This window comes from Zeus faber (assembly GCF_960531495.2).
Source record: "Zeus faber genome assembly, chromosome: 18".
NCBI classification, from domain to species: domain Eukaryota; kingdom Metazoa; phylum Chordata; class Actinopteri; order Zeiformes; family Zeidae; genus Zeus; species Zeus faber.
The window spans coordinates 28683139-28755227 of record NC_137210.1 but is presented as its reverse complement, the minus strand read 5'-3'; the positions used below and the strand labels follow the sequence as shown (position 1 = coordinate 28755227).

At 44.0% G+C, this 72089-nt stretch overlaps 3 protein-coding genes across 5 annotated transcripts; all 3 read left to right on the top strand.

The window, feature by feature from the left end:
- Positions 1–22940: 22940 nt before the first annotated feature.
- On the top strand, positions 22941–38485 carry LOC307243986 (uncharacterized protein; the record flags this gene model as incomplete). Its single annotated transcript, XM_080018957.1, has 5 exons — positions 22941–22949; positions 22991–23066; positions 28477–29115; positions 38061–38233; positions 38348–38485. 5 exons carry the CDS (start codon positions 22941–22943, stop codon positions 38483–38485), a joined length of 1035 nt encoding a protein of 344 aa, XP_079875083.1.
- A 997-nt stretch (positions 38486–39482) lies between these two features.
- On the top strand, positions 39483–64401 carry parp4 (poly (ADP-ribose) polymerase family, member 4). Of its 3 annotated transcripts, none has more exons than XM_080019643.1 (35): positions 39483–39623; positions 40815–40941; positions 41217–41445; positions 42064–42190; positions 42953–43031; positions 43265–43354; positions 43997–44155; positions 45280–45417; positions 45763–45936; positions 46353–46504; positions 47107–47238; positions 47687–47785; positions 48269–48452; positions 49050–49200; positions 50177–50319; positions 50935–51066; positions 51551–51637; positions 51855–52019; positions 52395–52441; positions 52902–52983; positions 53726–53863; positions 53955–54150; positions 54298–54368; positions 55630–55817; positions 56430–56529; positions 57125–57295; positions 58271–58351; positions 58835–58915; positions 59081–59176; positions 59450–59587; positions 60296–61290; positions 61829–62180; positions 62297–62399; positions 62875–63007; positions 63875–64401. In XM_080019643.1, the coding sequence occupies exons 2-35, from the start codon at positions 40816–40818 to the stop codon at positions 64122–64124; spliced, it is 5589 nt and encodes a 1862-aa protein (XP_079875769.1). In that variant the 5' UTR covers positions 39483–39623; position 40815; the 3' UTR covers positions 64125–64401. The 3 variants fall into 3 exon arrangements, with proteins under 3 accessions (XP_079875769.1, XP_079875768.1, XP_079875767.1); XM_080019642.1 differs by having other exon boundaries at positions 61826–62180; XM_080019641.1 differs by having other exon boundaries at positions 60296–61320; positions 61826–62180.
- A 3001-nt stretch (positions 64402–67402) lies between these two features.
- vtcn1 (V-set domain containing T cell activation inhibitor 1) lies at positions 67403–69359 on the top strand (the record flags this gene model as incomplete). Its single annotated transcript, XM_080018956.1, has 3 exons — positions 67403–67409; positions 67762–68124; positions 69091–69359. 3 exons carry the CDS (start codon positions 67403–67405, stop codon positions 69357–69359), a joined length of 639 nt encoding a protein of 212 aa, XP_079875082.1.
- Between the last annotated feature and the right edge of the window lie 2730 nt (positions 69360–72089).

Here is a 72089-nt window from a genome sequence, read left to right as displayed (position 1 = left end):
AATAAGTGGGATAGTGGCATCATGCAGCCAGCTGATCATTATTGCAAATGAATCCTCTTTTTCAGTGATCACTCTTTACTAAAAATACTAAAATATGAGTGCCTTCTCTGCCTTGTTTTGTAATCCACTTTTGTCTTTCTTTCCCACTCCTTTCTTAGGTTATCACAGAAAATGTCATCCTACACACAGAAGAAAGAAACTTTACGACTGTGAACAGTGTGGGAAGATCTTCACAACAAGGGCTGAAATAAAAGTACATCAGCGTACGCACACAGGAGTGAAACTTTACCCCTGTGAACAATGTCCGAAGACCTTTACGAAAATGGGTAATTTAAAAGTTCACCAGTGTATGCACACAGGAGATAAACCCCATCCTTGTGAACAGTGTGGGAGGAGCTTTATGACCAATCGTGATCTAATAGTACATCAGCGTACACACACTGGGGAGAAACCGTACCCATGTGAGCAGTGTGGTAAGAAATTCAGCCAATTAGGACATCTCAATCTTCATCAACGGACACACACAGGAGAGAAACCGTACCCATGTGAACAGTGCGGGAAGAGCTTCAAGACAAGGGTGGAAATAAAAGTACATCAGCGTGTTCACACAGGAGAGAAACCATATCCTTGTGAAGAGTGTGGGAAAAGATTCAGTCAATTGGGCAATCTCAAGATTCATCAGCGTACACATACGGGAGAGAAGCCTTACCCCTGTGAACACTGTGAGAAAAGATTTAGCGAGTCAACCAGTCTCAAGATTCATCAGCGTACGCATACAGGAGAGAAGCCTTACCCCTGTGAAGACTGTGGGAAAAGATTTAGCGAGTCAACCAGTCTCAAGATTCATCAGCGTACACATACAGGAGAGAAGCCTTACCCCTGTGACCAGTGTGGGAAATGCTTTACAACCAGGGCGGAAGTAAAAGTACATCAGCGTACACACACAGGACAGAAACCTTACCAATGTGAACACTGTGGGAAAAGATTCAGTCATTCAACCAATCTCAAGAGTCATCAGCGTGTTCACACAGGAGATGAACCATATCACTGTGATCAGTGTGGGAAAAGATTTAAACAGTCGTCCAATCTCACCATGCATCAGCGGACGCACACGGGAGAGAAACTTTACCCGTGTGAACAGTGTGGGAAGAGCTTTACAACAAGGGCCGAAGTAAAAGTACACCAGCGTACACACACAGGAGAGAAACCTTATCCCTGTGAACTGTGTGGGAAGAGATTTAGTCGCCTCTCTAATCTCAAAACGCATCAGCGATTTCATACTGGAATGAGACCATATGCCTGTGAACAGTGTGGGAAGACCTTTTGTACTAAAAGTCATCTGAACAGACATCATCTGAGTCACAAATGAGAGAGACTGCACCACGATGCAGAATGTTGGCACCGGGACTACTGGTAACCAGGTGAGAGCGGCCAAGTCTCTCCCCGGGCGCTGCACTGAGCGCCTTTTCACATAATGATCCCAACAGAGAAACTTTCCAAACAGTATGTTGAATTTTAAAATTGTATTACAGCCATCCTGTTATACAATTTTAGTATTCCACATACTGTTTGGAAAGTTTCTGACATCAATACTGTGACATCAATTCCTAATTTTTCTAAATGGAATTGCATGTTTTTCAGCACTCCAACCACCTCGCTTCAAAAAGGCTGAAGAGACCAAGGCAATGATAGTTTTATTTTTCTATTTTTTCCCCCCACACACTTCAGAGAGCGCCGTCTCTCAGTTCTCTCCGTGTGAAGTGCAAAGTGTCAACTCAAAGTACATCAGCGTAGTAACACAGAAGACAGACGGTGCCACTGTCCAAGAGTTTCACCAGGTCATCGCAGCTGAAAAAACATCATTTCATCCAAACTACGTAGTAAAGCCTGTATAGCTGGCCCCTGAAAGTTGATGAGTGGAATCATCAGTCCGAACCCGTCAACAAAATCGAGCGGACATCTTTTTTTGTTTTGTCAGTCAGCGTGCATTACAATAACAGGACGAAACCGATAGAAGCTTACAAATTGCAGAGGCATAACATTTCAATGAGGAATTAAATTAGGGAAACAATAAATATAGTTTTATGTGTGAATCGTCACGGGAATCGACACGGGCGTGAACATGGCTCGCTGTGCACCGCTTGAGAGCCGTGTGTTTTATATCTTATATATTTTATATCTCCATATCTATGAGAGAGAGAGAGAGAGAGAGAGAGAGGTCCTTACTTCAAATAGCGAAAATTCTTCTTAGATGAATATCTTAATCTTATTGCAAGTTAGAAACAGGTTATATAACCTAAATAAATAGAAAATCAATTTTCTTAATTTCTCCAATACTGTTAACAGTACTGGTAATGTCAGAGCTTATCAATACTACAGTCTTTAATATTTTAACCCCTGGAGGCTGTTAAATACCTGTTAAATACCCAACCCTCAACTCGAGGGATCACTCGTGCCCCGTTCCTCCATGTTAGTGCAGAATGTCTAATAACAACTTAACAGCTTGTCACCATCAACAACTCATGTGTTGTTAGTGCGTTGCCAGTACAACAAGTTAGGCTAGTCAACCTCGACAGAAATAACAATAGTTTGTCTAAGATAAGATCAGGTTTTCCTGAAAGAGCAGGGTCTTCAGGTGTTTCTTGAAGGTTGTGAGCGCCTCTGCACAGCGTAACGAGCTGGGTAGCTTGTTCCACCACATGGGCACCACGCATGAGAAGAGTGGATTGAGAACCCATTCCACACAGTGGAAGCAGCACCAGCTGCCGTTAATTTTCAGATGCAATGTATGTGGTGTTGAAATGATGGACTTGCACCACCTTGGCATGCCATTCATCCCCACCCTAACCCTAACCCTAACCCCACGTGATAAGCTTCCATTTAGAGTAGAAGAAATGACGCTGCCAAACGGGCTCGAGGTAATGAAAGAAAAGAAAGAAGGAGAGTCGAGAGAACGCAACCTGGAACCACCAAACGGAGGTCATAGCGCGGGGAAGATTATCAACTAAGCCTCTTGGACTGGGAGTTACAGTTGCCAGTGCTTGATGATTAAACGTGTTAACGCATGATGTATTTCAGTAGCCATGTTCTATCTAATAGTCTTTCTATAACTTTTCATGATTTAAAATGCAATGATTAAATAATGAATAATTCATGGTTAGGATAATGATTATAATCTACGTGTGTAACCATCTCATGGCTAGAATAGTGATTTCATGATTTAAAAATGACAGATAAACTGATTTAATGAAATGTATAAATCGGAACAGCCATGAGAAGTCTGGAGAAGAGAAGTGAAGGCTGAAGGAAAGAGAAACAAGTCAAGGACACTGCGGCAGCGGCAGATAACGCCACGGACAACGCCTTCCAGGGTGAAAATAAAACAATGGAGGACTAGTTAAAAGATAAGCATTTAATGGCTATAATCTACATATATAATAGATGGTTAGAAATTGATTTCATGATTGAAATGATAGAAATGATCAATTGTATTGTGTTAACTGATTTGGGGGGGAAAGAGTGAACAAAGTAATATTGGATGTAATGTAATTACAAGGAATCAAAGTTCTAATGTCTGTAACATGGTCGGCCATTTTAGATGGGAATTTTCTGAGGCATATCCTATGCCCATAAATAAATGGGCAAAGTGGAGAGGTATGAGTCACTAAGGTGTGGTCCAGGAGGAGGAGATATGAAGGAGCTGCATAAACGCAGCAGCTCGACTGCACTCGTTTGGCATTCTGCTCTAAAGATGGAGGCGAGTACATCCAGGAAGGGATTGTGTCAAATCAAAGTTGTTTTGGAGAATTGCATCCAATCTCCCAGCCTGAAGGCCGTTAGCTTCCAGAGTGAATTTGGTGATATCAACGGTACATCTGCTGTAAGGCAGTGCCGCGTAGTCGAAACCTGGGTTCCTTCCTGTACGGTACTGATTGAATGCCCCTCTGTAATGCTTATACTAAATAAATATTTTTCCTGCATTTAAAGTTAAAGTTTGATGGTACTCTATTATGGAAAGAAGGCTTTTCTTTTCCTTCCTGCTGTCTACACCAGCACAACAGCGCTTGATGTAGCAGCTACAGGACGGCAGTGGAGAGGGATGAAGAGAGGCGTGACCTGTGCACGCTTTGGCTGCCTCAAAACCAGGCGCGCTGCTGCATTCTGAATCATCTGCAGTTGTTTAACAGAGCGCTGGTAGAGCGTTGCAGTCATGAGATGACCAGCGCCTGGACAAGGAGCTGTGCCCAGTGCTCCGACAGACACCGTCTGATCCTCCTCATGTTGTCCAGAGTCAATCTGTAGGATCGGGAGACGGGGAATTTGATCAGAGGTTAGCTGGTCGTTAATCACTACCCCAATACATTTGGTCTCATTTATAAAGTAATTAACATGTCTGTTTAGCCCCTTTCCCTGGGCCCTAGGTCAGGCAGTGTGGCGCGTGTGATGAAATGATGTACAAGCCCTATTCATAATACTGAAAATCTTATTACGATTAAAGATAATTTGTCTCTAATGTAATCCATTACAGACATTAATTGTCTGTAATGGATTACACCCTTATGTTATAATGGCAACAAATCTGGCCTTGACTATGAAATATAATGTTTATTGTAGACTACGATTAATTTGGAATTTGGTTTAATTTCTAAGGACTAATAGAATTTATGTAATCGCCTTGTCAAACGTGTATTTTCAACTTTAAATCCTTCCTTGTCGCCACCCTTAAATGCCTCCTTTTCCAAACGAAGCCGTCTGAGTTGGGCCGTGAACCAAGTCTTGTCATTGTTATAACTCACCCTGGTGCGTGTCGGTATACAGCTGTCCTCTCAGAACCTGATACATGACCTCCCAGTGTATTCATCCAGACTGTGATTACGTCTTGGGCGGTGGTGGAGCATTATCCAGCGCCTTCTCCTCTCTGCTCGGACAGTCAATAAACTGCTTGTATTTCGGGAGTTTGTGTCTTAAATACCCTTAAAGACCCAGAGGACGATAACTAGATAGTCCCTGTGCTTTCTTTCCGCATCCAGTAGCTGATCGGCACACAGCCGCTGCACATGATGCGAGTTGGCTCCGGATGTGCCGTGTCACGCAATGATGACGCAGTGACTAATCTCTGCGACCAATCAGTAGTCTGCAGTGTTTTTGGTACCTTGACGGCGGTGACAGTAACACCGTTTTTTGATAACTACTACGACAGATAAAGTCCGATGTGGATCAGACTTGGACCAGGAAGCATGTGAACTGCCCCATATACAAATCTCATTCATTCCTGTGCGTGGGTTTGAAGGTTCCTGAGCACCAGACACTTTGACCGGGGATAATTGCTTGGAGAATAATAATACAAATCCGAACAAAAACAGTAGGGTTTCCACCCTTCAGACTGGACCCCCTAAATATCTGCAACCTCAGACACATCTCCCTTCCCACCCCTAACCCTCCCTGCGAGCGCTGCCAAGTTGCAGACGGGGAATTGATTGTTGGTGCCAATCTCTCTGAAGATAGGAAATAAAGGGGTGGCAAATCTTTTCAAATTCCCCAATCCCCATGTTGTCTCCCTGTTTTCTTCCTGTTGTTTCCATGTTGTCTTCCTGCAGTCTTCCTGTTTTCTACTTGTCTTCTTGTTTTCTTCCTGTTGTTTCCATGTTGTCTTCCTGCAGTCTTCCTGTTTTCTTCTTGTTGTCTTCCTGTTTTCTTCTTGTTGTCTTCCTGTTTTCTACTTGTCTTCTTGTTTTCTTCCTGTTGTTTCCATGTTGTCTTCCTGCAGTCTTCCTGTTTTCTTCTTGTTGTCTTCCTGTTTTCTTCTTGTTGTCTTCCTGTTTTCTTCTTGTTGTCTTCCTGTTTTCTTCTTGTTTTCTTCCTGTTGTCTTCTTGTTGTCTTCCTGTTTTCTTCTTGTTGTCTTCCTGTTTTCTTCTTGTTGTCTTCCTGTTTTCTTCTTGTTTTCTTCCTGTTGTCTTCGGCTCAGATGGACGGCACTCATTTGCTGCTGTCCATGGACGACCTGTTCCCCCTCTTCTTGTACCCAGTGCTTATATTTGTTTTACGTGAAGTCCTTGAAGATGAAAAATAGTGCTTGAAAGTCCTTGAATTTCATTTTTATAATGCCCCCTCTCCCTCCCCCATCTCTCCTATAGGCCTGCTACTTCATCATCCAGCTGTCTCAATCCCACGAGGGATATTAAATATGTTATTTACTATAATCAAATTTTTTCATATAATAACATTGTGATGTGGGGGTGGTGTGATTTAAGCAGTCACACCTGTCTTGGGTCTAGTTAATTGGGCCCAGGGTCAGGGGTGGCTGTACGCTTGTTGCTCATCAGAGCAATCGATGAGCACTGGTTAAATCGCCCATCCCCACACACACTTGGGAGGGGAGCGTTTGTCATGACATCATTACATCTGCTCATGTTGTCATGTTACAGCTGTCTCATGTTGTTCACATCCTTACCTGTGTCTCTGTGTCGGGGAGTCCAGGAAAAGCCAGTTAGGTGGCGTGGCACGAGAATTGCTTCAAACCTATACAATGCAGTCCTGTGCTAATGTATTCCAGATTCAAAATCACAGTCTTGACAGAATGACATCCTTTCCTAATCCATACTGTTTTCAAATATATTTTTTACAAACTTATTGTAAGTATTCCATCACAAACATCCGTCCTTCAGCTCCTCTCAGAGCGTCACCTGGTCAAATTGAAGAGATATCATTTAAAGTATTGTAAGGTAAATAAAGCTTACAGAGTAGGTGCGTTAAAACACTGTATTCATTGCACGTATTTTTATATAATCAAGGCGATTCTGATGGATTTATTATGAATACTCATTATTCTGAATACTTTTGCTTTTCTATTTTTGTAGATGTTTATGAGGCAAGATGTAGTTTCTAGCACTTCCTGTAGGGGGTGCTGTTTGTCACTAATTGGCCATGTTACTGATTGCGCCTTGTAATGCATAATAACTCACCAAAATGTAAAGGAAATAACCTTTGTCATGTAATCACACCCACATTTTGTAATAAACATGTTGAAATGCTAAATATAACATATTCCATGTGTTGTTAGTGTAGCCCCTTTTTACCATATGTTATAAAATGTAATAACAGTTGTAGAGAAGCCTGGATGGACCAAACAATACCCCAGGATCAACACTGACACACTATCTCCTTTTGGAAGAACAACTGCTTTTAATGAAAAGTTGTGAGGAGGAGTAGAAAAGTAAAAGCTTCATATAAAACACGATTACCCGGGTAATTAAAAAAATCTAATACAATTCAAACTGACCAATAAGTCTCTAGATTCAATTAGGTCCCAATGTACTTTCAGCCACTTTAGTCACTGATATGAACTCAGTCTTTGTGTCCAACACATATCATCCAAAACTTACTGATAGTTCTGCTCGTACCACTGTGGAAATGGCAATTGTTTGTCCTACTGCACAATAGAATGTGTTGGTTGTGTGTGTGTAGAGACAAAGTCCTTGAAGTCAGTTTCCGTCTTCTGCGTGCAACTAGGTTTCTAGTTCCGCTCCGTTGGGCCGTAGCTCGCCATCAAACATCCAATGGTATCCAGGCTCAAACTCCAGATAGGTCCAAAAAATCTGACCAATGCGGGTATTTCTCTGCAACCAGCGTCGACGGGATCCTCCCGTCGTAGGGTCGTTCATTCACTTCTATCGCTTTTTATCCAAGGTTAATGGTTACCGCTCGTCACAGTGGCTACTGTCTTCCCTGCTGTGGCTCAAAAGGAAGTGAAACTCCTTGTACATCGGCTTTGTCAGGTCACATGGTGGAAATTGATACTTGAATGGCCGGCTGAGCGAGCCTCTTAGAATGTTTGAAACCACCCCGAAGTGAACACAAATAAAGGAAAACAATCGTTTATCTTTTCAGAATCAGTTGTCTGTTTATTTTTCCTCAAACTGCATCTATCACATATCTGCATCTCTTATTTTTTATACTGACAGGTTATTTTCAGTACATTTTTTAAAAATGATTTAACAGACAGATTTTGATGTAACACCTTTTCATATTCAGGTTACATTTTACGTTCATTGATTAATTAACCTGGGTGACATTAGACATTTGATAAGTTATCATATGTTGTGGTTATTCCGTGTTGGTTGGTTGGTCTCTCCTGTGTGTGTATGCTGGTGTTTTTGAGATGGGTTGATTAACTGAATCTCTTCCCACACTGTTCACAGGTGTAAGGTTTCTCTCCTGTGTGTGTACACTGATGAATCTTGAGATTGTTTGCGTGACTGAATCTCTTCCCACACTGTTCACAGTTGAACAGTTTCTCTCCTGTGTGCATACACTGATGTCTTTGTACTTCACCCTTTCTGTCAAAGCTCTTGGCACACTGTTCACACTGGTAAGGTTTCTCTCTCGTGTGTGTACAGTTATGTTTGAAATGCCCCAAGTAGTGGAAACTCTTCCTACACTGTTCACAGCGGTAAGGTTTCTCTCGTGTGTGTGTGTGTGTGCACTGATGAATTTTGAGCTTGTTTGATGGACTGAATCGCTTCCCACACTCCTCGCAGTTGTAAGGTTTCTCCCTTGTGTGCATAAGCCAGTGTTCTTTGCGATGTCCTCCCCGACTGAACCTCTTCCCACACTGTTCACATGGGTAAGGTTTCACTTCTGTGTGAATACACTGATGTACTTTCACTTCAGCCCCTGTTGTAAAACTCTTCCCACACTGTTCATAGTATATCAGATGGAAAGACAAGAGTAGATTATAAAACAAGTCAGAGAGGGCACTAAGAATTGGCTTTTAGCTGAAATTTCAGCTGATCACTGAAAAAGAGGGTTAATTTGCAATAATGACCGACTGGCTGCATTATGCCACTATCCCACTTACTGATATGAAATTATTTCATAACTAGTATGCCTACTTTCATAGCTAGTATACCTAGCACAGCGATGCACTCGACAACTGCAGAGCTTCCGCTGTTTAGCTTCCACTAAGAAAAAAGTCCACAACAATGTAGTTAACACTGCAACTACATAACAAACTCTTTGACCAACAAAGAATATAACCCAACCCGTTGACAGTTAATGTGAAATTAGATGATATCTAACATTAACTTGAAGAGATATACAATATTGCCGCCGGGGAAGACCACCCTGACAGGGGTAAACTGAGGTAAACCACCCAAAGCTGTGACACAAATTCTCAATCCTTGAATCTATTCAATATCATTGTGAGTCGGCCAAATAGACTGTGTACTAAAATCAGCATAGAAAATAATGTTTTGGAGCACAGAGGTTTCTGGGCTGCTTTAAAAAACCTGTCTGAAACGTATCAAAGATATTGTTAAATAGATTCCAGACGACAACTTGGCTGCAAAGCGTAGATGGGTCTTTAAAGTGTATTATAGCTGTCGGACGGTGCATTGCACGTCAACACAATAAATATTAGAGGAGATAACGGTTTACAGGTGAAGGGATGTAGAGAATAAGGGCCCAATCAGTCCTGACCAGCGAATTCAATTGCTGATACCTTTCCTAGTCGTGGTTCTATCCGCTAAATTTTATTTTCATTTCCAACCCGCCTCCCGACAGAGTGACAAAGGAGTGCTTATAGCGCTGGAGCCTACAGTGGGGGACCCTGAAACGTCTGCCTGACGGTAGCAGCTGGGACTCAAAGTGGAGGACACGTGTAGGGTCTGAATTTAGGCTCTGTGCCTGTCTGACAAAAAAAGATCCGTATGAACCCAGATACCTCAAGAATTTCTTTATGGTAGAAAGCGGAGGTAAACTCATGTCAATAAAGTTGAACTAGTATTATGAATATCTGTCGTGCTTATATCTTTTTGCTTATTTATATTAAATGGGGAATCAACAGTTCATGAAGTTATTACCTGCTGACATCCATCACTCGTCACTTCTATATCGTCACTTTACGCGGATTAGTTTGGGGTGGAAGGAAGCTCGGAGCCCCGCAGCAACACTCTGGATAGAAAAGAGGAGACATTAAAAATGACTAACGATGTTTAATTTCATACGTGTTGGTGAAGGAGAGGTGAACAAAATGGCGGCGGACATTGAGGGGGAATGTGTTTCTGTTATCTCACTTCTTCGCCCACTTCCATCTTGGCGTGGACAAATAAAACCTCTTCGACCGCAGCGACCATTCGCTCTTGTACCCAAACAGCGAGACGTCGGAGCAGCTCCGCTGCGGACTCCATGTTGCCAGAGACAAGGGGTTGCCAGGTATGTGTGACAAAAGCGGGAAATCCGCAGACCTGGCAACACCGGCGAAAGCTCTTCTTCCTTGTCGCCGTTTGTCGTTTAATGACGGGTGGCACCAGCATTATGGTGCATTACCGCCACCCAGTGTGTTGGAGTTGGTACCAACGTTACCCTGCTTGAAAAAAAGTAAAACAAATAATAATAATAATAATAATAATAATAATAATAATAATAATAATAACAATAATGATAAGATGAAGAAAAAAAATACAAACCATTTTTTCACTGAACACTAAATTATTTTGATCAGCTCAGTTTCTTTTCAATAACAGCACAGAACAGACTCCCTAACCTGATGGCGGATACTTTTTTCGGCTCATCTCTTCCACTTCAGTCCCCCTGCCTCCCCCAAGTAAACATCAGTAAAAGTTAGGTCAAAGGCATATTTAAAAAAAAAAAAAAACATGAAGAAATGGCAGTATATATGGAGTGCAGAGTGTAAGGGCTGACGTTTGTTTCAAATGAATCCAATAGTTGGGACAAGACTGTGGGAGGTGGGAACCAAAATGAAGTGTAAAGTGTGATCTGTCCATGATGAACAAACGCTGATGGAGGCTGTGTTTTGTCTGAACTGGGAATTCAGCATAATATATTTTTCATTAACAAACCAGAACAAATTGTGGGAATCTGTTTCCAACCCGACTGGCCAGTTGTGCCGGAATTCTCTGAGGTCTGAGGCTGGTGGAGTCATGGAATGCTCAGCGATTACCAGGTGAAAGAAATCAGTGTTGCAGAGATGAAAATATTAACAACAGGCGTTCATCTGTTTTAAGACCAACAGCACCGTTAATTATTTCACAGGTAAAGGTATACCGAGAGAGCGGGTGTCCCAAAAATTCCCACGGGAGCTGTTGCCTCATTCACTTGAAGCAGACAACGTTTACAATTCCCAGGGAAATATTCTGACGTTTCAGACTTGTTCTCCAGAGCAACGGACAATGACTTTGCGCCATACAAACAGGCGTCGCTCTATCTCATAACCACAACTCAATGCAATGTGTGATTTGAACTTGCAGAATGTAAATCAGCAACAAGAAAGATTCATTGGTGGCGGCGGGTGTTTGGAAAAGACAAATGTTATTATCAATAAAACTGATGTCAAGGTCGTACAAGAAATCTGAGCCAAATATTTGAATCGATGAAACAAACTCAAACACAACATGCCTTGAGTGTAAAAGTGCAAAATGTTGCTCCCCTTCAAAGAGGGAGCCCAGGAACCGAAAACGCCTCTGACTCATTGTGATTCACATCAGATATGCTGTTGCTCGTGGTGTTCCCTCTACGTTTGGGCGCAGTGCACAGAGGTCTCCTGCCGCTGCTCCGCACGTGTTTTGCAGCCAATAATGTTCCTGCAGCACCATGTGGAGACTGGCTCCTCAGTGAACTCAAAAAAAAAGAGAAAAACAAGTCATTCTCTGTGTGCGTGTCCCCGTCTGTCCTCAAAGAGCTCTTGGTTTACTGGGGGACAGTGTTTTCTTTGTACTCAGCTTCACTGCTTTTAAAAATGTCCTTGTTATTGTGTCACGACACCATGGGCTGTTAGTCGAAGGTTTGCATGAGTATGATGCATGACCTTGGTTAGATTTGGTAGAAAATGTATGTGTTAATAATTATTAATAATAATAATTATTATTATAACGATTATAATTAATACTTTTCGTATTAGTATTATAATTATATAATAATAATAGTTACAATTATAATAATTATTATTATAATTTATTATTATAATAATGTTAATAAAAATAATTATTATTAATTATATTATTATCATTATTATTATTATTAGTAGTAGTAGTAGTAGTAGTAGTAGTAGTAGTAGTAGTAGTAGTTAAGTGTAATGCGATGAGTCATAGTCGAGGTGTCGGCATGAAACAAGGTCAAACAACAAACTAGGTCCACGTTACCTTGTGATATTTGGCGCTGAGGAGGCGTGGTCGTCCTCACCGGGAGTCTGGCAGTGACCTCTGGGACCCAGACGGAGCTGGGAGCAGCAGAGGCTCCAGGGTGTCAGGGCCACGTTCGCGTTGTCCCGTCACGAAATTCAAACGTCAGATAACCGCTCGTTCCATTGACAAACCTTCCACCATGAATATTCTTGGGAGACGACTGAGAGGGAAGCTGCTGCTGAATCTCTCATTGATGCTACATAGATACAGTATTTGAGGAATAATCCACGAGATACATAATCCAGCTATAGCTCGATGTTTGTCTGTTTTTTGAGTTTTTCTGCGCTCATGTCTTCCTCCCAGAAACACTCTACTCTATTATTGTTTTTGAAAAACCACGTCCCGCTCAATGTCCATGTGTCACGGTCGATCACACCTGCCTTTATTTGTTTCTGTTTTCTAGCCATTTTATTTTTTTGTCCACTCGTACTACAGCTTGCGGAGTACAGGTCTGGAAGGTCTTTTGCCTTTATTTACTGTGCGGAGTCGACGGCCACACGCGTCGGCCTACACTGCAAATACAATTGGTTGTGACTCCGACTTGATTCCAAATTCGCAGGCAGAATGTTGTGTAAAATAACTACTGTGACCCAAACCAGCCATAGGTCCTCAGCTCCAACCTGCTTCAGGCCGAGCAGCTTCATTCAAGCTGCACAAGGTCAGAGGTCAGACTGACTGATAGTCCAGATACAAAGTGAATAGCAGGCGCCCCACGTTTAAGGACAAACTAGATCTTAAAAAAAACATCAATCTGCTCTTCAAATAATTATGAAATGATGAATAAAGAGATTCTCAGTACAAGTCCATACTGAAGTACAGGACACAGCGGCGCATGCGCAGCCGGACGCTCCGTGATGGAAGCTTCGATCATTTGTAAAGATTTGGTTCCTGACGAGTGACTCAGTAAAACGAGTCGGTCGGGATTCTCATGTCAACAGCTAACCAGAGTCATAAGAGTCGGTTCGACTCCATTGGACACGGAATTCTCACCAAAACACATTTTGATTCTGTCCAAATGATCGATACGAGCGGAAGAAGAATGCAACGAACGAACAAACGACTCCTTTGCCGGAGGGACTCCCGACTCGTTTAAAATAATCGTTCGCTACGCCCGAGTCGTTCACGAGTCGTGCACCGGCGGGGCCTGTGAGGATCCAACATGGCGGACTTTGAGCTGGAAGACGAGGTGGAAGAGCACGTAGTGAGTGAGGAGCTCTTATCCAGATACTGTCCACAGCCCGTGGTTATGAGAGGAGCTGGGCACATCGCTGTACAGTAAGCGACAACACATTATTAGCTCGTATTTATCGGCTTCGCTCGTTCCCACTCGGACCGCCTAGCCTCATGCTAGCTTGGCGGCTAACGTCATCACACCGACTCGCCATTTTGTTTTGAAACGTGCTTTTTCACTTTGCTGTCACTTTCACTCTGTAAACGCACGTCCACCTGACAGCGATGAGCCACGTTGACTGCTAGGGCTGGGTGTTTACGATACCAGCACCAACATCAGTACCATTAAAGTGATTCCTGTGCCATCGCTTTATTCGATACCCATCATGTGAATGGAAGCGTTGAGTTTCTTAAAATGCCACCACTCCAACCCAACCAAATGACTTTACTCCACTACATCTTGAAAGTGTTCAAACCATTGAAATATTTATTAAATAACTTTACTGAACGGTACAATGAAGTATTTGGGCAGTGTCATTTTAAACAGATAGCCAATACAGGAGAAATGATGACAGCGAGGAAAACCTCCTTTTCTGTTGATATGGACACCCGACTGTCGTTATAAGATGAATCTATATACTGTTGTTGTAGGATGAATCTGTCCTTTAACAGACTGTTGTTGTAGGATGATTCTGTCCTTTAACAGACTTGTTTTAAGATGAATCTGGCCTTTAACAGACTTGTTTTAAGATGAATCTGGCCTTTAACAGACTGTTGTTTTAAGATGAATCTGGCCTTTAACAGACTGTTGTTTTAAGATGAATCTGTCATTTAACAGACTGTTGTTTTAAGATGAATCTGGCCTTTAACAGACTGTTGTTTTAGGATGAATCTGTCATTTAACAGACTGTTGTTTTAAGATGAATCTGGCCTTTAACAGACTTTTGTAGCTGCTGCTACGGCCGCGAGCCAATCACACATCACATTAAATTGAACAACGCTTGCGATGATAAAACCTAAACCACACAAATAGTCTTTATTTTTTTTTTTCTAGATCTGGGTACAAAACAGTTGAACGTTACGCTGACGGTGTTGCTCCCGGTGTGACCTAGGGGGTCAGTGTGATGGAGCGCTGCAGTGTTTCACGCTGGCCACACGCAAGGCTTCTTCATATGATTTATGGTGGTTTGCAAGTGACCGTCGGCCATGAAGCTCCTGCCACAGGATGCAACAGTAAACCCATGTTTTACATCTAAAACACGTCATCCCAAAAACACACTGAACATCCCACTGATATTTTGCTATTTTCTGGACGGATTGCAAAACAATCTTTTATTTTTCAATACATTATTTGGCATCTCTCACGGTAGCATTCACGTTAGCATTTGCCTTACAAAAGGCCTAGCTTTCACCTTTTTTCTGTCACAAAAAGTTTTTTCTATTTTTCACTTTTACCTTTGAATAACACAACACACAGAACTACCCCATAGACACATTCTGGAACTGATCCTGAGTTTTGTTGATTGAGATGTGAACACTTTCTGTTTTAGAATCAGAATCTGTTTATTTGGTAGAGTACATTTTCATTTACAAGGAATTTGTCTTGGTATGGGTTTGTGCATTGTATTCCAGACAGACAAAGTAAAAAGTTTCAGTCTAAAAGTTTTAACAGAAAGCAAAATACACATACAATACACTTATAATAAACAAGATGTGCTCTTTACAGAGAAAGAGAACATAAAAAAGGTTATGGCAGGGCACAAGTGCCCGTAAGGATGCAAGTATTGCCTGGATATAAATACAAATATGGTATATTATTATTTTATATATTATATATTTATATATTATTTTTACCATTTCAAAATCAAGTACATTTCAAATAAACGTCCTGTACAAGGTCAGTCTCAATATAATCACTCATGTGATTGTCTCAGAACTTTATTTCAAGGTAGGGCCAGATGATATAGAAAATTGTTTAAGTAATTTAGACATTTCTTGTTCCACATCCCTTGTTAAATTACAACGAAATACATGGTTATGCAAGCGTGATACCCAACTAAAACCTTTGTTTTCAAATGAAAACACCTAAAATACGTGAGGCTTTTAGCTTGTATCTTCTCATCATGGCTAATTTACAATGTCAAATATATCACAAAAGGAGGATGTATAATTATATGACGATATTATTACTTCTATTATTGTTCATCGTCTTTCAGTGGTGTCATCATTTAAAGATTTGGATACTGGAATACACTATTTTGTAGCATAAATGAAAGATAATGACACTGATACGCATGTGAGATGTAAAATATCTTATTTTTACTTGAAAACTGTAGTTTTAGTCTGATATCGTCTGTTTTGATTTGGATTATTTCATATCGGATTTTAAATTCATGTAGAGATGTGTGATATACAATATCTTGTAGAATTGTGTATGAGGTGATCCAGAATTCACTATTAATCAATAAAAAATGTTTTTTTACAGGTTTGGATTACGCAACAAATTTGATACAGAGTTCCCCACTGTTCTAACAGGAAAGGTACAGTTGAATTTTATATTTTGTTTGTTCACTTTTTAATTCAAGTAAGTAAAATAAGGCATTTAAATCCCTGTGACAATATTGTACATCATGAAATTTAATTGTCATATAAATAATTGCAATTAACAATTGAATTGTCTTTTTTGTTCATATTATTCCACTACAATAGCGGCATAAAATAATATGCCACTATTATGACATATAATAATAATAATAATCATAATAGTAATAACAATAAATAAGCTGCACGCAGCAATTCACAGGGTCCAGTTTAGTCATGTTGGGTGTGCGTTTTACAGTTTCCCGGGTTCTCTGAAACGCAGCACGATTTTTAGAGTTTACTTGAACGCAGCATGTGCTCCCGCGGTCTGTCGTCTCCTGGTTGCCCGTCTCGCGGATCAACCACTATGTGGTCTACACAGCGAAACCCTCCTGTCTTCAGAATCAGAATCAGAATAGTCTTTATTGCCAAATAAGTTTACACAAACCAGGAATTTATCTTGGTGTTCAGTGCGTACATGAAACATAAATGTAAAACAAAATATTGTAAAATATTGGTGAAATATATAAGCTGTTTTTTTTTAACAAAGCTGTCCAGTTTGTGCAGGAATGTGCAAATGTTCAGTATAAAGGGTTGTAAGTGCACTATGTGCGGTGTTCACGGATAAAGTCCAGAGAAGGAGGAATGTGCGTTGATGTAACTCATTGACGTACAGTACTTATTCAGTACTTATTCAGTACTCATTTCGTTGAAGGCGTAGTGGGGGTGGGGGCCTTGCTGATGAGGCCAGTTGCAGACGGGAAGAAACTTTTGTTGTGGCGAGAGGTTTTGGCCTCGTTGGAGCAGCCTCCTGCCAGAGGAAGTGCTTCAAAGAGTTTGTGTCCTGGGTGGGAGGGGTACGCCACCATCTTACCTGCCCGCCTCGGGGTCCTTGAAGCTGCACTCTTGGTGACCATATGGTGCCGTGAGTTTTTTTTCCTTGGATTACATTTTCAGTAAGTTACATTTCCATGAAATATGAAAAATTTTGTGATATTTCTGTGACTAATTTAACATTGCACGGCTTCTATTTTTCCGACACGTCTCGTTGGATTTTGAACGCACGACTCAGTCGCACATTTCAGTGATGTCGAGTGGACGCACTTACAAATTTTTAAGGACTACTTTTTATTCTATATTTCATTAATCCGGCGAAGTCATGTGGACCACGGATTTAAAATATCAATCTAACAGATTTACTGACATCTACCAGGTAAGAAGTTATATCAATTATATGTATGAGCGTATGTATATGTATGTATTTGATTATATCAAAAATGTATTTATGTTAATTAAAGCAGCTGCACTTGTTACTTATTGTTCACAAATAGAAATGATTTGTTTCAAGTCGTAATCTTGATAATATTTATTTTTAAAATAGCTTAACTGACGGGACTTTATTTTATGTACAGGTACTTTTCACTTAATAACTGAGCTCCTTTCCTAGGACCAGGTCGTTAAGCGAATTGGTCGATAAGCGAGGACCCGTGTTATTTGACAGTAAGGGGGCGTGGTGTTTGCAAACGCTAGTTTAGTGAATACTGAGAGACTGCGGGAACGAGACTGAGAACGTTGATGAGATGATATGTATACAGTGTATATAGTGTTTATATAGTACATATTGTGTGTATATAGTATATATAGTCTGTATATAGTATATAAAGGGTGATGCACGATGAGATGCTTGACGCTGAGACGCCGTGGTATTGTATGCAGCGTACGATACAGACTCGTCCGAGAGCTGGTCGTAAGTTCAAACGGTCGTTAAACATGTAGGCTGTTAAGTGAGGGGTACCTGTATTCAATAAAATATATCATAAATCGACATGCCTTCATGCTGTCATTCTTTATATAGGCTACCTTTCAATTGTTTTTCAGCTCAAGAAACTGATAATATTTGACCAGTATCTCAGGCACATTGAAATGTTCCAGGACGTTTGGACCGGCACCAATTTTTCTCTCACGGACACTCTGGTTCCTATGGAACGTAGTTTGTGCTGTCGCTCCTCTTTATATCAGCATTATATCGAAAGGGAGTTAAATTTTCCTAATTTCGAATGAACGTAGCATGGACTCATGTAATGACGCAAGTTTTCAGAGTTCTGGTGACACGCAGAATACAAGTCAAACACTTGTTGCGTGTAATGGCTTTATCCTAAAAATTAGAAGGTGGCTGTCTACTGCCTGTAGTCCACAGAGACCTGCCTCACAGTGTCTCTGGTAGGAAATCACTCCATGTGGAAGTTTCCAAAAACAATGTTCCATTCAAACGGACGTAACATACCATGCATGCAGTTTGCAGTTTGCGTGTGAATGCTGCAGGAGGTACACTGCACCGGGTTAGATCTGAACAGAACTAAACAAAAATGCGAAGCAATAATAATATAATATGACAAATTATAGGATATTGTACTTCTATACAATGCAATGTCAACGCTAGACAGTATGAGTGCTGCAGGTAGAGGGTCTAATGATGGCTGTCTTAAAAGCCAAAGGTATAGTGCCAGAGGAGAAGGCTTGATTAATAATGTTAAGAGTAGAGGGCCCTAGAATTGAAAACAGCTCTTTGACGAGTTTTCCAGGGAGTGGGTCTAGTATGCATGTTGTCTGTTTTGCTGCATATATTAACTGTGTGCATCACAGATAATATATCAATGGTCAATGTTGGTATTTTGATGAAAGAAACAACAACCTTAAAAAATACATACATAACATATATAACACAATACATAAAAAAATAAATACATGCTGATGCTTACACCCAGCAGGGGGTCAACTTAAGCCCGGCGGGCCGCCAGACTTGCAATACGCTGCGGGAGACACCTCCTAAATCTCAAACAAGCTGACTAATTGCATTGTCCAACTTCCTGTCAGGAGGTGGGTTTGAAACAAAAATAACATTTAGCAGAATCCAAAGAAAGAATAATTGCTTTAGGGCTGCCCCCGGAAAGTCACCGATTAGAATCGACAAATAAACCTCTTGAATCTTGAATCAGTCGGAAACCAGTCAGTCGACTGAGATTCTTAAAGTCAGGCAGCGCTTTATTTTTTTTTTTAGTGTGCATTAAAATAACAGGATAAAATAAATCATACAGCAGAACCGTACAAAATGCAGAGGGATAACATTTCAATTGGGAATTATAAATAAGTGGAATTATAAATATATTTTTATATGTGTGAATCAAACATTGGTCTCCGTGCGCCATTATCAACGTGCCGCGTTCTACCAAATAAAATGACTAAAAACACCGTGGGGGCGGGGCACAGAGGAACGGGTAACTCGCAGATTCTTAACGATTATTTTTCTGCACATTACACATGGAGAGGGGTGATTGGTGAGAAAGTCACAAAGAAAGTGTCCCCATTATGCACATGTTCCGTTCCATAAACAGACGTAAAATATATATTAAAATATTAATTTATTAAAATGAATAATCTAGGGGGGTTGCGGAGAGTTAAGAAAAACCTGAAAAGAAAAACCTTTAATCAGAGAGTATTGATGACTGTTTTAACTTCAAGCCTTGTAATTGTTCATATCTGAAAATGAACATTCCAAAAATATGCAGTGTTTCAGCCGAAATATATTAAGATATTTATTAAAATGTTGAGCACAAACACAGAGGGCAGCTCTGTGTATGCTCCGTGTATGATTATCTCGACAACCGTTCATGATATCTACTTCACACTTGGCAGGCGTATAGCTGGGGACCCAAGGACTTGCAGTGTCAAATTGGTGTGATTTGGACATGCAACAAAATTGCACCAAATTTGACATGTGTATTCTATTAATAATGACACGTGTATTATATGATTAAACAGCGGGCCAATGGGGGCAGGGCCTCAGGGCTCTGCGACTGAGTCACAAAGAGTCTTTTCCCAGTGTTTGACTTAGCAGTTTCATCTTCCATTGTAGAACACAGGACCGAATCATTGACATTTTGTTAAACTGATATCAAAATGTCTTAGAAAGGCTTACATTTTGAAAGGACAGGTTACTAGTAAAGTAGAATGCACCAATCTTGAGGTTTGACACAACTTTCTATCTGTCTGTATTTCAGTGTTGCCGCCAAAGCTCTTTCTGTAAAGAAGAGCTTCCCCCTGAGCAGCAGGAGTGGAGCCCCAGTCTGGGCCAGGAGGAGCCAGGGCCCCGACACATTAAAGAGGAAGAGGAGGAACTCTGTGTCAGTCAGGAGGCTGGTATCATCCAGTTCCCCTTCTCTCCTGTCCCTGTAAAGACTGAACATGATGAAGAGTACGCTCAGTGGTCCCAACTTCATCAAAGCCAAACTGAGGAGAAGAGAGAGGCAGAACCTGTAGCCAGCACCTCAACTGATCAGATGGAAACAGAAGCTGATGGAGAGGACTGGGGAGTGTCAGAAGCAGCCAGTAGCTCAGATCCAGCTGCTGGTGCTGAGCAGCTCTTCTCTTCACACTCTTCTGAAACTGAGACTGAAGACAGTGATGAAGATTGGAAGGCGACCAGACAACCTCCGTCAGGTAAGTTTTTATTATTTCTCCTCCCAAGCTGTTGACCAGATGAATGTCAGCAGGCGACAACACTATATACACCGATCAGCCACAACATTAAAAACACATGCCTAATATTATGTAGGTCCCAATTGTGTCGCCAAAACAGCTGTGACGTAGAGGCATGGACACCACCAGACTCTGAAGGTGTCCTGTGTGTATCTGGCACCAAGACGTTAGCAGCAGATCCTTTAAGTCCTGGAAGTTGTGAGGTGGGGCCTCCATGGATTTGGCTTGTTGTTCCAGCACATCCCACAGATACTGCATCGGATTGAGATCTGGGGAATTTGGAGGCCAAGTCAAACCTTGAACTCTTTATCATGTTCCTCAAACCTTTCCTGAATAAATTTTGCAATGTGGCGGGGCACATTATCTTGCTGAAAGAGGTCACTGCCATCAGGGAATACCATTGCCATGAAGATGTATACTTTGACTGCCACAATGTTTAGATAGGTACGAGTCAAAGTAACATCCACATGAATGCCAGGACCCAAGGTTTCACAGCAGAACATTGCCCATAGCATCACACTGCCGCTTATCTTCTTCCCATGGTGCATCCTGGTGGCATCTCTTCCCCAGGTAAACAACGCATACACACACCTGGCCATACACATGATGTAGAAGAAAAGGTGATTCCTCAGACCTCCACCTTCTTCCATTGCTCCAGGGTCCAGTTGTGACGCTCACTCATCCATTGTAGGTGCTTTCAGGGGTGGACAGGGGTCAGCATGGACACTGTGAGTGCTCCCATACGCAGCAAGCTGCCATGCACTGTGTGTTCTACACCTTTCTATCATAGCAACATTCACTGTTTCTCCACTTTGTGCTACAGTAGTTCTTCTGTGGCATCAAACCAGACGGGCTAGACTTCACTCCCCACACGGTCAATGAGCCTTGGGCCCCATGACCCTGTCCCTGGTTCACCGGTTGTCCTTCCTTGGAGCACTTTTCCTAGGTAGATACCACTACATAGCGGTAGCGATAGCATAGACCTGTGGTTTTGGAGATGCTCTGACCCCCAGTCATCCAGCATCACAATGTGCTCCTTGTCAAAGTGGCTCAGATCCTTACGCTGCTTCAACACATCAACTTCAACTCCTGACTCTTCACTTGATGCCTCATATAATAATATCCAATAATATCCAACCCCTTGACAGGTGCTATTGGAAAGAGATGAGCAACGTTATTTTGTGTGTGTGTGTGTGTGTGTGTGCGTCTGTGTGTGTGTGACCCAAGAATTTTGACAATTGGATTCGGCTGTTCAATGCGAATATTTGGCGAGCCGCCGGGGAAGGGGCAGCAGCTCGGCTCTTCCTATAGCCAAGCTAGGCGGGCGCCATCATGAGGCGGTGCAGAGAGGGAGCAATCAGGGCACATTTTGCGCACCTGGCTCCCTCCCCGACGGTACAGATGATTAGCATGCTCATGATGTGCGCCTCCGCGATGCAGTGCCTGCAATCGGCACGCCAAAACAGCGTATTTTTATTCTTTATCTCCATACGAAACAAAACCGTACATAATGGTAGTATACGAGTCGGGCCCTGCTCCTCCGTGCCCCGCCCCACACTGTTTTTAGTTGTTTTATTTGGAGGAATGGGGCACGGCTCCTGTGTCGCCCTCGACCATCAGGGTACACAGAGAGCCGTTTCAGGGTTCGGGTGCGAACAATTCACCAATAAAAAAATATATATATATATAATTCCTCATTTAAATGTTATCCCTGTGCATTTTATAGGCTTCTATCTGTTTTATCCTGTAATCGGTAATGCATACTGACTTGAAAAACAAAAAACAAAAAAAAGTACCGTTCGACTTGAAGAATCTCCAGTTGACTGATGGGTTTCCGACTGACAGGAATTAACTGAATGATGCAAAGTGCACACAATAACTTGGTGAATTTCTCAGATGATAAAGCCACCCTAGGTCTCGAGTTGAACTACTCTGGTAGTCAACCCCATAAGTCTATGATCCAGAGCTTTGTTCACTGGTGTGGTGAACACTTTCTCACCCAAAACATTAATAAAACAGGGGATAGTGTTTGACCCCAAAGCCATTGGTGACCACTAGCCAGTGATAATCCGTGACCAGACGATAGGACAGGTGAGCTCTTACAGATACATGGCCGTTCACTGATATTAAAATCGCATATTTCATATTATTGTAAACTTTGATTAGATCCGAGGACTAGAAAACTCAATGCAAAGTGTATCTAGTAGAATGCGCCACTCGTGAGGTCTCACACATCTTTCTGTGTGCCTGTTTTTTAGTGTTGCCTCCAGAGCTCCAGCAGCTCTCTGTCTGTAAAGAGGACCTTCCTCCTGAGCAGCAGGAGTGGAGCCCCAGTCTGGGCCAGGAGGAGCCAGGGCCCCCACACATTAAAGAGGAAGAGGAGGAACTCTGTGTCAGTCAGGAGGCTGGGATCATCCAGTTCCCCTTCTCACCTGTAACTGTTAAGACTGAACATGAAGAGTGCACTCAGTTGTCCCAGCTTCATCAAAGCCAAACTGAGCAGAAGAGAGAGGCAGAACCTGTAGCCAGCACCTCAACTGAACAGACAACAGAAGCTGATGGAGAGGACTGGGGAGTGTCAGAAGCAGCCATTAGCTCATATCCAGCTTCTGCTTTAGAACCAGCTGGTGCTGAGCAGCTCTTCTCTTCACACTCTTCTGAAACTGAGACTGAAGACAGTGATGAAGATTGGAAGGAGACCAGACAACCTCCGTCCGGTAAGTTTTTATTATTTCTCCTACCAAGCTCTTGACAAGATGAATGTCAGCAGGTAAAAATGTAAACAATTGTTGATTCCCCATTTAATAAAAATAAGCAAAATTATATGAACACGACAGATAATCACAATACTAATTAAACTTTATTGACATTTATAGTTTGGTCAAATCATTGAGTGTTTATTAAAGCCTTGTCTTATAGAAGGGTTTCATTTCTACGTTCTACTACAAGAAAAATTGTCAAGGTATCTGGGTTCATACAGATTCTTTATTCAGTTAGTCTGAAATGTAACAGGAACCGATTTGAGATTTATTAAAAAACAAATACATGGACAAATTTGTTGGTACCCATAGGGCACATTGAAACAATGCTTCTTTCCTCCTGAAAAGTGATGGAATTAAAAGCAATTTTCTCATGTGTACCTGGATGCCTTTGGTATGTCATAGAATAAAGCAAAGAAACTGTGAAAAGAGATCAATTATTTCTAAAGTGATCAATTATATTCGAAAATGGCCTGGAGAAAAATGATGGGACCCTTACCCTAATATTTTGTTGCACAACCTTTAGAGACAATCACTGCAGTCAAGCGTTTTCTTTAGCTTTCAATGGGACTTGTGCACCTGTCAACAGGTAGTTTGGCCCACTCTTCCTGAGCAAACTGCTCCAGCTGTCCCAGGTTTGAAGGGTGCCTTCTCCAGACTGCATGTTACAGCTCTTTCTATAGATGTTCGATTGGATTCAGATCAGGGCTCATAGAAGGCCACTTCAGAATAGTCCAATGTTTTGTTCTTATCCATTCTTGGTGCTTTTAGCTGTGTGTTTTGGGTCATTATCCTGTTGGAGGACCCATGACCTGCGACTGAGACAGAGCTTTCTGACAGTGGGCAGTACGTAAATTGCTTTTAATTTCATACCTTTTCAGGAGGAATGAAGCATTGTTTCAATGAGCTGTTAAGCTACCAACGTGTGTGTGTGTGTGTGTGTGTGTGTGTGTGTGTGTGTGTGTGTGTGTGTGTGTGTGTGTGTGTGTGTGTGTGTGTGTGTGTGTGTGTGTGTGTGTGTGTGTGTGTGTGTGTGTGTGTGTTTAATGGATACAGGACTTTGCTGGATGACGCAAAGTGCTCACAATTACATGGTGAAGTTCTCAGATAATAAAACTATCGGAGGTCTCAAGTTGAACTACTCTGGTAGTCAACCTCATAAATCTATGATCCAGAGCTTTGTTCAGTGGTCTGGTGAACACTTTCTCACCCTCAACGTTAATAAAACAGAAGATAGTGTTTGACCCCAAATCCATTGTTGACCACTCGCCAGTGGCAATCCATGACCATAGGACAGGTGAGCTGTTACAGATACATGGGAATTCACTGAGATTAAACTCACATATTCATACTATTGTTAACTCAAATTAGATTTGAGGATGATAACACTCAATGCAAAGTATACATACTATAATTCTCCAATAGTGAGGTTTCACACATCTTTCTCTGTGTCTGTTTTTCAGTGTTGCCTCCAGAGCTCCAGCAGCTCTCTGTCTGTAAAGAGGAGCTTCCCCCTGAGCAGCACGAGTGGAGCCCCAGTCTTGGCCAGGAGGAGCCAGGGCCACCACAAATTAAAGAGGAAGAGGAGGAACTCTGTGTCAGTCAGGAGGCTGGTATCATCCATTTCCCCTTCTCTCCTGTAACTGTGAAGACTGAACATGATGAAGAGTGCGCTCAGTGGTCCCAGCTTCATCAAAGCCAAACTGAGGAGAAGAGAGGGGCAGAACCTGTAGCCAGCACCTCAACTGAACAGATGGAAACAGAAGCTGATGGAGAGGACTGGGGAGTGTCAGAAGCAGCCATTAGCTCAGATTCAGCTGCTGCTTTAGAACCAGCTGGTGCTGAGCAGCTCTTCTCTTCACACTCTTCTGAAACTGAGACTGAAGACAGTGATGAAGATTGGAAGGCGACCAGACAACCTCCGTCAGGTATGTTTTTATTATTTCTCCTACCAAGCTGTTGACCAGATGGATGTCAGCAGGTAATAACTTCATGAACTGTTGATTCCCCATTTAATATAAATAAGCAAAAAGATATAAGCACGACAGATATTCATAATACTAGTTCAACTTTATTGACATGAGTTTACCTCCGCTTTCTACCATAAAGAAATTCTTGAGGTATCTGGGTTCATACGGATCTTTTTTTGTCAGACAGGCACAGAGCCTAAATTCAGACCCTACACGTGTCCTCCACTTTGAGTCCCAGCTGCTACCGTCAGGCAGACGTTTCAGGGTCCCCCACTGTAGGCTCCAGCGCTATAAGCACTCCTTTGTCACTCTGTCGGGAGGCGGGTTGGAAATGAAAATAAAATTTAGCGGATAGAACCACGACTAGGAAAGGTATCAGCAATTGAATTCACTGGTCAGGACTGATTGGGCCCTTATTCTCTACATCCCTTCACCTGTAAACCGTTATCTCCTCTAATATTTATTGTGTTGACGTGCAATGCACCGTCCGACAGCTATAATACACTTTAAAGACCCATCTACGCTTTTCAGCCAAGTTGTCGTCTGGAACCTATTTAACAATATCTTTGATACGTTTCAGACAAGTTTTTTTAAAGCAGCCCAGAAATCTCTGTGCTCCAAAACATTATTTTTCTATGCTGATTTTAGTACAAAGTCTATTTGGCCGACTCACAATGATATTGAATAGATTCAAGGATTGAAAATTTGTGTCACAGCTTTGGGTGGTTTACCTCACATCTGTCTGTTTTACTGTTTAAACTAGTGACTGTCTTCAGCAGCTGCTGTTACATGTGGGGTCCCCCAAGGTTCAGTTCTTGGTCCAAGTTTATTCTCTGTAATTGCTTTCCCTGGGTTGTATTATATTCAGTTTTAGTGTCTCACTGCTATGTTGATGACACAGAACTGCACCTATTTGTCAACCTCCATAATTCCAGGATGCTGCGACCATAACTCAATTGTTTTGGGAAAAAAAATCCATGTCTTAATTATCCTCTATCTCCTCGCGGCATTGAGAGTACAGAAGTGGAAAAGCGGTATTCAAAAACTTTTCCGTTGGGGTGGTCTTCCCTGTCAGCAATAGTTTTGCAACGGTACGTACAGTGCATTTACGGTTTGGTATGTATCTTGGTTTTCGGGCCACTGTAACAATATTATTTCGATATCTTTATATTTAAGAAAAAAAAGAATGAAAGTTAAAAGGTATAAAAAAATGTCTGCCATACATAACTTTTAATAGTTTAACGCTGTGGGAAACTGGGAGGGAGGAGACGGGGGGGTTAAAGTTTATTGATGGCCTATTATAAATTGCACAGTTCATGTTATTGGAGGGGAGGTGTCCAGGATAGTAGGTAATAGGCCCAGGTGTCTAGGGGCTGGCTTCCCAGTGGAGAGTCAGTGCAGAAGGATAGGGATAGAGAGGGAAGGGGGCGAGCGCCAGGTGCGAGTTGAAGTGAGTGTCTAAAGAGAAGTTGAGACCGCAGACCTGAACGCCGGGGTAATTGTAAGCCTTGCATCAGGCAATAAGACCGGCATTGACGATACATGTAGGTAGGGTTGAACGATTAGGGAAAATAAACAAATTGCGATTTTTTTTTCTTCTTCTTTTGCGTTTCAGTATGTTTTGTTTTTTTTGTATTTTTTGTTTTTTTTTAAGTTCCTGATCTTTGTTATTATTCACTTAACACAAGCAATAAATCTATCTATAGTATGACAGTCAACATATAAACTGCTCTTTCCTGTAGGCAACGCCCACATGTTATGATGAATTGATGTGAATAACATATCTTTATTTAACTGCTGAAATACTTAAAGAACATTCTTCAATTACAGCAGAATTTTAACTCATTGGTTGAGCTTCAATCTGCATGCGCGCATACAGACATATTCTCCTTAAATAAAAAAGAAAAGGTAAAAAAAAACAAATTTTTCTGGAAGAGGCTCCGTCCAAACTCTACAGGTGTTCCGAGCTCAGCTAACGCACAGCGTTAAAACAATCGCTATAGGTGGCTGTCTACCTCGCCGATAGGAAGAGCTGGCCCTGGACAGCCCTATTGGTTAGATTGTGTAACATAAAAAACAAGAACAATTTTTATTTTTTTTTTATCGCAGCCTTCGCAATTTGGAAATTGCTTTCTGAGGAACTCAACAATTGGTAAACTCTGAACAACAGCACGAACGGCGATCTTACCGCTCCTTTGATGCACACATGCAGATGAAGATAATCGTTCGATATTCCGCTAGATGTCAAGTCAGAATGTGAGACCGTTTTGATCAAATAAGTTTAGAAATCAACCGTAAAAAAAAACAACAAAAAAAACAGGGCGTAGTTAACAGCTATTGTTCCCGCCCATTACCTGCCTCTGAAGTATGAAAAAGTTCAGAATGTTTCAGGGGGATTTTCTCGGCTAGAGGATTATGGGTGTAACAAAATTCAAATAAGCATATCTTCTTAAACTATATTCAGATTTCAATGTATGACACATCATTTGAAAACATTTCTATGTAGTTTTATCTTGTGTTTCTATGGAAAAGGCCACGTGTAGTTGAAAAGAAAAGACCCGCGCAAAAGTAGAGAAATGCTGCACGGAGCCGCATTTCTTATTTAAAATTTTTTTTTAACCCTTCCTGTCATTATGTTGGACATACAACACAGAGTATTTGTTCCACTGCATCCAGGACAGAGTTAGTTGCAAGTGGAGTTCACCTCCTCAACCTGCAACGACACTCTTTATTCATTCTTCAATCATCAAAAACTGCCGCAACAACTTCTGTGTGTCCTGTGAGGAGCTGTAGGACGAGCAGAGCACACAAGCACCACCAACCCCCTCTTTGGAGAACCATCTGACCATGTTTTGATCTTTAAACAACTAATCATCATTACAACTACAAGAGGGGGAGAATCCCCGTGGGTGAGACAAATAAACATAGAAACAAACATGTATATGGAAAAACATGAACATAGGAACAACAGATGACATGCATCGACAATTACATAACTTAATCCAGGAAAATTGGAACCGCACTTGTGGCAGGTCTTGTGGACTATTTTTCTTAGCGGAAGCTAAACAGTGGAAGCTTTGCAGTTGTCAAGCGCACCGCTGTGCTAGGTATACTAGCTAGTGGCATAATGCAGCCAGTCGGTCATTATTGCAAATGAACCCTCTTTTTCAGTGATCAGCTGAAATTTCAGCTGAAAGCCAATTCTTAGTGCCCTCTCTGACTTGTTTTATAATCCACTCTTGTCTTTCTTTCCCTCTTAGGTTATCACACAAAACATCATCCTACTCACAGAAGAAAGAAACTACACAACTGTGAACAGTGTGGGAAGAGCTTTACGACAAGGGCTGAAGTGAAAGTACATCAGTGTATTCACACAGGAGTGAAACGTTATCCCTGTGAAGAGTGTGGGAAGAGATTCAGTCATTCAGCCAACCTCAAGACTCATCAGCGCATACACACAGGAGAGAAACCTTACCCCTGTGAACAGTGTGGGAAGAGATTCAGTCAATTAGGAAGTCTCAAACGGCATCAGCTTACTCACACAGGAGATGAGCCATATCACTGTGATCAGTGTCAGAAAAGATTCAGTCAATTAGGACATCTTAAACGACATCAGCTTACACACACAGGAGAGAAACATTACTACTGTGAACAGTGTGGAAAGTGTTTTAATGACAGTGGTAATCTCAAGAAGCATCAGCGTACACACACAGGAGAGAAACCTTACCCGTGTGAACAGTGTGGGAGGAGATTCAGTCAATTAGGACATCTCAAAGAACACCAGCGTGTGCACACGGGCGAGAAACCGTACCACTGTGAACAGTGTGGGAAGCGATTCAGTCAGTCAAACAGTCTCAAACAACATCAGCTTACGCACACCGGGGAGAAACCTTACCACTGTGAGCAGTGTGGGACCAGATTCAGTCAATCAAATAGTCTTAAACGGCATCAGCTTATACACACAGGAGAGAAACCATACAACTGTGTACAGTGTGGGAAGCGATACACTCATTCAAGTAATCTCAAGAAACATCTACGTACACACACAAGGGAGACCGACCAATTAACTAACTAATGCAGTGCTTATAACTTTCTATGATGAATAAGTAATGATTCAACATATTTTGAAATATTGAACACTCTGAAGTGCCTGTTTCCATGAATATAGGTGTCAAATCTTAGGACTGAATAACATTTTACTTTGTGGTAACAATCGTAATAACCACCACATTCTATAATAGTGAAGGAGTCGTTGGAAAGAATAGACCTGAGACCTCACAAGCACCTGTTCTTTAGTTACCTGCTCCAAACACTCACTGACTCCAATTCTGCCGACACCCACCGTCCTCTGACATCACCATTCAGGAAGCGCTGCGCTGTGCTCTTCAAGGGTGCGAGTCCCATTTGGTGCAGCGTACAGTCTGCGGTCAGTGTAATGTACCTCGAGAGTCCGTGGTGGATGGAACGCGTAACATAACATATTTTAACAGTGTTTCATACAACACTACCCAACAGGTTGTGGTGAACCTGTAGCATGTGTAGTAACCGCAACTGATGTCCCCCCCCAGAATTCACCAGAACTGGTAAAGCTGACGTGGCGTGGCTTGGATAACCTGACGGGAATGGCTCCAAAGCACTGGAGCAGGGCGTTCTGCCGGAGGGTATAAAATGTCTAACAACCAGGGCAGTCAATCGATCAAAATATTTCATCGAATGATTGTCCATAGTTAATCACAAATTGCTAGCAAGTGTTTCTCTTATCAACATGGGAGTGGACAAAATATGCTTGCTTTATGCAAATATGTGTTTATTGGAAATCACTTAACAACCCAAAACAATGACAAATGTTGTCCAGCAACCCTCAAAGGTACTGCTTTGATACGGTTTAACCAATGGCGAGTGGGAACGTAGAGCGTACGTCATCAGAAGTCCCGCTGAAATTTTCTGTCTCTGAGCCAATCACGGCGCTCAAAAGAAAAACACAGTGTTTAATTTATAGTTTTTTTTTAAATGTGCTGATAAAAACCAGCATGATGACACCAGGGCCGTGCAGAGACCTTTAAAGGTGCAGGTGCTCAAAATTAAAAAGGGGCACTTGGAACAAGATTTTAAAACACCATACATGTGGTTTTGCCACTGAGTTTTCCAAGAGTAGCACTGCTTCATTGGTGGGGAAGATGTTTACTATTTCGCTTGTCATACCTTAGAATAGATTGGCATTTGATGTCAAATTGCATATCATGGAAAAATATCATAAAGTAAGACATATGACAATACCGGACATCACATTTTTTTTTTAAAGATGACCTTAACCTTTTAACAAGTGTTACTCAGTTGCAAGCTTCTTTCAGGCCCTTAGAAGACAGGAGCTGCTGGGGTACCGGGATGTTGCTGTTCCTTGTCAGGCTCTGCTGGTGGGACTACAAGAAAGCACTTATGGAGTAAGACATGGCTAAGGCTACCAATAGAACTGGTTATGAACATCTACGCCTGTACTACTGTATACACTATGTATTTAATATATAATAAAGCCAATACAGAACAATAATACATTTAAGCACTAGTTTATTTAAACATACACAAAACAAAATAAATAATGAACAAAATTTTAAACAATATTGTTAACCTTAACATTTATAAAATACAAATACACCAGTACAAGGGCATCAAATAAACATAACTTGTTAGTTCAACCTAATATAATAACAAAAAGAACATTATTTGAACTGTAGTATTAAAGTCTTTTCATCATTTAAACATCTATAGTGACATATTTACAACCACAACTAACCACTTTCAAGTAAAAAATAATTAAACAATTAATAAAATAAGTGTTCTGTGTTCTGTTGTCACCTATTTCACATCACAGAAAAAAATGAGTCTTATAAATGAGTGGATTGGATTGAGTTGTATAACTCGGTTGCATTCATAACAGCAACCTTCTGTTGGCCGTGTCCTGACAAATGTCTTCAGGCGTCGATTGTTGATTGGAACATCCTTCTCAATTGCCAACAAAAGAAGCTCTGACAACCTCTCGTCTTTTTAAAGGCTTCACAGTTTGGTTTTCTCAAGCTTTGGTCTTGAGAAAGGAATGTTCCACAGTTGCTGTGGACCCCGGAAGCATGCCATAATATGGCACGCTTCTGCTGAAGACTTACTATGTCTTATGATGAAGACATATGTCTTCGGCAGTTGAGACATCAGATGTGCATTGTTTTCTTTGACAACTGAAGCACAGATGTCAGATTGACCCGTGGAGTATGAGGTACAAAAGACCAAGTTCTGTCAATGTTATGGAATTTGCAGAACTGTTGGAATTCTTGCTGTTTTCCAGTTCTCAGGGAGGCAATGGAAGGCATTCAAGTGATCCCATGTGGAATTATCTTCCTTTAGAGAGTCTCTGAAGCTCTTGTGTCATTGTGTCCAAAAAAACATAATGAACTTTTGCACGGTACTATTCTTGCAATGTTGGCAAAACAGGGTCAGCAATAGCTGATGTGGCATTGAACTTGAACGTGCTGGCACGTTCCTCCTAGCTTGTCCAAGGACCTCAGATGAGGGGTCCAGGCCTGTTGATAAATTTCCTCAGACTCTTCCTCTGATCTGCTCTGGGCCAACCTCTGCAAAACTCCATCTACAGTCTCCTACGCTGCAGCCAGGTCTATGTCTTTCTGTCGCAATCCATCAGAAGCAGTTGCAGTCGCCTGGGAAGATTGGGCAGGTGACTGGACAAGCTCTGCCGATTTCACCCGAATGTTTTTCAGCTGTTGTATTTTTCGTCATTTAAAAAAAGACGGCAGCTGAAACAAAATGTGGCGTAATTTCCAGGAGAATACTCTAGCCATGTTTTTTTTTCCCCCCACACAAAGTCCCTCTACATTCTCAAATGACAGTTATCCAGAACTGGATTTCAAGATTCAAGAGGTTTATTCATCACATACATATACATACTTTCAGACATATATGCAGTGAAATGTAATGCAACGCACACGGTAATAACACACAATATGTCAGAGGAAAATTTCTTTCTACTAGACCAACTAACTGATTCCTAAAACGTAATACGGTAAGTCGAATACTAATAGAATAAAATAAAAATATATAGAATAAATAAAATGGAATAGATAAAGGGAATAGGCTTATGTATATGGGATAGGCAATTATGTATATACAGATATGTGCATTAAAGTGACGTGAATAAGGTGAGGTAGTGTTTGTGGGATAATACAGCACAGTATACAACAGTACGGCGCAGCAATACGGTATCACCGAACAACCCAGAACAGTGACACAGTATGCGGTACAGTATGGTACATACAGTACAGAAGGTAGTTGAGCTTATGTGTGTGGCTCAGTGAGGACCCCTGGTGAGTTCAGCATTGACAGTTCTTATGGCTTGCGGGAAAAAACTCTGTCTCAGTGTCTGTTCTCGCTGTGTGACTGCGGAGGCGCTTGCCTGACGGCAGCAGCTGGAACAGTCCGTTGTTGGGGTGATGAGGATCCTTCATGATCCTGAGGCTCTGCTACTACACCTCCTGGTGTATAAGTCCTGCAGGGAGGGGAGGGTAGTTCCAGTGGTATGTTCAGCTGAACGCACCACCCTCTGCAGGGCCCACCTGTCCTGAGCAGTACAGTTCCCAAAGCAGGCAGTGATGTTTCCTGTCAGGATGCTCTCCACTGCTCCACAGTAGAAGGACTTGAGGATCCTCACCGAGACCCGGAATTTCCTGAGCTGTCTGAGGTGGTAAAGACGCTGCCTCGACTTTCTCACCACAGTGTTTGTAAAGTCCATGTTAAGTCCTCTGTGATGTGGACTCCCAGGTACTTTAAGCTGCTCACCCGGCGACAGAAGTCCCATTAATCACCAAGGGCGCGTGCGTCCTCGATTGTAGTTTTGCTGACGTTCAGGTGAGGCTGTTGTCCTGGCACCAGAGTGAAAGGTCAGTCACCCCCTCGTGGTAGGCCTTCTCATCGCAGTCGGTGATCAGGCCCACGACGGTGTCGTCAGCAAACTTGATGATGTGTTGGAGCTGGACCTGGCCACACAGTCATGTGTGTACATGGAGTACAGTAGGGGCTGAGGACGCAGCCCTGGGGGTATCCTGTATTCAGGGTGAGGGAGCTGGACATGTGCTTCCCCACCCTAACCACCTGGGGCCGGGCTGTGAGGAAGTCCAGGATCCAGGCACACAGTGGAGTGCTCAGTCCTAGCTCCCGCAGCTTGACAGCCAGTCTGGTGGGGACTATGGTGTTGAAAGCCGCACATAAAAGGAGTTCAGTTCATTGGCTCGGGAGGCGTCCACACTTGTGGCTGGGGAGGAGCTGCTCTTGTAGTTTGTTATCGTCCGCAGCCCCTCCCACAAGCGTCTTGTGTCCCCCCGCTCCATCTGTAGCTCCACAGTCTCCCTGTACGTCCGTTTGGCGTCCCTCACCGCCCTCCGCAGATTGTAAGACGCCCCTTTGTAATTGTCCATATTTCCGGATACAAGACCGTCGTTGTAAGCGGCCGTGCGAGCATTCAGAGCGCGGCGGATGGATTTATCAACCCACGGTTTCTGGTTTGGAAACATCCGAACTTTCACCGTGGGAACGATGCTGTCTGCTACCATAGCCACAAAGCCCACCGCTACGTCCATAAACTCGCTGACGTCACTTGGACTTGATTGGAACATGTCCCAGTCTACGTCAGCGAGTGCGTCCTGAAGCACAGCCTCGCCATATAAATATAATATTTGCACTTAAAAGACTTTCACTTTGAACTGGACGTTTCCATCTTAGTTCTATGTTGTGTCCAGTTACAGGTTGAATTCTACCGAAACTTGGTGACCGTCCCTTATTCAATTTTATTGGAGCTCAGTGACCGTTCCATGTTTGTATTTTATTGAATTGGAACTCAGGGACAGTTTCATGTTCTGTTATTGATCCATCGTGAATAATGAACAATCATAAACACACAGTGTTCAAGTCATCAACGTCACTACAGTAGTCAGTGGAACCTGCAGTGGAGTCTATGTGCAGCTGTCCAATCACGTGAGCCTGATCAGGTCACATGATGTGTTTGTTATTGACGTAAAGCAGATCGGAAATCTGAATTGGCAGTTCAGACTTCAGAAATCTGAAATAGGAATCGGCCACGAAAATTGCAATTGGTAAACATGTTCAGTAACTATACAAGATGATGCATTTCAAGGGGTATATCCTCATGAGATAAATTACTATACAGGTACTCCTCACTTAACATCCAGGTTCCATTCCTACAACAAGGTTGTTAAGCGAGAACCCGCCCCCTTACCTTGGAGATAGTACGCTAGTGTAGTGAATACTGACCCACTGCAGGAATGAGACTGAGACTGAGACTGAGACTTAGAAAGGGAGATGCGTGATGAGATGCTTGACGCTGAGACGCTGTGGTACTGTTCGCAGCATACAGTACAGACTGGTCCGAGAGCTGGTCGTAAGTCCAAACGGTCGTTCAACAGGTAGGTTGTTAAGTGAAGAGTACCTGTATATAGTTAGCGTAGTAGCTCGTATAGGATGTGATTATCCTCGTTACAAGACGGCTACGGTGTGAATAACTGATGGGAGTCATTTAGTTGCAGTAACTCAAACCCCACGGAGACTCCCTCTTACACTATTGTGGTACTCACAGTATTTTCCCTAGGTTGCCAGGTCTGGAGATCTTTTTTACTTTTTGCAATAAGACCGTACGTGTCCTCCTTCGGCTGGCTCGATCGGGCTGATCAGTGAGGCGGGGATGTTAATCATACTGGACTTTTCTTCTTACTGTAAATAATGTTTCGGATGTCTATTTTATTCGATTGTCACTTTATTTTGTTGTTTGTGATGTGAGCTGCTGTATGTCTTAATTTCCCATCGGGATCAATAAAGTACCGACCAATTTATCGATCTCTAATCCATAATAAACCCACCCTTAGTGATGGAAAATGTTAAAGAACAAATACGTTGCAATAAAGTGTTTATCATTGTTGTTGTTTATATATATTGAATACCGTTGCAATGTAAACAACTGGTACAAATGTTATTCTTACCTGTTGTGCTCTTTGTAACCCCAGTTGGTCAGGGATCCACTGCTTTTAGTGGCCTCACGCAGCTCCTTTTCTTTTTGCTTTAACCTCTCTTTACGAGGCATCTTTGCACTGCAGAATGAAATACCATGATTAATAAAATAAATTGTGATACATATAAAAACAATAAAAGATTCACACAATTAAAACTATAAATTGTGAAGTGAACTATTATTGACAATAATCTAGTTGAAATAGCTTTTAATCACAATTCTAGCTTTAGCCAAAGCGGTTTGATATTGCATACTTTTAGATGACTGAAAATAGTATTTTCTCAAATATAGGGTTGTCCCTATATATGCTATTAAGATGCCAAAATGTATAGAGGACCAATTAAATGGGAACAGATATAGCAATGCTATGGCACGCATAAACCTCTTGAATCTTGAATGTGACCGCAAAGGACGTCATTCTGTCCTCCAAACAAGCAAAACAAGTGGAGAACTATTGTTCACAATTCAGCCTAATTATTTACCAGAACCAGCAGTCAGGAGTCTGGATCACTATTAGACTTGTTGTGTTGCATATACTGATGCATGGTTTGAAAGTGAAGCTGTGTAACCAGGGCCGGCTCTTACCCCGCCCATCCGCACGATGTAGAAGAAAATGTGATTCACAGAACAGGCCACCTTCTTCCATTCCTCCAAGGTCCAGTTGTGACACTCACATGTCCATTGTAGGTGCTTTCAGGGGTGGACAGGGGTCAGCATGGACACTGTGAGCTCCCATACGCAGCAAGCTGCCATGCACTGTGTGTTCTACACCTTTCTATCATAGCAACATTCACTTTTTTACCACTTTGTGCTACAGTAGCACAGCACTTTTGGTAGGTAGTAACCACTGCATAGCAGGAACCTGACCAACAAGACCTGTGCTTGTGGAGATGCTCTGACCCAGTCGTCCAGCATCACAATGTGCTCCTTGTCAAAGTGGCTCAGATCCTTACGCTGCTTCAACACATCGACTTCAACAACTGACTTCACTTGCTGCCTAATATATCCCACCCCTTGACAGGTGCTGTTGGAACGAGATGAGCAATGTTATTGACTTCCCCTGTCACTGATTTTAATGTTGTGGCTGATCAGTGTATAATTGTTTGTTCGTAGTTGTGTTTGCACGACATAGCGCTGAGTGAGTGAGTTGGTAAATTTAACCTTTAAAGTACGCCATACACATCTTTCTCATCAACAAAAGATCTTTTATAGAAAAACAGTCATTTTAATTTAAAAAAAACATTTAAAAAAACATTTTTTTAATACTGTCACAGTAGTGGATTCAACAGACCTTTCCACGTCAGCAGCAGCCATCTTGGTAAGGTGCCTCAACGGCTCTCCCCTGCATCATCATCGTATCAAATCCGCCCCGTATTAGATGCTCGGTTGTGATTGGCCCGATCCCGACACGGTCGGCGGAAATGTGTTTGAATGGGAGGGTGGCTAGACATATTCGGCAAGCAGATGGAACATGAGCTATAGGTTGCTCTGGTTGCCAGGCTACAATGTACATTTTTCTGCTTATTTTGAGTATTCTCTGCAGACACCACTCTGACGGGGGTGGTAGCTCAGGCGGTAGAGCTGGTGGTCTAGTGATCTAAAGGTTGCTGGTTGGATCCCAGGCTCCTCCTGCTTGCATGCTGTAGTGTCCTTGAGCAAGACACTTAACCCCTCATTGCTCCTGATGGCTGCGTCCGTCGCTGTTTGAACAATTGTAAGTCGCTTTGGATAAAAGCGTCTGATCAATGAAATGTAATGTAATATAATGTAATGACGAGCGTCCGGTGTGAATTGGCCGGGGGTGCGTGTGTGAGAAAGTTTGTTGTATTGGGTTTATCAGGAAGACATGTCTGTGTTGATGCAAACTGAACAACACAACCAATCACCCGCACCCCTCATAGGTCACTTTGTTACGGCAACAACAGACTTGATCGGGAACACACACACACACCCACAAACAGATCAGACAGCGAGGATTTTGTGCGGACCCCCCCTAAAACTTCCTCAATCCTCAAAAATCCTGAGGTCATAACAGAACGTGCGTTAATGTGTCGAAAAAAACCACATGTAATATGTTGTATTTTGCGTTCAATATGTTTATTCCAAAATGTGGATGTTATTACATAACAAATTCAAATTTGTTACTTTTTGGCGAGTTATTATGCATTACAAAGTGCAATCGGTAACCTGGCCAACTAGTAACACAGTGCCCTCTACAGGAAGCCATAGAAATGACACCTTGCCTCATTACAAGCATCTACAAAAATTGAAAAGCAAAAGTATTCAGAATAATCAATATTCATAACAAACTCATCATAATTGTATTTTTGCACAAAATAAACCTTGATTGTATAAAAAAATATATACGTTCAATGGATACAGTGTTTTAATGCACCTACACTCAATTTTATTTACCTTACAATACTTTAAATGATATCCCTTCAATTTGACCAGGTGACGCTCTGAGAGGAGCTGAAGGACGGATTTTTTCTGTTCTCGATCTCGGATAAACGCTAAACGCACAGACTAACTTTCGTGGGACATTGGAACTGCTGCGAGCTGGCGTTCCTACGGTGACCCTACGGTGCTTGAATCTGCCATCACCACGGTGGAGGGGTCGGCATTATGGTTAACGGTTTCAGGCGAGCAACACCAGTCCTACTGGGAAGCTAGCTGAGGACCAGGACGACTGCAGTGTGTCACTAACTAGGGCTGACCTGAGGAAAGCTTTCACAAGAGTAAACCCTCGGAAGTCGCCCGGGCCAGATGGCATTCCAGGGCGTGTCCTCAGAGGGTACGCCGACCTGCTAGCGGAGGTATTCACCTTTATATTCAACCGCTCCCTGAACCAGTCTGCAGTCCCCACCTGCTTCAAACAGACTACCATTGTCCCCGTACCAAAGAAACCTTCCATCACCTGCCTGCATGACTACCACCCTGTAGCACTGACCTCCATCTTCAGGAAGTGCTTCCATTGGCTACTCAGAAACCCACATCTGCTCCACCCGTCCTGACACCTTGGACCCACTTCAATTTGCGTACCGCTCCAAAAGATCTACGGCGACGGCATGGCCCTGACAGTACACAGCGTCCTCTCCCACCCGGATAAGGGAAACACATACATGAGGATGCTGTTTGTTGATTACAGCTCAGCGTTTAACACTATTGTCCCCGCTAAGGTCATTGGCTAAGCTCAGGATCCTGCTTCTTAACGCCTCCTTTTGCAACTGGAGCCTGGACTTCCTGATGGACAGACCCCAGGTGGTGAGAATGGGTAACCTAACCTCCTCTGCACCGAGCATGACCATGAGACATGTTTGCAAAAACTCTCACCAACGTCCACAGATGCACCATTGAGAGCATCCTCTCTGGCTGCATCACTGCCCGGAACGACAGCTGCTCCGCGGCTGACCGCAAGGCCCTCCAGAGGGTCAAGACAGTGGATCACATCATTGGTTGCCAGCTCCCCTCTGTGCAAGGGGAGCTGCCTGAGGAAAGCCCGGAAACTCATAAAAGACTAGAGCCACCCAGGATATGGACCGTTTGCGTTGCTGCTGTCTGGTAGATGTCACCGGAGCATTCGGGCACAGACTACCAGACTCACAAACGGCTTGGATCCCCAGGCCATCAGGCTCCTTAACCTGCAATTATATGCGACTGGCCATAATGATGACACATGAACAATTCTACCAAATGCTCTGGTCCCTTGTAGATTCATTGAACATTACATCAATTTAATGTACATATTTGTCAGCACAACTACATTTTATATTAAAATATTTAATACTTCTATTCCTATTTTCCAGTCATACTCTCCCTCTGTCTATAACAACCAGCATACATATTCGATAGATATATAGATAGATGGATCGATGGTGGATGGATGGATTTATAGATGTATAGACATATAGATATATGGATGGATAGATAGATAACAGATAACTATAGGCAGTAATAACAACACCATATAAGAAAATATGAAAATCAGAAAATGGTAAGAAAATGGCAATGTATATCTCTATTCTTCTGTTTATATCTCTAGTTTATACTTATAATATAATAATAATAATAATAATAATAACTAATATTAATTCGACACAAGCCCCGCCCCCTGTGCAGTGCTGTGCCATTCGAGCGGACACGCCCCCTGGGTCGGAGTGGGCGTGTCCGCTCGGCGTCAACCAGGAAGTGACTCAGTGTTGTTGTTTCTGTTTCCTCACGTTGACTCACGTTGATTCACGTTGATTCACGTTTCTTGAGTTCGTCTATGAAAACTGGACAAGCAGCGTTGCGCCTCTGACCCACTCCCACGGGAAGCCACACAGTCACGTAAGTCATTTGTCCTCTTTAAAAAAAATAAATACATGTCGCTCCGACGCACTTTTCCAATGTTTGTATCAGCGGCTGATTCGAGGCCGCAAAGACGTTTCCGTTTCAGCCACTGCAACGTTTCCTCCGCCCGCTGTAAATGTGCAATGTCCCAATATTCACTTGTCATTGTCTCCCCCTCTCTGGACAGGCTGCTCGCCCGTTGCACACCTTGTCAACACTGGTTATTACGGTTTATTACATCCTACTTACCGCATGTGAACGTTCTTCTGCCTTTTTGCCGTATGTTCTGTGAGACCGAGTCGCTGGAAATGGGAGTCGAGCTCCTTGTGTGTGTGTCAACATACCTGGGCCATCGAACTGGACTGACTGGATCTATTCATAGCAACTGACTCATTGGCAGAAGACACCTGGACTCCACTGACGCTCCTGAAGTTCTAACGTGCCGAGGTTTTCACATTCGGTGCTGATGTTGTCAACCTGGCAGCGCGAACAGGCCTGCGCCGCCGACGACTACCATCCAAGCTGCAGCACAGGGCGGGATCTGCCTAGTTCCAACTTCTCTTATTACAGTACGTTAGGGCGTTCTCACCTGTCGTGGTTTTAATTCATTACACATGTAATGAGTTCAACTTAATAAAGTATCCATCCCGAGGGAAATGAAAGCCTTGTCATGGCAGCAGGTCAACTCGAAAAGCACCAAATGAGTGTGAGCTTGTGACTGCGGAGAGTGCGCCGCCAAACTGGAGAGCAGTACCACAAGACACCACAAGAGGGAGACGTCTACACGACTCTATTCCTTCACCTTCCCACAGAGGAGCAGGCGCGTCACGGGGGTCATGACCCCACGTCATCTCACCTCCACCAGGTTGGAATGAGAGCAGCAGGCTCATTAAATGAGCAGGAATTTATGAAAATTAACTCCAATGTTTCGCCTGTCAAGTCAGATCCTAACGGAAATGTGGGTTTGGAGGTAGTCACGTAAATAGACAGACACATTGAATTACAGGGAGGCAGGCAGACCGACAAACAGACAGACAGGCAGATTGAATTTAATGTGAATTTATTGAAAGGATAGCGTTTCATTTTCAAGGGGCTCCCATAGTCAATTACAAAATGACGACACATACAAACAAACCAGAAAACATTGTTTGCAGACAGACAGACAGCTGACGGCCTGTCTCTCTGCAGCATGCCAGTGTTTGCAGGCTGCTCCGTGCTGCTGGAGCTGAAGAAACTTCCGTTCCAGGAGAAGAAGAGGCTTCACTCTGCGCTGACGGAGAACGGAGGCTGCGTCTGCTACGTGGTCAACCAGCAGGTCTGTCCGCTGCACCTGTCTGTCTGTCTGTCTGTCTGTCTGTCTGTCTGTCATTCAATCAATTAGTCTGCCTGCCTGAATTGTGTCATGTGTATATTATTATTATTATTATTATTGTTGTTATTATTATTATTATGACATTTTTATGAAGATATATTTGTGCCTGTTCACCTTTACTTTGTACCTTCCTCTTTCAAAAGGAAAAACATAAATAAAAACTTACTCTGCTGCTCCTATAGAAAGTTTAAGGCATGATGTAAAGTAATGTTGCACAGTGCTCCCTGGTGGTCACCAGCGGCATTGCAGCGCTGAGCCCTGGCAGGCTGCGGAGCATCCGGAAGCATGGCACGCCCGTGGTGGGGGCCGGGTACTTGGAGCGCTGCCTGGAGGAGGATGCCCTGCTGCCCCTGGAGGGCCACACACTGGAGCTGCCTCCCCTGGCCTCCTCCCTTCCTCGCCCCCTGCTCTCCCTCTCCTCCTGGGGGAGCCCACCCACTCAGCAAGGTACAAACCACTCCCCCCCACTGGTCAGATATACTTGGTACTTTGTACTTCTACTTCCACGGTCCTATATCTGCTCCAGAACCCCCCTGTGTGTGTGTGTGTGTGTGTGTGTGTCTGTCTGTCTGTCTGTCTGTCTGTCTGTCTGTCTGTCTGTCTGTCTGTCTGTCTGTCTGTCTGTCTGTCTGTCTGTCTGTCTGTCTGTCTGTCTGTCTGTGATTGATCGTATTTACTCAGATAATCTATGTGTTGCTCATGTTTGGAAATAGAACACAGAATAAACCTAAAAAATCAACAATAAAAACAAGCTGCCACTCTTGGTTCATACGTCAAGGTTGCCAAGACTGACACAATGGTTGCCAAATTTGAACTGATTTTTATCATTTGGATTCTCTCCAAATGACATTCATTGAAGTCAATGAATGCGGCATCTTTCTAAACATAGATGTTTACTGTGCTTATTTTCTTGATTTTAAAACTAACTTTGAAGTGCTTGACAACAGGGCAACCAGACCTCACAAGGTGGTTGCCCTGTATAATATACTTGAGGTACTAGCTCATGAAGTCCAAATCCTGGTAGGTGCAGAAGTACTTTGTCAAATACATTTCTGTTTGTTTTAGTGTCTGTGGTGACGTGGGAGAAGCCAGTCAGTCAGAAGGCTGAAAACCAGGCTCTGGATCCTGGAGCGGAGCCTCAGACAGGGAAAGGAAGCGAGGAAGCGAATGGAAAGTTCTTCGGAAAAATCAGGTACAGGAGCTGCTGCAGTACAGCCTCCCCGACAGACAATAATATCCACCTCCACCACTAGAGGGCAGTTTTTAAATTCCCAAACGCCCATGTACTGCAGTGCAGAGCACAATGTCCAGATACCACTCAGCTATTCTGTCATATAAAGCCGGCTTTACACTGAATCCAGAAACGCATCAGACACTTGGGTGCTGCCCCCTAGTGGCCACTGGATGAAGAGTGTTTTGCATCGAGCGGATTCCCTGTCGGATCCGCCGCAAAACTGTATCTGTTCTTTCTGTTTTCTCCAAAACTTGCCTTTGCCAGGCCGTCAAAACACGTCCGTTTTGGAGCTTCTTTCAAACAATAGTGTTTGAAACAAGCTCCAAAAACGGTATTTACATTGTTTTTGATATTTTCTTATTTAAAAAAAAAATAATAATAATTTATACGCAAAATTAATTCATGAAGTAGCTGATTTATTCATGTGAATATAGCAACATCCAATGGTAAATATAGATACGCATATAAATTCTATATATGTCACTTGCAGTTTAAAGTAAAACACTGCTATGCAGTTACTTAGCAACGGTGGCTTCTGGGCGTACAGCTGGTCCGAAACCTTCGTAAGGCTTGAAAAGTTAGAACGCATTCTGGAGCCTCCATCGGCACCGCAGGGTGTCAACTTTTCGCTGCGGATTCCAACCCCAGGGGAATGAATGACTGAGGTTTTATTTTTGCCGTTTGTCGGACTCAGTGTAAAGCCAACTTCCTAATTCACAGGATTTACACTGAGCATGACTTAAACCTTCCCGCATATCCGGAGGACTTCCAAGTGGCCAGGTATTCCATCTTTAAGAAGGTAAAGCTACGATTCATTCAGAATCCGTTCATTTTGCCAAGTAGAGCAAAAATCATCCAAATATACAGGATATACCAATTAAAAAGCTTTGGCAAATAGCACCACCTACTTACACCACCCACGCTCCTGTGTGTGTGTGTGTGTGTGTGTGTGTGTGTGTGTGTGTGTGTGTGCGTGTGCGCGTGTGTGCGCGTGTGTGCGCGTGTGTGTGTGTGTACATGTACACTCTCCAGGCTGCAGGGGGCGTGTGGTCGTTGCTGGAGCTGCAGAGCGGAGGAGGACGCTACAGACTGGTCTGGTCCCAAACTAAACCACAAAGTCAAGTAAGATACGAAAACGACACAAAAAAACCTTGAATTATTTCCTCTGAACTAAAATGTTTTGGAATTATTTTCCGTTTATGTTTTTGATGAGATAAGACATCATTAATCTGCTAAATGTAATGTAACTATGTAACTATTAATCCCCGGAGGGGCACAAAAAGAATGCAGACCGGGAAGACAAATTTAAATGAGATGTGAAATAATACCAACACTATCTAACACAAGTTCACACAGATGCGAAAATAATACTACAATTTTGCTGGAAAAGTTGGTGCAATTTATATCCCAAATGTATTCTTAGAACTAAAACTGAAAGTAAAATAGAAATGTCTCTGTTATTATGTCAAATCCCACTAACTGTAGCTAAAATGAATTTCAAATGAAAATTGAGAATAACAAAATCCAAACGACTTCTCCTTAAAACGACTTCACCCTCAATGCCCTGATATAACAGTGGGAAATATAATGTAAGGTAATTGAATCGATAGAACATATATTGTAACGTAATTGAATTGATAGTCATGCAATGTAGTGTAATCTAATGGAAAATACAATGTAAGATAATTTTATTGTGTACAAAATATTATTTAATGTAAAGTTATTGAAGGGGTAATGTCATGTACTGAATGCTGGCCCTTCCAGGCGGAGGCCCTGCAGGTCAGGCTGGTGTACCCCGCCACCTCGGAGGAGGCGCTGCAGGTCTACCAGCGGCTCCGGCAGCAGCTGCAGGACCAGGGGTTCGAGGCCCAGCAGCAGCTCCCGACCCGCAGCCAGGGTCTGGGCTCGGCCGCGCTGCACCAGGTCGCCGTCAAGTGTTCTATGAGAATGAACCGGCTGAACATTCAGTCCCAAAATATCTTGATACAGTACTGTATATCCTCCTTGTGTGGAATGTCTGTGCTACGTCTGCTTCTGGGAGGGATTCAAAATTTCAACAATAAATGTGTCCTGTCATTTTAAATTGGTCAAGGGCATTAAAAAAAAGGCGGAAATGTTTTTTTTTATTTGTTATTTTAAAACAGAATATGAACATTTACCACAGTGTTAACAGTATATATTTTAAGGTGCGGTGTGTAGAATTTATGGATCGGACTTGGCAGAAATGGAATGTAATATTCATAAGTATGTATTAATTAGTGTATGATGCCATGAAAAAAAGAATAATGTCACTGTTACCTTAGAATGAGCTCTTTTTATCTGCATAGGAAGCGGCTACGCTTCCAAACACTGGCTCTAGAAAGGGACTTTGGCAGCCACCGTCTCTTCCACGGGGCCGCCATGTTGCACCCCCACAGGGAGGGGTATTCTGTGGAATGCGATCTGCAACCTCACTGCCCGATGCCTTGAAATTCTACACACTACTTAAAAACAAAAAAAAGGGCTTAATTTAAGGAACCAGTATCAGAGTCGAGGAATATTTTGGCGTTGGTATTTAAAAATGTAAGAATATATCCATAAGAACTTCACAACTGTTATATATTGTGTTTTATTTTATTTTTCATTTTATTTTATTGTTTAATATTGAATATATTTATTGTATTTGTGTGTTTAATTCTGTAAGTCTTGTATATGATACTCTCCGTCCTGCTTGAGCCACCTGAATTTTATTAATTTATTATATTATTTATTATATATTATTAATTTATATATCATTTATTGTTTTATATATAAAATATTTATTCATAAAAACAATTGTTAATGATTAAAAAAGATTAATTATGTTTTATTTATTTGAAGATATAATTGAAATGAGCTGCATTGTAACAAATCTGAATTTAACACTAACGAATTTGATTTGTTTGTTGAAAACGGTAAAAAAAATTGATAAAAAGCGATGTCCCCAAAAATATATATATTGAATGTCATGTTTCGTCATGTCTCTCTATGTGCATCTGACTGGACTCTATGCTGTGTGTGCTAAACAGCTGCTGCTGGAGGAGAAGCTGAACACAGGAAGTGTGTCGCAGGAAGTGGGCGTGTTCGTGGAGATGCTCTGGACCGAGGCGCTCGGTCGCCTTGGCAACATCCTCCGGGTTCCCGTCACCAGCCTCAGCCTCAACGACGTAAGGCAGTGACTAGACCTGGCCTGCCTTTTTCATACTATTGATGCTATTCATACTAAGTGACCGTGACTGTGTTAGAAATGGAGTTGCATAAGAAGTTCTTGATTTTTTCCTTTTTTTTTCTTTGCAAAACTGAAGAAACTTAAGTAAGTTCAGGTACTGGAAACATGGACTGAAGTACAACAACAAAGTACTGACATTAGTGCATTTCCAATCAATATTCTGTGTCAATGTATTAATTCATTTTTAGCAAGTAGCCGTGTAATGAGCAGGATAATGTGCAGCCATTATCACTCAGCAACCCCCCTTGGAGGTTACTGTGTGATAATGACCGTCCGGCTCCAGGTGACCCGGGCTGAAGGCCTCCTGCTGCAGGCCCAGAGGAGGCTGAAGGAGGGCGGAGGAGGCAGCGAGGCGGGGTCCGCCATAGCCGAGGTCTACACCCTGCTGCCGCACAGGGAGCGCTGCCCCGACCTGATCGACGCCAGGCTTGTCTCTGAGAAGCTGGATCTCTGCCAGGTCACACACACACGCAGATTTAAACATCCACACATATGCTGCATTCAGTGGAACTCGGGAATCAGGAATAATTCCAAGCGGCTGGTCCCCACCGCCAAGCTATAGGTGTTCCATAGCTTTTGTTTTGGGAAAACACGGACGCTCGCAGTGAATGTGTGTTTGTTCGGCAGCTCGGAGGCAGAACGGCAGTTTTACGATTTGGTCGACGGCACAAATTCACATTGTGGTGAATTCAACTCTAATCTGTTGCAGTTGGTGTGACCACAGCCGAACCAGATCCATTCTCTGTGTCGCCTCAGTATTTTGAGTCATTTTTAAATTAACGCAATTGAATAATATACCGATCTTAAACAAAGGCACAACATACTAAATCGTGCATATGTCCCACACGGTTTGAAAGTGATTTCTCGCTGCAGCTGATACGGGACCTGCTGAACGTCAGTGAGATGACCTCAAGGCATCCCTCCCCATTCTCGGTGGGGAAGTACCGCGCCCTGAGGTGCAGCGTGGAACACGTTCCCCGCCACTCGGACGACTTCCAGATGGTCACGGCGCTGCTGGGCGACAGGTAGCACGCCAGGACACTTGATGTCTGTCTCACACAGACTCAGACCAGAAGGTCCCTCCAAACTCCGGTTCAGAGATAGCAACTGTACATGTCTGTACATGCTATGTTTGGGTGTCTGCGGACGTTAGAAATCAAAACGGGTAGATAAATACGGGCACTGCAGTTTTCCATGTTCTGCCGAACAGTTCCAATAGAATACATTTGGCACGGAGGAGGGGAACACCTGCTCGGAATGACCTGTTTTCGAGCTCCATGGAATTTATAATTGTTTTTTTTTTTTTCTTTTAAAGCCTAACTAAAATTTCCCGCGGTTTCCGACCCAAACACAGAAGTTTTGTGGTGCAGGAACAGGTGGGTGAAATGAAAAGTGCCATTCTCCATATCACGAGTCAGCGTACTATCAAAATGCTTCTGAAGCTGTTATTGTGAGGTTAAAAGAAAGTACCGCTTCCCCACTGTACCCTAAACCCGCTAACACAGGTTTTAATCGTCTCCACCTCTGATCAGCTCTGATGTGTACAAAAAGGACGACAGTGCTCAATGCCTCATTTAGCTGAGCTGGTTGATTGTTCAGTGATGTCTTTACCCCCCACCCCCTGCAGGGAGGTGCAGGTGCTGCAGGTGATGCGTGTCAGCAGGTGGGAGGAGCTACAGATGTTCAGAAAAGACTTGGGGAACATTAAGCTCCTCCTACATTCCTCAGCGCCGAGCAACTTTGTGGGAATCCTCTCTCGGTAAGATCACACACACACACACACACACACACACAGCTGTTGGTTTTGTCTGTCTGTCAAAAGCAACAGCTGGATTTTCGTCATATTTTGTGGTGAAGTGAATCACAGTTGAAATTTACATTTACATTTTACATTACATTGATCAGACGCTTTTATCCAAAGCGACTTACAATTATTCAAACACCGACGGACGCAGCCATCAGGAGCAATGAGGGGTTAAGTGTCTTGCTCAAGGACACTACAGCATGCTAGAGGCATTTATGTCTGTCTGCGGGCGTCGGCAGGGGGGCTGTCATCCTGGTGCACTCAGCCACGTGGGGGGCTGCTGGGTGCTGGTGGCCGGGTGGGGCGTTATGGTGGGCCACGCCCTTGCGCGGGGCTCTGGTGGGCATAGGGGCCTGCCGGCTCACCGTCGTCTCTCAGCTCCTTTCCTGTGTTTGACCTCCAGTGGCCTGCTGCTTCCTCATGTTGGAGTGGAGCATCATGGGATTGAAAGAACCGACGCCGGCAACCTGGGCAGCGGGATCTACTTCACTGATTCCATGAGGTCAGTTCCAGTTCAAATCCCAAGCAGGTTCCCAGGTTTTTATTATGTTGGGAACAAATCTTCAGTTATGTTGGCTAATTTATATTCATAAAACCATCCCATCTGTTGTGTGTGTATAACAACATCTATATATTTATATGTTGTTATACCTCCATGTTGTTATGTTATATCTCTATGTTATGTTATCTATTGCTCTGTTATACCTCCATGTTGTTATATCTCATGTTATCTTATATCTCCATGTTTTTATAGCTCATGTTGTTGTGATATATATTGTTATGTTATACTGTATTTTAATGTTGTTAGCGCTCATGTTATTATGTTGTAATGTTATATCTCCATGCTGTTATGTCATATATTGTTATGTTCTATCTCCATGTTGTTATGTTACACTGTATATTGTTATGTTATATCTCCATGTTGTTATGTTACACTGCATATTGTTATGTCCTATCTCCACATTGTTCCCTCCGTGGTGTGCAGCTGCAGCCTGCAGTACTCTCGCCCTGCCGAGGCCGACGGCTCTCGGCTCCTCCTGCTGTGCCAGGTGGCGCTGGGCCGCTGCAGTGAGCTCCGCAGTAAGATGCCCGCCCTGACCCGGGCCCCGGAGGGCTTCCACAGCGTGCACGGGGTCCCCCAAACGCCCAGCGCACTCTCTGACTTCCAGGTGCGTGCACGTGATGGAGCACCAGCGTGCGTGAACACTGGTTTATAAACTGCTGTGGTGGAGAAGTGGGAAACCAGGTTATTGTTATGGTTATTATTAAAATCCTACTATAGATGGATGGATGAGTAGATAGGAGGACGGATAGATAGATGGATGGGTGGATGGATGAGTAGATGGATGGATAGGTTGATAGGTGGATGGATGGATGGATGGATCGGGAAGAAGAGCGCATAGATGGGTAGATGGATGGGTGGATAGATAGATAGAAGCATCCCCAGAGGGTAATTGCATTGTAACAGCAGCAAATTTTAAATTAATAAGAATACAAATTGAAAAAATGACTGAAAGAGAGAATAAATAATAAATGCAAAATAAACAATATATCTTACATTTTAGAATAAAAAATACATCTAAAATTGCACAATAGAAAATTGGCTATATTGTGTGTGTGTGTGTGTGTGTGTGTGTGTGTGTGTGTGTGTGTGTGTGTGTGTGTGTGTGTGTGTGTGTGTGTGTGTGTGTGTGTACGTGTGTGTGTGTACGTGTGTGTGTGTACGTGTGTGTGTGTACGTGTGTGTGTGTGTGTGTGTGTGTCAGGATGATGAGTACGTGGTGTACAGTTCTGATCAGGTGATGCTCGGCTTCGTGGTGCAGTTCACCGCAGAAGGAGACCGACTGAAGCAGTTCCCCACCTCTGCGGTTGATTCCTCCACCATTCCGCTATCCCCTCCGCCCCTCACTCACCCAGGTAGAGCTGGCACCCTTCTTCCCAAACATGACGTGCTATGTCCATACTGTGTCGTACATGTACAACGTGTCTTATCTCAGTGCTACATGGGAGCAAACGTGTCGCTTTTCACGTCTGTTTTCTCCTTTTCCTTACAAACTCGCTGAAATGCACTCTTTTGTTATTTTATATATATATTTATATATATATATATATATATATTTATATTAGAGGAAATCCTGTTCATGAATTTTAAAGATTTTCACGAGCTTTCCAATGTTTAATGCAAATTTAACAAATCTCTCAGACGGACAGATCGATGGACAGTGAATTCATCACTGGTGGTAAATTGCAGTGTCACATCAGCTGTCATCCAAAAACAGAAAATAATAACAAAGCAATAAATAAAAAAAAATAAAAAAATAATAAAATAAAAACAATAAAAAAGGAAATGGCAATATATATATATATATATATCATCTATACGGCCTGTGATTTTGCAAAAATGCCGCAACCATTCCATGTTAAACGTCCAAATCAGCACAGTGAGCCCATGGTTCATTATGCCCCGAAAATATAAGAGATGAGACTAAAATATTTCCGGTTGTTTCTGTGATCTGCAGAATGTGTTTTATGACAGGAAGTTATGGCATGTGACTCTTTCCTCATTGGTAGTAGGTTAAAAAATGCTTCTGTGTTTCTTTTAATTCCTTTTGATTCTACTTGCGAAAAAAAATCACTTTGGGTTTTGAGAATAACTGTAAAAATAATTTTTGGTCGCAGCAATAAAAAATAACACAACCGGTGGAACAGCCAGTCGCCCTGGCTCCAATGAAAGGAATGAAGAGATGTTCCGACGGCAGCCACTAGAGGACGCCAGGACACTTTTGAATAGGCTTTTCCATCGTGCGTGCGTGCGTGCGTGCGTGCGTGCGTGCGTGCGTGCGTGCGTGCGTGCGTGCGTGCGTGTGTGTGTGTGTGTGTGTGTGCGTGTCAGGGCACCCCTCTGAGGTGATGGAGCTGGAGAACCAGAGGAACCCACTGGACGATGTGGCGGCCGGGCTGCTCGACGGCGCCGGGCAGCAGCTCCCCCTGCAGGCCGTCCATGTGAAGTGCAAGCTGATGGATCTGCTCTCCCAGGTAACACACGCTGATGAACCATCACTTCACATTTCATCATTTATCAGAGAAATGTATGTAGTATATATGTATATCTATTGTATAATGTTGCGTTTGTATAGCGATGGGATAAGATAGAAGTTCAAAGTGAGAGGATATACCCAAAATCCACCACATACACTTAAAGTAATAAACATCTCAATAAAATAGATTGGTAAAAATAATAAAAATTAAAAAATGAATGAACATCTGAAGAATGTACAGCGTAGTTAGTGTAGTTTGGACTTGTTATCAAAGTTGCCTGGATACCAGATTACAGGACGGTTAAATGATTTGTGAGAAGACCTGTTCTGTACGACATCCTTATACCAAATAGGGGAAGGAACAGGAAGTTAGTGCCAGGGAAGATTTTAAAGTTTTAAATGCTAACGTTTGTATCTTCAAACATCTGTTATTTAGTTATTACGTTTCCCACATGAGAGGTATTGATCCCAGTCAGGCTATCTGATCAAATACAGCTCATAACTATGATTCACCTTTGGGTTAAACAATTTTATCCCACCACTGAAAAGGTTCTCTGGTATCAAACACGTTGGATGGGTGTTGACTTCCTGTTCCTCCCTCGCCGGCTCCCAGGTGGTCATCTTCCAGAGGTACCGCAACCAGAGCGCCGCGCCCATCGAGGCCAAATACGTGTTCCCTCTGGACGACGCCGCGGCCGTGTGCGGCTTCGAGGCCTTCATCAACGGGAAGCACGTGGTGGGACAGGTGAGTCCCGACGCGACTTAACATCCCATCATCGCTTTCCTCTCGCAAGCATCACCGAGCTCCCGCCGGGAACCGCGTACGAAGCTGAACCTCCCCAAAAGTGAAGACCAAATGAATAGGAACATAGACTTGCTTATTATTATGGCCTGCGCAGTCGTGATGCAAGACTGAGATGATTCATTCGTAGTGAGCAAATCCTTTAAATGATTCAGGATTCTGGAGTCGCTCCGGCAGAGAAGTGGGAGAGTGAATTCAGTGAAGTGAATTAAGTCAGAGGCAAGAAAAGATTGAAGTATTTGTTCTAGTTCATATTAAATGTGACGCTTCTCATTCCACCGATTCCACTGATCAGTGAGATTGATCAGTAGCAGCCTTGCAATTTTGTTCTTGAAACACAAGCGCTCATTTCCGTTCGGTGAACAGAATGAGCCGCACTTGTACGTTGGCAGTGACGGAGCAGTGACGGGGGTGGTTGTGCCGGCAGGTGAAGGAGAAGGAACAGGCCCGCAGGGAGTACCGGCAGGCGGTGCGGAGCGGCCACGGAGCCTACCTTATGGACCAGGACGCCCCGGTACCGCTACACCCTCACACCCTCCCTCCACCCATCACTATTCATCTAATATTCCACGACATGTTTTGATTACACTGTTTTTAGGGTGTTATGATGAACTATTATTCATCCATTCCTTTCGGAGCACACTGGGGCTGTCACAGTGGATGACAGAACACACACATGTCGGGGGTCGCGCATTTGTGTGTGATGTGGTGTTTGGTCACCCCCGCCGCAGGACGTGTTCACCATCAGCGTGGGGAACCTGCCGCCCGGCGCCACCGTCCTCATCAAGGTCACCTTTGTCTCGGAGCTGGTGGTCAGGGACGGGCGCGTGGACTTCTCTCTTCCCGGCAGCGTGGCGCCATGGCAACGGAGCGCGGCGCTCAACCAGACCACGCAGGTGGGGCCCACTCCCTCGCGCTTCACTCTCTGCATTATTTCAAGATCCCAAAACAGTTTTGTTATTACTAATGAACAGATGGGCGCGCACGGGTGTCGTTCGGAGACGTGGGCGTGGCTGTTTGCCTTTACACTTCTAGGGATTTTGTGTAGAACGTCAGGTGTCCATTAGGGGGCAGTTACATCTAGTGAACCACATGGACAGAATATGTTTATTTTTGTTCCAAACATAACTTGAACACTTTAGAGCCCAAAGGTATGGATACGCCAAATAACCAGATCATAAGCAGATAACCAGATCTCACCTGGTCGTCAACCGATTTAGGTTGCTGAAAAAATAATAAGCGTGGCATGTGACTGCTCCCCCTCCCCACAGACCACGGTGGACAAAGTCTGCGTGAGCGAGCTGGAGGCCGGCCTGGGGTGAGTTTCTTCTAAATTATGAATCTGTTTATTCCTCGTGGTTTGATTTGCTTCGTTAAATCAGTAAAGTTACGTTTACACATTATAAACCTGCCTTCGTGCCCTTGAGCGAGACACGGCCGTCGAGATGCGAGGTTGTTGGACACCTGCTCCATTCACTCACATGAGAAACGAGTGGTTCAGCTACTAACTGTCTGTCTGTCTGTCTGTGTGGCCCTCTGTGTGTCCCTCTGTCTGTCTGTCCCTCTGTCTGTCTGTCTGTCTGTCTGTCTGTGTGGCCCTCTGTGTGTCCCTCTGTCTGTCTGTCCCTCTGTCTGTCTGTCTGTCTGTCTGTTTGGCCCTCTGTGTGTCCCTCTGTCTGTCTGTCCCTCTGTCTGTCTGTCTGTCTGTCTGTGTGGCCCTCTGTGTGTCCCTCTGTCTGTCTGTCCTTCTGTCTGTCTGTCTGTCTGTCTGTCCTCAGTGAGTTCACCCTGGATATGTCCGTAGAGATGCCCTATGAGATCAGCGAACTGAGCTGTTCCACTCACAAGGTCAAGGTCAAGGTCGGTCAACAGGAAGAATCCCAAAACTAAAATAACCCAGAGGAGAAGTCGTTTTTATTATTATTATTATTATTGTTGTTGTCTCTGTTATAATTGTTGTTGTTATTATTAATATAGGATCAAGGTACTTTATTAATCCACAAAGGGAAATTCCAGTGTTGCAGCAGCAATGACATACATGACAAAACACACATCATTTAGAAAAACACACCTTGTTTTTGAAACGATTACTATATATATATATATATATATACATATATATACATACATACATACATACATACATACAGTATGTGTATATATATATACATATGTGCTTATTCCTATACATATAAAATAAATAAATAAAAATAGAAATGATAATAATAATAATAAACAAAATAAAATAGAATTTAAGTAAAGTTTAAAAGTGGAAGTTAAATGTAAAGTAAACATGTGTCTTGTGCTTGGCGGAGGAGGCTCCTCTGCTGGAACAGGGCGGAGTCATCGTAGCTGCTGTACCGGTGGCAGGAATGAGCTCCTGTAACCTCCTTATTGCAGCAATTATGATTATTATTTTTATTAATAATGTTTTTGTGTGTACATTTGCATGCATCACTTAGGGTGAGAACATACTGTGTGTGTGTGTGTGTGTGTGTGTGTGTGTGTGTGTGTGTGTGTGTGTGTGTGTGTGTGTGTGTGTGTGTGTGTGTGTGTGTGTGTGTGTGTGTGTGTGTGTGTGTGTGTGTGTGTGTGTGTGTAGAAGACAGAGTGCAAGGCGGTGCTGAGTGTCGTACCCGGGCAGGGTATGGATGTGGACGGCTTCCAGCTCTCCATCACCCTGTCTCACCTCCACCTCCCCCGGATGTGGGTGGAGAGACACCCTGACAAGGACAGCCAGGTCAGTAGCTGTCTGTCTGTCTGTCTTTCTCTCCTGACCCTCTTTCTATCCTTCTCTCTAAGCCTACTCACACCTCCCTCCCTCCCTCCAGGCCTGTATGCTGGTTTTCTATCCAGACTTTGAGCCTGGTCCTGGTTCTGACTCTGGTCCTGGTGAGGTGGTGATTCTCTTGGATTCCTCTGAGTCCATGATGGGATCGGAGCTCCTCAGTGCCCGGAGCCTGGCCCTGCAGGTCCTGAAATCCCTGGACCCGGACACCAGGACCAATGTCCTTTGGTTCGGAACAGGTCTGTGGGTCCGCTGTGGTCTTCAAACTGCACATTAACCTGTTTACTATCAGTTGTTCGTGTTGTTTTTGTTGTTGTTGTTGTTGTTGTTGTTGTTGTTGTTATAAAGCCTTTTATTGGATTAATTTTGTCTCCCTGTCGTGTCAGAGCACACTGAGATGTTTTTGTCGGCCCAGACGCTCGGTGAGAACCTGGAGGCGGCCCGAGAGTTCATCCGGGTGAGATTTTTATTATTCAGGAAAAAAAAACCTGGAATCACTGTCATGACCAATGATCTGTTTATTAGTTATAAACATTCGTAGAAGATGGGTTAAGATAAGGGAGGGATAAAGTGTGGCCAACAGAGTGATTATTTAGTTATTCCATGACTACTACTAAATAAAAGAATGGAATGACACAGAATATTGATTTGAAATGATTTTTATTACTCGCATGTCCAGTTCAAGAAATATCTTATGATTTACCGTCTTACTTACATGCTTATTTATTCATGAATCCACTTCTCTACTCCTTGCCACGCTGCTCTTTTTTAATTAGATTTGTTTTTAATCATGTCTGTGCAGCAATTTTACTTTGTGCCCAATAAATGTTTTTCGGGCTAAAAGTATCTCAGACATGACAATGGCAGCACACAGATATGGTTGAGGTCTCGTTAGAACCGGTACGATTCAGATGTCTTTTGAGTTTGATCAGTATAATAGTTGTTTGGTTATAAGTTCAATGTTCTCAAATAAAGAAACTTTAACAAAATAAGTTTTTCTAATTGATTTAAAATTCTTGCACTTTTTGACAAAATATAGGTCAATATCATTGATCGGTGAGCTAGGACTCTCCAAAATCTGCGTCGGTCCGGCTCCAAAAATAATAAATAGACGATACAATTTTTCGGACAATATCCGGACACACGTGTGAAAGCAGTTCTTGACAGACAGCTGGAGCTGTGACAACTCTGAAAACTGTACCTCGTGCTGCGTTTTACAAAACCCCGGAAACTGATCGTCCAGAAAAGACGTTTTCACACCGCAGGGGGTTCTACGAACCATTGGAGGAACCACTGCATCATCCAGGAACCATCGTAATTATTAAAACACAGTTCTTCAGGGATATTTAAACTGAACGGCAGAAGAGCAACGTGCAGAGATTTAAGTGCACGTGGATTGGTCCGGACGTAAGTCCACGGTGTTTGGAACTTTTGTAACTTGCCTGTGCTGTGTTTCACAGAACCCGGAAAACTGTAATCCATACAGGACCTAAAACTCCTAACAGTCCACTGGACCCTCTGTATTGCTGCCTGCGGCTATACCTATATTATTATTGTTGTTTTTGTTGTTGTTGTTATTAATAATAATAGTAATAATGATATCATTCTTCTGCCTCTGCACCAAAAAAAAATGCAGATTGTTTTATAACAGCTGCAGAGAAATTAATAAAAGTTCTGATGGAGTCCTTCATCATCTTACCTCCTGCCCGTCCCTCCAGTCCCAGCGGCCGGTCGGGGGCAGAACGGAGCTGTGGCGGCCTCTGCGGGCCCTCAGCCTGCTGCCGCCGTCCCGGGGCCTGAGGAACCTGCTGCTGCTGTCGGACGGCCACATCCAGAACCCCGAGCTGACCCTGCGCCTGCTCAGGGAGCACGTGGGCCACACCCGCCTGTTCAGCTGCGGCCTCGGGTCAGGACCCAGCGCAGGGTTTACTCTTTTGAAAACACGTTTGAGTGATTAAAAGTACCATTTGCTGCAATAAATCACGATGAATAACATTTTTAAGCCTTAAGCCTAAAACTTGTTATCATCAATATCTAAATATAGAATCTCCAAATTAATGTAGAGTCCACACAAATGGAGTGTATTTAAAATCAAATAATATTATTTAATGGCACCTTTTTACCTGAAACACTTTCTCATAATCGGTAGTTGTATTAAGTGCTCTTGCCAATAAATATAAATAAAATAGATTTTATTGATATATTTAAATGTATGTAACTATTAATTGAAAACATTTAAATATATTTATTTATGCATTTATTAAACGTAATAATACATACATAAGTGAAGTTAATAATAAATGTAAGGTCTTATATAGAACAGTCAATCCTGTCAAAAGTCCATTTGTAACAGAGTGGTCAAATATGTCATTATAATCAAATAAGAAATGTAAATGCATAGCTCTAAGAGTGTGTGTGTGTGTGTGTGTGTGTGTGTGTGTGTGTGTGTGTGTGTGTGTGTGTGTGTGTGTGTGTGTGTGTGTGTGTGTGTGTGTGTGTGTGTGTGTGTGTCCCTCAGCTCCACAGCCAATCGCCACATGCTACGAACTCTGGCCCAAGAAGGGGGGGGAGCCTATGAATTCTTTGACCTGAAAAAGAAACACACCTGGGTGGAGAAGGTGAGAATAAAGCTCGTATCAGTAAGATTTTAAGATCACTGCTTGAGTTTTTGAAATGTGGAAACAAATTCATTCAGATACCTTGTTTTAAAAGTTAAATGTTTCAATGACATGAATGGGGATGGTAGCTCAGGAGGTAGAGCTGGTGGTCTAGTGATCTAAAGGTTGCTGGTTGGATCCAAGGCTCCTCCTGCTAGCATGCTGTAGTGTCCTTGAGCAAGACACTTAACCCCTAATTGCTCCTGATGGCTGCGTCCGTCGGTCTTTGAACAATTGTAAGTCGCTTTGGATAAAAGCGTCTGATCAATGACTAAATGTAAATGTAATGTAATGTAATTCAAAGTAGTTTAAATTCTATTATTAAAAAAAATGTCTTTAAATATTCCAAACCTTATGGCACTGATTTGCTTCAAAGCCGTTCATTTGATCGGATTTAGTCTCAGGATCCCATCCGACCCGACGTCCTGGAAATGAAATAACACTGAAGTTTAAATATGAATCATTTTGCTGGGGACCCCCTGGAGAGTCCCCGGACCCTGTGTTGAGCACCCTTGCTCCAGTTTGTCCTGGTACCTGTGTCTCCGCCCGCCTTTAGGTTGCGTCTCAGGTTGGGCGCATGGCGTCTCCGGGCTGCACCTCTCTGGCCGTCAAGTGGCAGCAGTTTAACCCTGCGGCGCCCCCTGCTGTCCAGGCTCCGCACCAGCTGCACGCCTTGTTCAGCGGCTGCCATGCCCTGGTGTACGGCTTCGTGCCGCACTGCACGCAGGTACGCCGGCCACGCCCAAATCACTGGATCCTGCCTGGTGACATGGCATGAAAACACCCTAAACCAGGTGTTCCCAACCTTTTCCCCATAAATCTTAAGAGATTCTTATTTAACATATGCAATACTTATCTTTTGATGTATTTGGTGTATGAGCAGTGCATGCTCATTTTTGTCTGAATTGGCTGTATTTTAAGGTCGTAGTATATAGTGCATAGTTATAGTAAAATTGACAATATACAATATGGTATACGTTAATTTAAAGGACACAACGTGTTATTGCCTCCCTCAATGTTCTTTGTACTGCATTTGAAGAAAAACTGAAATTTTTAAAAAGGCTTATTTTTTTAAGGCCTTCGGTTGAAAAATACTGGTATTTAACTTGAACTTACCTTCAAGGGCAACTTGCAGATTGGCATCCCCAGCAACTCACTCTGTGGGGAAATGATGCAGAAATTAGATTTAAGAGTTTTCTTTCTTTTTTACTTAGAATTACGGCTCAACTCAATTTTTGTCAGGCATTAGCCACGCCCACCTTTAAATCACATTTCCCGTTGACTGGAAACGTCGGTGACGAGCTAGTGGACGGCAACTTGGCAAGAACCGCTCAGTATTTTTATTTTAACGACTTGAGATTTAGATGTATTTGCCAGTTTCCTACTTGTATGTCACGAAAAACGTAAACAGAACGACCTCCCGTGGCTGCGGGGCGGGATGACGGAGCGGATGTGACATCACCGCCCAGATGTAAAACAAATGGCCTTTTTTACCCGCAAGATCAAAAGTGCCTCCGTTATTCTGTGTTCTTGCTCTTGTTGCCTGTAAAAAGGTTTTAAAAAATAAATTAATAAATAAATTGCCCCAAATGGTAAATTGAAGAATAAAATCAACCCGATAGTTGTTCTTGGAAGGCGCACAGTTGCTCTGGGGTGGTAGTTGCCGTTTGAAGGTGGTTGACGTGTGGGTGTTTCTGCTCAGGCAACTCTGCGGGGCAGCCTGAGCGGACAGGAAGTGGACGTGGTGGTGAGCACCAGCGAGCTGCAGAAGACCACGGGCACGGTAAAAAGCTTTTCTGAGACGTTGCTTAATTTAAGATGAATTAGTCGTGGACAAGGAAGCCCTAGACTGAGGCGACGAAGGACGAGTCAGATCCTTCTGGTCTTCATCCTGATAGTCAAGGTCAACCTGGAGGCCACGCCCGTCAGACCAAAGGTAGAATTTAAGATTCTCTGAGACCTAGATCAGCTCTAATCTTCCTCCTGGAAATCCCATGTTTTAAACCAAGGCTGAAAGAGTTCAGTTCAGTCCAGGTTGAAGGTGTGATACACAACATACTGTATGTAAACACTGCCACGCACACACACACACACACACACACACACACACACACACACGTACATTACACGTACAAAAACATTGTATGTTTTTGTGTGTGTGTGTGTGTGTGTGTGTGTGTGTGTGTGTGTGTGTGTGTGTGTGTGTGTGTGTGTGTGTGTGTGTGTGTGTGTGTGTGTGTGTGTGTGTGTGTGTGTGTGTGTGTAGTTTCTCCACAAGCTCACAGCGAGGGCAGTCATCAGGGATTATGAGGACGGAAACCTGCATCTCAACGAAGCTGAACATGAGGTGTGTGTGTGTGTGTGTGTGTGTGTGTGTGTGTGTGTGTGTGTGTGTGTGTGTGTGTGTGTGTGTGTGTGTGTGTGTGTGTGTGTGTGTGTGTGTGTGTGTGTGTGTGTGTGTGTGTGTGTGTGCGCGCACGATCGTGATGACGTTTGTATTCGTGTCTTTCAGGGCAGGAAGGCAGAGCTCAAGTCCTTCATCATCGAACTGAGCAAAGAATTCTCCATCTTGTCCCAGTTCACCAGCTTTGTGGCCATCGAGGAGAGGGTAAAAGATGGAGGGATGGATGGATGAGATGGATTTATGGATGAATGGTAGAGAGATGATGGATGGATGGATGAATGGGTAGAGGGGTGGATGTATGATAGAGAGATGGATGGATGGATGGATGGGGCGGGGGTTGTGATATTGATGTCCTCGTTTGTGTCTTGAAGTCGTCCACTGTAGTTTCTATCTGGTGCCACCGGATGGCGCCACTCACCGGTGTTAGCATCAGCACGTAGGCGTGGAGGGCTGATAGGAGGGTCCAACTGTTCTCAGGATCCAGGAGACTCTGCGGCAGAGCAGGGGACGGATGTGGCTGAGCTGCTGGCAGAAGAAGACGTGGACTTCCTGCCCTACGTCGGCTGGGAGGAGGAGGACGAGGAGGAGGAGGAGGATGTGCAGATGGCGTCGCTTGTAGGTTTTGGACAGGGAATTAAAAGTTTGGAAGAAATTCAATAAAATAGGTAACAGTAACAGTAGCTAAGCTAAGAGGAAAAATAGAGCTGTGTGTATATATATAGATGAGATAAGATAAACCTTTATTAGTCCCACAACGGGGAAATTGACATCGTTCCATCAGCAAAGAGGGGACAGCAGAAAATAAAGAACATATCAAGTACACACTATAAACAATATAAAATATATAGAAACATACAAATAAATAAGCCACCATAAATAGGAACCAGATGGTGCTCGGTGTATTGCACATGTCTTGACACATTGCAAATCAGGGATTGCACTTTCTTTTTTCTTTTTTTTTTTAATATATATATATATATATTATATATGTATTTATTGTGTGTGCGTGCGTATGTATGTATATATATATGTGTGTGTAAGTGAATTACATTGAATAATATATTATTGACAATACATAATCATCATAGCATTTTAATAATACCATCAACAACAGTAATATTAATATGGATACTGTTAATGATGTTAATAGTACAGTAGTAATAGCAGTAGTACCACTAATAATAATGGTATTTTATTAACAGTACTAACTATACTAGGCTTCCATTTACCTTCCGTTTCCCCTCTGTTATTGTTATTAAAGTTTCTGTATGTATAATAATAATAATAATAATAATAATATTTTCAATTTGTCTGGCCACACAGGATTCAGGGAGCTCGTGGTGCTTTCACTCCCTGTGTAATGACAGCTCCATGGTGGAGCTGTTGGTGCCAGCCAAGGAGGAGCTTTACGGGTACTATGCCTCTCCACCCGCTGCTCCCCTGGGACTCCAGCCGCCCGTTTGCCCCTTCACCTCGGCTGCTTTCGCGGCTCCTCAAGCCACTGCGATTGCTTCGCCTGGTGCTGCACCACCCACCCTCAACAAAGGGTTCCTAGCCAGGACGCCTCAGTGGGCGCCTCAAGGTTCTGTGAGCTACAGGGGTCATTCTCCGGTACGGAAAGGGTGGAGTGTGGAGGCCTGTTTCCAAGCCAATGCTCAGCCTCACGCCCCTATAATCAAGTCTGCAGCCCCACCTCCTCCTCTCTTCATGTCTCCAGCCCCACCTCCTCCTCCTCCTCCCTTCATGTCTCCAGCCCCACCTCCTCCTCCTCCCTTCATGTCTCCAGCCCCACCTCCTCCTCCTCCCTTCATGTCTCCAGCCCCACCTCCTCCTCCTCCTCCCTTCATGTCTCCAGCCCCACCTCCTCCTCCTCCTCCCTTCATGTCTCCAGCCCCACCTCCTCCTCCTCCCTTCATGTCTCCAGCCCCACCTCCTCCTCCTCTCTTTCTGCCTGGTTTTGGAGGAGTTTCTGAGAGTGCCAGGGGTCCTGCTCAGTCACCTGGAGGGTGGAGGTTCAAGGCCCGTTCACCTGCGACTCCAACTAGCGGTCCTCTGATGTCTGCATGTGGATTTGACCAACAAGCTCGTGCCCCCTCCCCCCCAGACCTCGTCCATCGGGACGAGGTCGAGGTTCAGGCGCTCGGCAGCGCTTGGAGGCGATTGAGTTACATACCAACGTCCGCGGTGTTCTCAGTCGAGGACCGGCGAGAACAGCGGGGCTGGAGGCGCTCCCATTTCTGCGGCATGGGGATGGTGGGGACGGAGGAGGAGCTTCACGGGTGCACGCTGAAGAAGAAAGCTCTGCCCCCCGTCATCAGGTCGGTGTCCGGCCGCTTTTTGTGCCAAAGGTTAGTATTTGATCCTTTTATAGATGGACATCAAAACAACAGTCAATAATAATGAAGCAATAACAATAAAAAAAGAAGAAATTATATACAATAAACCAAAATATTAACAATTACAATGAACCAGAAAAATGGTTGGACAACGGCCTGGGTCAACTGGGCAACCGTTATTGCCGGGCCCTGTTTTGAAACAGTTGTACGTTCCTTCTGCACATGCTCCTCTAATTTCTGTTCTGGTGGGGGGGTCCGCCACTCCCGGCAAGAACGCACCTTTTTAAACTCCAGGAAGGAGGCCTCCAGCTCTGAAGGCCTCTCGAGAGGTGGAGGCGTTTGGAATTATTCGGTACAGCCAAAGAAATAGAAATAAAAATAGAAAAAAGTTCAAATTTAGGATTCTTTTCTGGTTTATTGCTTGGTTTATTTATTTTCAGAGATTTCTCTTGTCTCTCTCTTGAAAACATGTCTGGTTTTCTGGAAGTTTCAGTGTGTGATCACTCGTTTTTTTCAGTAGAGTGGAGGTGGCCGATGAGGAGCATGAGGAAGAGGAGGAGGACAGCACTGAGGAGGGGGAGGACAGCAGTGAGGAGGAGATGGAGGAGGTGGACAGTAGTGAGGAGGAGGTGAAGGAGGTGGACAGTAGTGAGGAGGAGGTGGAGGAGGAGGAGGAGGAGGTGGAGGTGGAGGAGGTGGACAGCAGTGAGGAGGAGGAGGAGGAGGAGGAGAAGGAGGAGGAGGTGGAGGTGGAGGAGGTGGACAGCAGTGAGGAGGAGGAGGAGGAGGACGAGGAGACCTGCGTGGTGCCGACACCTTCTCATAAAGACTCAAAACACAAGTGGATGAAGATCTTCCAGCTGCAGCATTCTGTGAGTGTCGCCCCCTGGTGGCTGGCTATCTTCTGTGTCTGTGTGTGTGTGTGTGTGTGTGTGTGTGTGTGTGTGTGTGTGTGTTGTGTAACAGAGTGTGTTGGTGTGTGTTGCAGGACGGGTACTGGTCGTGCACGGCTGAACTGGGGAGACTCCTCAAGGTTCAGATCGACGCCTTCGCCAACGACTTCCTGAAAGACAAGGGCATCTGCTCACTGGGTGCGTGTGTGTGTGTGTGTGTGTGTGTTAATGTGTGTACTGGACTGTGGGTGCATGTGTGTTTGTATACAAGTGTGTGTGTGTGTATCTATAATAATAGTAATAAATATAGCTGCAATACACGATATAATAATATTATTAGTATTAGAATTGTTAAAAATACGTATCAGTATAATAATTGTCATTATTTGTTTTAATATTATTGTTGTCATTATTGTATTATCATAATTATATTCAATAGTATTGGTATTGATAATAATAAGATATTATTATTATTATTATTATTATTATTATTATTATTATTATTATTATTATTATATTATATTATTATACACTTCTGGGGCTTTTTGGGGTTCTTCCTTAGTTTTTTATGCTTTATAACTTCAATAACTTTTTACTTGTGTGTGTGTGTGTGTGTGTGTGTGTGTGTGTGTGTGTGTGTGTGTGTGTGTGTGTGCGCGCGCGTCTGCTGTAGGTGCACGTGCGCACGCAGACATCCTGCAACTGGTGGCCACGCTGCTGGTGCTGCAGCTGCTGCGGGTGGAGGAGGTGGAGGAAGGTAGATTGCTGCAGAGCCTGTTCCACCTGGAGGAGGGAGCCCCGCCCAGGTACACACACGATGCACACGCCCTGCAGGTCTGTTTGCTATGACATCAATATAAGATATAAAGTGTGAATGAAGATATGATGTCCAGGTCTGCATGACGAGTCACTGAGTGAAAGGAGTCGTTCACTGGGTTTGGTTTGATGACACAGAGCGACGGACGACTTCACTGAGAAGACTCATTTATTAAGATTCCTCTTTTTTTGCAGTGACTGCAGTTCATTATGGGCTGGCAGGTACCACATCAATACAATAGAAAGGTATATTTGTCCATCTTAGTTCTACAGGTTGAATTCTACTGAAACTTGGTGACCGTCCCTTATTCTATTTTATTGGAGCTCAGTGACCGTTCCATGTTTGTATTTTATTGAATTGGAACTCAGGGACAGTTTCATGTTCTGTTATTGATCCATCGTGAATAAAGAACAATCATAAACACACAGTGTTCAAGTCATCAACGTCACTACAGTAGTCAGTGGAACCTGCGGTGGAGTCTGTATGTGCAGCTGTCCAATCACGTGAGCCTGATCAGGTCACATGATGTGTTTGTTATTGACGTACAGCAGATAAACCCAATGACACCAAATGATCACAACATGACACTTCTCCAACCACGGGAAAAAACTCAAAGCCATCGGACGACGCTGTCAAAGACATTTACTAGTCAGTGTTTTATTATGAACATAGCGATGAATGAAACTCTGAGAGGAACCTGTGAAGCTCCTTTTCAACAATTGAATAGAAGTCTCTGAGGTCCCCACAAGCTGTCCCTCAGGTTCCAGCAACAAAGAAAATTGCTGAAAACACCACTCAGATGATGCATTCCAGCCGTTGTGACGTACCTCTAAACTAAGCCCCGCCCCCTCCTCAGGTCGCAGCGCTGGCGGGCGGTGCAGGCCGCCGTGCGTTGGGCGCGCTGGGCCGACGCCCAGTACCCCAGCATCTACAGCCGCCTGGAGTTCGGCCTCAGCTGGGAGGCCTGGACGCGCTACATCCTGGGCCCGGACGCCCCGGGAGGGTGGAGGACCCCCGGGACCCCCTGGAGCCCCCGGAGGGTGGGGCGGGGTCCCCTCGGAGGCGCGGTCAGCCTCCAGCACCACAGAGCGCTCTCCATCGTTTAGACACTTGTTTGGGTTTTAATCATCAACGAGTTTTGGAAGCAACGACACGTTTTAGTCTTTGATTAGAATATATAAATGGAACAAATGTCATTCTGTAACATTGTTATTGGTCATTTTAATTGTATTGGTGCTGTTTACACTTTGCTAATCCATGAGAGAGAACAATCCAAATCCTTAAACCTGGTTCAACTCATCCTGCATGAGATGTAGACTGGGTTGAGTTGACTGGGCTGCACTCCTTCTTGCAAACCATAATAATCAAGCATACATTGGAAAACTGAATCTGGAGTCTTTCATTTGGGGACCTCCTCTGAGGCCGGGCTTTGGGGTCGTACACACTCTTGTTTTTCTACGTTTACCTCAGAAAAACCTTGAGGGAAATAGATTTGTTCTGGTTTTGAATGATTGATAAAGATGGAATCAAACTCCTCAGTGTTTTCATATGATACATGATACAATTATTATATTATATTATTATACAAATAGAAATCAATATATTACTTCAATACAATTTGAATGCCAGATACTGTAAGCGTACAAGCAGCTGCCGAGAGGCCACTGCGTGTGTATCCATAACAATAATAATAATAACAATAATATTAATAATAACAACAACAACAACAATAATAATAATAATAATAATAATAATAATAATAACAACAATAATATTAATAATAATAACAACAACAACAATAATAATAATAATAATAGTAAATAATAAAAGCTGCAGGCAGCAGTACATAGGGTCCAGTCTAGTGACAAATTACATTTTGGAGGTTTTTCAAGGTTTTCTGTATTGATCCATCCATGTAAATTAGTTTTACATTATAGCGATTGGAAGTAATTGAATCTTGGTAAACATTTGAATGGGTTAGGGCATGTATATGATTATTATTTTTATTTTTATTTTTTCGTCTATTTTTACTGTTAAACCAAACCTTGTTCTCACCGTGTTGGTGAAGAGATCTGTAGTCACGGTGACGGGAGTTGAAATTTGGTCTTGTGCGGGGAAATAATGACGTATTTATGGAAGTTTACCAAGGAAAGCACGTTGACGTTTTACGTGATTATAATTTTTTCAGGAGACTATTTTTCCAAATTTGTTCTGTGAATATGAACTCGCCGATCTTCTATTTTAGCGCTGTTCCTTTTCGGGAAAATTAAGGAGTACACAGCGCTGCATCACAACAGTGTCCTCATTTCCAAAAAGAGCAAAGAGATCAAACATCAAAGGAACATCCCACAAACATCAAGCAGCTCAGAAAGTACATCAGCACCCACTGCACCCTGCTGTGACACCTCCACCCACTGCACCCTGCTGTGTCACCTCCACCCACTGCCACCCTGCTGTGACACCTCCACCCACTGCACCCTGCTGTGTCACCTCCACCCACTGCACCCTGCTGTGTCACCTCCACCCACTGCCACCCTGCTGTGTCACCTCCACCCACTGCCACCCTGCTGTGACACCTCCACCCACTGCCACCCTGCTGTGTCACCTCCACCCACTGCAGAGGGAGCCGCTCTGCACCGTGCACTGGACACGTTCCCATGGACGTTGACAAGCACAGCCTGCACGTGGACAGGACGTTGTGTGACGTCACTCAGCTTCCAATTGCCCTTAAGTTTTCGAACGTTGCCGTGTCGGCAAAGCACAAAGCACAAGGTTTATTGAATTGAATTGAATTGAATTGAATTGAATTGAATTGAATTGAATTGAATTGAATTGAAAGCACAGTCCTTCTCTGCGGGGAAATCAAAGTTCTGAAACAGTTTTCTTCTGGGTTGGTTTGTCTTCCGCCCCCCGCGGTGGCAAACAGAGCTTCTCCTTCCTGCTGTTTGCTCTTCACAGTCGCTCTCGTCTCAACGTCAACATTTCCCCAGTTTAAATAAAAACTCAGGTCAAAGGTCAAGCCCAGACAACACAGCGCGTGAACGAGCCGTTCCTCATGAACGCGTCCAGGAAGTGACTCAGCCGTCGGCGGTCACCTTCCTGGGTTGGTTTGAGTTGAACTATTGCAGTTGCAGGACCATAACTTAACTTTAACCACTCACTGGTGTTTTAAAAGTAAGAGAACTTTCAAACGATGTGACTTTTCTTCCCCAAAACCATCTCTACCACTTCAAAGTTTGAGACCAAGTTGTGGAACTTCCAGGACATCCCAGAGTGCCCTGCCAACTCTCCGGCGTGTGAGAGTTGCAGGACCATTAGTGCCCCATGACCCGGCCTCCACTGTGCGCCCCCCCCTAACCCTAACCCTGACCTTGACCTTGACCCGCCCCATCCACCAAACCTCTGCCCTCCCCACCTGCCACCCCGTGCTGGGACTGTGCCTTGGTTGCACGCTTGCGTTTGTCGGCTGCGCCACCGCCAAGAAAAGGAGGAAACAGTTTGGAGGGACAGTTTGTTTTCGTTTCCATGGACCTGCTCCCCGCAGCCGGGCACGCGGGCCCATCCCAGAGTCCAACGGCAGGAGCGGATCCTGGAGTTTGGGTTCAGTCTGAACGCTCGACTCACAAACAGGAAGTAAACACGAGGAATGACGTGAAGGAACGTGTGAGATGAACGTTGAATGAGACTGACTCACACTCGGCATTCCACCCGGAGAAACCTTCCTGACTCAAGTCAAGCGTTTGGAGAGAATGAGGCCAGAACTATTTTGAGATCCACGCTTTGCGTTGTTCATTTTGATCAAACGAAAAGTCTCACTTCTCCCTCAGGTGACAAGAAGTCCTCCCTCGCCAGCCCCTGCTCCACAGAACCTCACCGAGGGGAGTCGGACCAATGGAACGACCCCCCCTCCACAGAGTGATTCGAACGTGGTCCGACCGCCGAGTGGAACCTCCCGGCTCCTCCCAGCTCCGGCGTCCACGCCCGCCAGGCGGTGTTGACTCAAGGCGCGGCGCTCGGCGGCAGCAGCTCGTTCAGTCGGGACCCGGAGCGAGAGGAGGATGGGCTGAGGAGGAGGCAGCGACACCCGGATCCGAGCGGAGCCATGGCCACGATGGGACGGATCATCTTCTGGAGGTGCCGGGGGGGGCGGGGGGGGGATTGACCGGGGCATGTTGTGCGGTGAACTAACCGGGTTTTCTCCCTCTCTGTGTTGTTTTCATCGGGGGGGCAGCATGATCGTGCTGATCGTTCTTTTTGCCGCGATCATCGTCCTGTGCCTCACCCTGGCGCTGACAGGTAGGAGCCGTCCGGGCCTGTGTAAACAAGCTGACACGGGGCCACACCCCTGGGTGTGTACACACCATGTGCATGTATACACATGCACATGGTGTGTACGTCTATCGGTCTGTTTGTCTGTCTGTCTGTCTGTCGTGTGGTAGAGCGATAATGACAGTTATTATTATTATGGTGAAACACCTCGACGGGGTCTTGTATCGGCTCTGGTTTCCCTCCGAGCTCTGAACGCTGGACGCTATTTGGCGATAACCACCGTCCGGCTGCACGTGGCCCTGCTCATCACACACTACTCACTGAACACATTCGCACGTTGACACAACATGTTGATTTTAAATCATTCTACGACCAGTGTGTCTGGTTCAAGAGCTTCCACGCAGGGAAACAGCCGCGGCGCCGTGGCTCCCTCCGAGTGCCGCGCCTGACCCGGGCGCTTCCCCCCCGCGCCAGGTTCCCCGCTCGGCGCCGAGAGCAGCAATAAGTCCCCGGTGGCCAACCTGAGGGAGGACATCGTGCTCAGCTGCTTCCTGCCCTCGGACAGCCAGGCCGGCACCTCCGTCGGCCGGGTGTCGGTCACCTGGACCAAGGAGGGGCTCGGCGGCCTGGTCTACAGGTACACGGACGGCGCCGCGGACCTGCGGGACCAGAACGAGGCCTTCAAAATGAGGACGGAGATCTTCCCGGACGCCATCGCCAACGGGAACGCCTCCCTGCTGCTGAGGAGGGTCCGGATGAGCGACGCCGGGGTGTACGGCTGCGCCATCGGCAGTTCAGGCGGAGGCGGGGACGTCAGCATCCACCTCAGAGTGGCAGGTACCGGCCCCACCCTGTCCACTTTGGTGGAGATTCCTTCAGATCGGTTGGAGATGCAGGGGAGGGGGAGAACCTATTTTTACAATAGTTCATGACATTGCAATCTTGTCCAAAGAGACGTAGGATGAGGACACCTTGTCACAGGGTGGAGGCCAGGACGTCGCAGCCAGACGCTTTTTTATGGGAATAAGTGTCACGGGTGGAAATAGAGATGGTGGTGACGTGCACAAGTCAGTCCTGGTGCCGTCTGAAGAGATGGGTCTCCAGTCTCTGGCGAGGGATGGGAAGCGATTCAGCTGCTCCACCACCAGGGGAAGGTGGAGCAGCAGAGATGGGAAGCAGGGAAGTGATGGAGGCAGGGGAGCGACGTGAGAGGGTAGATGGGATGGAGTGTTGTAGTTGGAGGAGGGAGCGTTGCAGTTGGAGGATGGAGCGTTGTAGTTGGAGGATGGAGTGTTGCAGGATGGAGGATGGAGCGTTGCAGGATGGAGGATAGAGCATTGAAGGATGGAGTGTTGCAGGATGGAGGATAGAGAGGACGGAGCAGGAGACCCTGTCGTCATGGTGATGCGGGCGGGGCAGGAGAGTCGGTCGTCCAGGATTACCGCAGGGCTCTTGGCCGTCTGAGATGGAGATACCTCGGTGTTCTCGAACAGTGACCGAGACGTCCGTGTGAGGGCAATCTTCCCCAGGGGGAAGGAGGGGCTCCGTCTGGTGGAGGTGGAGCTTCGGGTGGTGCTCATCTCTCAAAGACGTGCAGAGATGCGGCTTTCCATATGTGTTTCCGAGAGGGGAAAGCCACGGCTGGAGATCACATCACCAAGGGAGTTTTGGGCCCTGTGCTAAGCCCTGAGGGGCGGGGCACAACCCTGAGGGGTGGGGCATATCACTGAAGGGTGGGGCTAGATGTATTTCCGGTTTGTTCTTGTCATTTGTTGGATTGGGTGCCTGTATTCCTCCCTGCAGCCTACTCGGCCCCAGCCTTCACCCGGTCACAGCGCAGCCTGGTGGCCGAGGCCCAGCGCTGGTTTCCCAAACCCAACGTGACGTGGTCGGACCTGAACGGCAACGTGCTGAACGGCACCGTCACCCAGCTGTCCCAAAACTCAACAGGCACCTACCACCTGCTGAGCACCCTGCAGGGGGTCAGCACCCAGAACTCCTACATCTGCACCATCCAGAACCAGCTGGTCAGCGCGGTGGCCACTGCTACCATCACCGGTAAACGCCGCTAATTATTATTATTTCAATTTTCATCTCCTCAAAAATGTGCACATTTTATTAATAATTTATTATGAATATCATTATTTTGGCTTTTTTAATATAATTTATTAAGGATTTTTTAAATGGGTTTTTTTTGGCTAATTGTGGAAATAGGGCTTTTTTAAATTTTATTCGATTTTTTTTAATTTCTAATTTATTCTATCTTTTATTGTCTTTTATTATTTTGTGTTTTTCAGGCAGATTTTCGAGCTTTTTTTTAAATGCAAATTGTCTTCAAATAACAAATGAGAAGAACAAACCAAAATCATCACTTTAATAAACCACGCCCCCTCCGGTATTAGCCCCGCCCCCTCCGCGGTGCGGGATTGAATCGGTTCCGGAGGCTTTACACAGCTTTCTGTCACACACCGCGACCGCAAGTGACATCAGTCAAGGATGTTTTTTAAAATGTGAACTGGACTTAAATCTAAGAAAATAAATTATATATAAAATATATATATATATGTATATATATATATATGTATATATACAAAATAATGACGTAATTAACGTTAATGATGGATGTCACCATCTTCACCGTCAAAAAAAATATATTATTAAAAATCAATTTTTATATGAGCGAATTATCCATATTTTGACATACTTTATAAAGGAAGGTTTAAAGTCTCATTCATGGAACATGGTCAATGTCCAGCTGAGCAAACTGCTACGCACTGATGTTCTGCAGAAGACAGGTTCTCCCATGTCCCATGTTCCACCAGGGGGAGAATCTGAGCGTCGTACGCGCTTACGCACTAGGTGTAAAGTTGCCTTAAAACTCAATTTGACAGCGACACGCCCTGAAAGTGATTCATGTGCAGTGTTACATGTATGTGTTGTATACAAATGCTTGTACGTATATAAATAAATAATATATATGTATGTATATGAATATATAAATTATATATGTTGTACTTTTCAGATTCGGGCGTCACTGACAATACCTTCTTCACCTTCAGCGCCGCGTCGTCCATCTTGCCGCTGAAAAACCTGATAATTACGTCCAGTGTTAAGCTGGGGATCCATTACCTGCTCCCATAGACACACACACACACACACACACACACACATATTCTCTTCAGCACACACACAAGTGACAGTCATATATGTAGATATAAATATATATATTATATGTACTGTTTGTACTGTATATATATTTATTCATGTCTAATATTATTTATAATATTGTCTATAATTGTCACTTGTGTATAATCTATATGATAATATTATATCTATGTATTTCTGATTGTGGCTGTATATCTACCAAAAAGGTGTTTTTTTGACTAATTAATGATACGTTGTCGTGTTTGGAATTTAAACTTTGTACGTCCAACATGGATCTCATGAAGTGTTTATTTAACTTTTCATTTAATCTATCCATCTGTCTGTCTGTCTGTCTGTCTGTCTGTCTGTCTGTCTGTCTGTCCATCCATCTATATATCTGTTCATTCGTCCATCTATCTATCATCTATCTGCCTGTCTGTCTGTCTGTCTGTCTGTCTTTCTGTGTGTGTGTCTGTCTGTCTGTCTGTCTTAAAAAAGGAAGAAAGGGAAAACCAGTTAAACAACAGTTTTTTGGGTGTGTACTTTAAGCACAATTTAAAATATAATATTGACTCTGGTTGTTGACATGGAAGTTCTGTGTAAAATGTTTCTGTTTCGGAGACAATATCAAACAAAATGATGAAATAAAACATCATGGATCTTATCATTCATTCACAAAAACCATCGGCAACAATCACAACCAGCCAGACGCCGTGTGACCTCATGATTCTTCATCATGTCAATCTCTTTACTCCATCGACCTAACTGACTGACCGATTGACTGACTGACCGACCGACTGACTGACCGACCGACCGACTGACTGACTGACCGATTGACTGACTGACCGACCGACTGACTGACCGACCGACCGACTGACTGACTGACCGACCGACTGACTGACCGACTGACCGACTGACTGACCGATTGACTGACTGACCGACCGACTGACTGACCGATTGACTGACTGACCGACCGACTGACTGACCGACCGACCGACTGACTGACTGACCGATTGACTGACTGACCGATTGACTGACTGACCGACCGACCGACCGACCGACCGACTGACTGACTGACCGACCGACCGACCGACTGACTGACTGACCGACCGACCGACCGACCGACCGACCGACCGACCGACCGGCTGACCGACCGACCGACTGACTGACCGACCGACTGACTGACCGATTGACTGACTGACCGACCGACTGACTGACCGACCGACCGACCGACCGACTGACTGACTGACCGATTGACTGACTGACCGACCGACTGACCGACCGACCGACCGACCGACCGACCGACCGACCGACCGACCGACCGACCGACCGACCGACTGACTGACTGACTGACTGACTGACCGACCGACTGACTGACCGATTGACTGACTGACTGACCGACCGACCGACTGACTGACCGATTGACTGACTGACCGACCGACCGACCGACCGACCGACCGACCGACCGACCGACCGACCGACCGACCGACCGACCGACCGACTGACTGACTGACTGACTGACTGACCGACCGACTGACTGACCGATTGACTGACTGACTGACCGACCGACCGACTGACTGACCGATTGACTGACTGACCGACCGACTGACCGACCGACCGACCGAACGACCGACCTGACCGACCGACTCGACCGATCC

What these genes read in the sequence shown, in the direction of transcription:
- parp4 (XM_080019641.1), top strand. Translation starts at nt 40,816, where the DNA reads ATGCCAGTGTTTGCAGGCTGCTCCGTGCTGCTGGAGCTGAAGAAACTT. An exon ending in AGAAGCTGGATCTCTGCCAG is followed by an intron (nt 45,937 to 46,352) that starts GTCACACACACA and finishes TTCTCGCTGCAG; the next exon opens with CTGATACGGGACCTGCTGAA. An exon ending in TCGTGCCGCACTGCACGCAG is followed by an intron (nt 57,296 to 58,270) that starts GTACGCCGGCCA and finishes GTTTCTGCTCAG; the next exon opens with GCAACTCTGCGGGGCAGCCT.